The sequence below is a fragment of the Sorex fumeus genome, unplaced genomic scaffold, assembly GCF_029834395.1.
Source record: "Sorex fumeus unplaced genomic scaffold, SorFum_2.1 ptg000063l, whole genome shotgun sequence".
NCBI lineage: Eukaryota > Metazoa > Chordata > Mammalia > Eulipotyphla > Soricidae > Sorex > Sorex fumeus.
In genome coordinates, this window is record NW_026606120.1 from 10,237,266 (window position 1) to 10,292,941 (window position 55,676).

The following is a 55,676-nucleotide window of genomic DNA, read 5'->3' on the forward strand; positions in this document are numbered from 1 at the left end:
CAGCTATACCAGCACCAATGCAGGGACTGACTCGAACAGGCCCCAGAGCCCTTCCTCAGGATCTCTCTCTCTCTCTCTCTCTCTCTCTCACACACACACACACACACACACACACACACACACACACACACACACACACGTTGGCACAGGCCCTGGAGCCCTTCCTCAAGGATCATACACAAACACACACACACACATATATATACACACACACGTTGGCACAGGCCCCTGAGCCCTTCCTCAAGGATTACACACACACACACACCAAAAAAAAAAAAAAACCACACACACACCATACAGCACAGGCCCCAGAGCCCTTCCTCAAGGATCACATGATTTCTCTCTCTCTTTCTCTCTCTCTCTCTCTCTCTCTCTCACACACACACACACATACACTCAGCAGAGAGGCTGGCTGGAGCCCTACTGGAGCAGGGCCTATTGCTTTGTTTATTATGAGCTAGAATTAACACTCACACTGGTTTCTCCACTTAGCACGAGCTCAGACTCGGTATTTCAAAAATGAACCGCCAGAAGCACCTGTCTAGCTGGAGCCAAAGCTGAAGGCTGCTGCCTCTGGCGCCAGCACACACTACAGCACGCGTGAGACAGCCACCGTCTTCTCTCCTCCATCACAGGCTCAGGGAAGGCTCCTGGCCAGGCCCAGCTCCCACTGTTCAGGGGGAACTGTGAGCTGAGTGGGGGCTACGCGGGGTGGCTGGTGCTTCTTCCCTCACTCGGGGAAACTGCAGACCTCAGCCTTGTCCAGTGCCTGGAACCAGTCAGTTGACTTGAAACCATTTCACTCCTTGTTGCCCTGAGAGTCGTCACTCCCTTACGATGGACTGAGGGGACTAAGCCCGAACCCCCTCCTACAAACTAACTTTAAGGGAACCCTTGGCTACAAACCAAGGCAGATGGCTACCACGATGATGTGGGGACTGTCAGCAGGTTCTAACCAGGCCGAGGATGGAAATGTCTCTGGCAGAGCCGGTGTCTCTGCTGGCCAGACCCGCAGGTGAGGGAGTGGCTCAGTGTTCTTCATCGGAGGAAAGGCCTTCGATCTCATCTCTGTCTCCCCCGATGGCCATCCAGAACGCTGTGGCCACCTGTAGAGAGAGGCAGGCGACATCTCAGGGAGCACTTTGAGCTCATTTCACAGGACCTGCAATTCTGTTCCTTGCTTCCTGCCCTTTAGACTCGTCAGTCAACTAAAACACCCTCCCCCGCCACGGGGCACCCCCAGTTCTGTCAGAGCTGTCGAGGGAGGGGAGATGGAAGGACGAGCACAGATGCCAATGACTGAGGAAGAAATGGTCGCATGACACAGCCACACGATGGACCACCATGAACTAGGGACAATTTCCTGCTAGGAACCAACGGCTGCCGTGCTTGCCAGCTGAACGGCAAAGACTTCCCCAGCCCGCGCAGAGGAAGCACAGCAGGAAGGGTGCCTACCTTGCACACGGCTGACCCAGGGTCAATCCCCAGCACCCCACGGGGTCTCCCAAGCAGTGCCTGAGTGCAGAGCCAGGAGTAACCCCTACCCATTGCCAGCTCTGACCCACACGCTAAAAAAAAAAAAAAAAAAAAAAAAACTAACAAAAAACAAATGGCTTCAACAGCCCGATGCTCAGGATGGCAGACGGCCCGAGTCACACTGAAGAAAGCTTCAGGTCACTCCGGGCACATCTGAGAAGTTGTGGGCTGACTGCCACAAGGATATTACTATTGTGAATATTCAATTCGATCTGAGTTAGCAGCCCATGAGAGGCTCACAGCAAGACTCGTGACTTGGCCTTCCATCCCCTTTTCAGAAATAATAATAATAATAATAATAATAATAATAATAAAAAATCCCCACCAGAACCACTCAGTTCCTCCAAGGAAATCTACCTTTTCTCACACTGGAAACTGTATTATTCCTTCTTTCATCCCTGCCCCCTGTCAGGGGTGACTGTGTCCCCGACTCTGGCATTCTAATTGCAACTGGGCCTTTCACCCATGATAAAGCCCGCTCACTCCTCACCTTCTCTGCATGCACTTTTCTTTGCTCGTGAGGAAGCGTCGCAGCCTTGTCTAGGGAAAAAACAGAAATTGGTCTAACAATGCCAACGGTGTGTAGAGGTGTTCTCAGATGCCGAAGCTGGGCCGTGAGTGTCACAGGCCAAGGTTTGGGGGGCGTTTTCCCAGCTGCTGGGAAGTCTAACCTGATGGAAATGACGGGAGTAAAGGGGTCTGTGGGGGGAGGAGCAGGGGAAGGTTTGCAGGCACCTGGTTCAGTGGCAGGAGGAGAAAAAGGAAGAGGAACGGGAGGAAGAGAACTGCCCCCACAGAGCACAGCACAGCCCCATCAGCTCCCAAAGAAAACCCTGTCAGGGAAAATCAAACAGCACCAAGCTGGGGGTGGGGATGGGGGTGTGTGACAAAGGGGGGACCTGGTTACCTTTCATCTCCTTGAGCTTCGAGAACAGTCGCTCAAAGTTCTCCACGTCCGCTCCACCCGCAGTAAGACTAGCGAGTTCCTGAATGTCCAGATCTAACATGGGGTCTAAAATAAGAGCAGGGTCAGTCAGCACACAGTATGTGTGATGGTCTGCACCCCCAAGGGGACAGCCACGACACACGCAGGTCCAGCTGCCTGGGGACCCTCACTGGGGAGAGGTCAGGGATACTATTTCCATTGGAGAGGCAAGCAGGCTAAGAGCTGAAGTGACGCGTTCCCTGTCATGGCTCGTAAGGGGGACCCTGGATGCAGGTCTCGGGGTCCAGTGTCCACGGAGAGGTCCGGGTACAAAACCTCGCTATGAGGATGCCTTGAGATGGGCAGGGCAGATGGGGGGACACACTGACAGGGGCGTCAGCTCAATTTAATTGAACTCACGGACAGCGCTGATGTTCAGAGGTGGTGCTCATTTAAGCTCTTCACACACAAAAAACTACAACTGAAAAAGGGTTTCGACCAACAGGACAGTGGGGAGGGCACTTGCCTTGCACCGCATGTGGCCCTGAGCATAGCCAGAGTGATCCCTGAGCACAGAGCTAAGAGTAAGCCCGGAGCACTGCAGGGTGTGCCCCCCCCACACACCATCCAGTCCCAACGCCACTCAAAACTAAATTCCTCTTTTTAAAAAATATTTACTTGGGGTTTGGGGAAGCAGGCAAAGCAATAGAACATTGGGAAGGGCATTTGCCTTGCATGTGGTCAACTGGAGTTTGATCCCCAGCACCCCAGGAGTGATCCCTGAGTGCAGAGCCAGGAATAAGCCCTGAGCACAGAAGTGAGCACAGAGCACAGAGTCAGGAGTAAGCCCTGACTATTGCCGGGTTTGTGCCCTCTCTCCAAAAAAAAAAAAAAACCCCAAGAAAAAATTTATTTGGGGGGCTGGTGAAATAATACAATGGGGAGGGCACTGGCCTTGCATGCGCTGACCCAGGGTCAATCCCCGGCATCCCACATGATCCCCTGAGCCAGTCAGAGTGAGCCCTTAGCACTGCCCATGGTGGCCCCCAAATCAAAATAAGTTTATGTGGGGGGCTCCCAGACGGTGCTCAGGGAAATGGGGGCAAGAGAGGGGAGTGTGTGTGCCCATTCAAGGCATGTGTCCCGAGCGACCTCCCTACCCCCAAGCCCATCTCTTCCCTGTACAAAATCCTTATTACTGCACCAAGCTTTTTTTTTTTTTTTTGCTTTGTGGGTCATACCCAGTGATGCACAGGGGTTACTCCTGGCTCTGCACTCAGGAGTTATTCCTGGCGCTGCTCAGGGGAACATATGGGATGCTGGGAATCAAACCCGGGTTGGTTGAGTGCGAGGCAAAGCCCTGCCCGCTGTGCTTTCACTCCAGACCCTGAACCTGTTATTTTTTTGTTTAAAAAAAAAAACAAACAATTGAAGTTTGCTATCTCCATTCTGGACAGAGGAGCTGGTCCTGAACACCCACCCCGGGGCCCAGGTCTTTTTCCTTAGAAACCCTCCCCATAGGGCTGTCTCAGCACTGGCCTGTACTGCTCTACACTCTGGTGTCTCTTCACTGTGGACATAATAAAGAGCAGCATGGCTGGGGTGCACCATTCCATTTCCGCAACCACCTCGCCCAGTGAGAAAGTCAGGGCCCCGACACAAAGTCCTCTTCCTGCTGGCAGCATACACATGGCTTCCTTTAAGCTAGCAAAGGCTCTGGGGCTGGAGCGATAGCACAGCGGATAGGGAATTTGCCTTGCATGCGGCCGAACCAGGTTCGATTCTCGGAATCCCATTAGGTCCCCTGAGCACCGCCAGGAGTAGTTCCTGAGTGCAGAGTCAGGTGTAACCCCTGTGCATCGCGGGGTGTGACCCGAAAAGCAAAAAATAAATAAATTAGCAAAGGCTCATTCTCAGCCCATGCTTTAGGCTCTAGGTCACAAGGCCTTTCTCTATAGTTCCAGACTCTCAGCTCCTTGAACACGGAGCTTCCTATCCTTTGCAACTACTATAATGCCACACAGATGATCTGATGTTAAAAATATGTCTTGGCTCGGGGCCCGAGCCATAGTACAGCAGGGAAGGTCCTTGCCTTGCATGCAGTTGACCTGAATTTGATCCCGGGGATCACATATGGTTTCCTGAGCACTGCCGGGAGTAATTCCTGAGTGCAGAGTCAGGAGTAACCCTGAGCATCACTGGCTCCAAAACTAAGAAAAGTATTATGGCTTGGGGCTGGAGTCCAGCAGATAGGGCGCTTACCTTGCATGCAGCCAACCTGGGTTTGATCCCTGGCATCCCATATAGTCCCCTAAGCAGTGCGAGGAGTTAGCCCTGAGCACCACTGAGTGTGGCCCCCATAAAACAGTAACAAAAACACAAAAAAGCATCCTGGCCAAGGATGTGGCTTCATGAGAGAAACTTGCCTTGTACGGGTGAGGCTCTAGGTTTGGTGTCCAGTACCATGTGGTCCCCCCCTAACTCCCCAGGCAGCAATCTCTGAGCATCTCTAAGCGAGTAGCTCTGGGCACTGCCAAATATGACGTAACTGCATGCCTGGCTCCGAATGCATTCTGGTTAATAAATATGCTCGAGGCGTGCCAGTTAATAGGTCACAGGCAGTGGGTACACAGGACTAGAGTTAACACTTGGTGACTTATCTGTGTAGACAATGATAACTGTGGACATAGATAGAATCGCATATGATTAAATTTACATTGGGGAATTTAAATCTGAACTGAGAAATGGCAATATTTAAAGCCTGGGTAGGGGAGAGCACTCTTCCAAAGAAGAGAAGAAAATATCCAAGAAATGTGTTGGCAGACTACCCAGAACCGTGATGGGTGAGTGGAGAGAAGACAGTACTTCAAAACAGAGACTGGTCCTTGACAGTGGACACCAATGACAAGTGGTTGGGATGAGGCGTGGATGATGCCCCTAAGAAAAGCTGCGTGTGTGACACAATGGGAGAAGAGCGGGATGGGTGGCCGAAAGCAATCGAGCACTGCAGAGAGAGTGACGGGAGAAGGACATGGTGTCTTCAAAATTTTCTCTAACCTTGATTAAAAATTCAAAATTGCCCCCCGCCCGGACAAGACCCCGAGTTGCCGGCCATGAACGACTCCTCTGCTCCGAAACGGCCATGATCCCAGAGGCACACAAACCAATCTCAGAACCCAGCGGCTTCTGGCAGAAATCCCTCTGGACTTAATTACCAAAATACTAGAAACCCAAATGTTGTTCATTATCAGCAATAGAAAATAAATTATCTAATGATGTCTTTTTGGCAGGTCTGATTTTTTGGGGGAAAATTCCAAATAATAATAGTGGGGTCTTCTTCAAAAAATTGAATGTAATCAAAGTAAAGAGAGAGTAAAGTGAAAATCATCTGCCACACAGACAGGGGAAGGAGTGGGATGGGGGTATACTGGGGTTCTTGGTGGTGGAACATGTACACTGGTGAAGGGATGGGTGTTTAATCATTGTACGACCGAGACTTAAACTTGAAAGCTTTTTAACTGTTCTCACAGTGATTCAATAAAAAAAAAAATTCAAAATCATTTTAGTCTCACAAAAAAACTTGCAAAGATAGTTTCGAATCTTAAAAAAGACCTTCCCTTCCCTTCTCTTAAAAATGCCAAGTGAATCAGGGCACAGAACTGATAACGAGAGACTTGTTCGGATGTCTCCCTGAGTGTTACAGCTTGATGCTTCTGAAGAGTCTGGGGCAGCTACTCTGCCCCCAACTTTGGTTCACCTAAAGTTTGCTATCACTAGATTTTCTTTACTGGAGAATGACACTCAGAAGCCAGGGTCTAAATGACCCCATTGCAACTGGAATGCTTCAAGGCCTTCTTGGGGTTGGAGCGAGAGAGAACGAGGAGAGAGAGAGAGAGAGAGAGAGAGAGAGAGAGAGAGAGAGAGAGAGATTCCATGCCAAACTTTGTTACTTAATGAGAGCAGACATGAAAGTGCTTCAGTTGGCTCTTCAAAGGCTACTGCAGTTGGGCCATTCTTGGCACCGTCAATTCTGACTCTGGGTCAATCCTCTAGAGAGGCACCTGCGAGGTGGGTTCAGCTCCTGGTTCTGCTGGGGCTACAGTGACCGTGCCGCAAGATGCTGAGAGAAAGCCGTACTCGCATGTGTCCAAGTGTCTCCTCCCTCCCTTCTGGGCCCTTCCTGCTTCGGAGAAGCATCCTCTGAGGTGGATGGCCAGGCCCAGCTGCAGCCCAGGCTCCACAGCACCCTTTCTCGGAGGAACTTACCAGCCAGGCTGTCCACCTGAGGATCTGCCGCGTCGGCCGCACTGCCCGGGTGATCCCCAAGGGTTTCGGTCCCATCTGCTGCTGGCGTGCACTGCTGGACAAAAGACACACAGGCTGCTGTAGAGCTTGCTCTCAGCAGGCTCCCAGCTGACTTTACGGAAAGACTGAGCAGGAACCCGAGTCAGGGGAGATACAAGGAGGGGTACAGGGAAAGGGGGGTGTGGGCTGGAAAGAGTGCAGGGATTCGGGCACTTGCCTTGCATGCAGCTGACCCGAGTTCCATCCCTGGTGCCAAATGTGGTCCCATGAGCCCTGCCAGGAGTGATCCCTGAGCACTGTGGGTGTGGCCCAAGCCCTACTCCCCCTACCAAAAAAAAAAAAAGGCTAAAATTCACTACCTCAGGTGCATTTTCCCCCTCAAGGAAAATAAAGAGGGGCTGGAGCGATAGCACAGCAGGGAGGGCGTTTGCCTTGCACGCGGCCGACCCGGGTTCGATTCCCAGCATCCCATATGGTCCCTATGGTCCCCCGAGCACCAAGTGCATGAGCCAGGAGTAACCCCTGTGCTTTGCTGGGTGTGACTCAAAAAGCAAAAAAAAAAAAAAAAAAAAAAAGGAAAATAAAGAACCACAACTTTTCCATTGACTAATAAAATTGTATTGTTCACTTAGGATCCACATTTTATTCAACACGTGAGAAAACTGGCACCTTTTGATAGACAAACAGCCCCAGCAACAGTGAGCCAGATGCTGGCCTGCCCCACACTAGCACGCCGATCCAGGTAGGAGCTGGCTGGCACCCCAGGGGCATCGAAGCTCACTACGGGCAGGGCCTTGCTCCAACTGTACAGGGTCTGCTCACCAGAGCTCCTTGGAAAGAATCCCCAACTTCATTTCAGACGGAAAGATTGGGGGCCAAGTCTTAGGCCTTAAGAAATTCGGGCCTAACTTCTTCAAAGCCCTCATTCAAGCAGAAACAGCCTGAAGGGCAAACCCTGGACAGGGCTTCCGGGGGTCATGCCGAGCCAGTCTTCTCCCCACAGGGACCAGACGCTGACAAGGCTGCTTCACATTTTCTTTTTCCCTATTTTTACTTTGGTTTGGGGGGGGACACATCTGGGGGTGTTCCTGGCTCTGTGCTTCAGGATCACTCCGAGCAGAGTTCAGGGGACCGTATGAAGTCCCACAGCTCAAATTTGGGTTGGCTGCCATGTATAAGACTGTAGCACTGCAGCACTGTCCTCCCGTTGTTCATCGATTTGCTCGAGCGGGCACCAGTAACGTCTCCATTATGATACTTGTTGTTACTGTTTTTGGCATATCAAATACGCCACAGGGAGATTGTCAGGCTCTGCTGTGTGGGCGGGATATTCTTGGTAGCTCGCCAGGCTCTCCAAGAGGGGTGGAGGAATTGAACCCCGGTCAGGCGCGTGCAAGGCAAACACCCTACCCACTGTGCTATCGCTCCAGCCCAGGTGCCATAACCCCTGTCCCATCTCTCTAGTCCCATCGTTTAAATTTCATATTCTCCATCACTCTGAGCTGGGAAGGGGAAGAGGATGAGTGGGTTCAGGACATGCAGCCAAAGCAGAGACAAGGGTTACCTCGGAGCGTGCCCTTTCTGCAATCCCGACGCTAGGGTGGGCGCCGGCCAATGAGCTGAGAAGGCTAAAGCCTTGATTCCGATCTGAAAAGGAAAAATAGCGGTGCTGAAGTTTTTTATTTGCAGTTCCCATCTGAAAGATGAATGCTAATGAATAATTAGCATATCCCATTAGCATATTGTACATTCACATATCTTTCAGTAGCACACCACAGGATGAAAGCCTTAAGGACAGGGACAAAAACACTCCCATCAATTACCACACTCCCTCAATGCTCCATCCCTTTTAACATCACTATCAGCTCAGGACACACATGATGGCAGCAATGCAAACAACAGCCCAAGCCGCTTGGCCATCCTGCAGGCGCTGGCCGGCACCAGGAGCCAGTGGACAGTGTCTTCACGAGTGGGGACCCTGGAAACCCCGCTCTCCCGCAGTGCTCTCTGTGGAACAGGACCCAGAGGCTTCTAGAGATCCACCTTTCTGTGGGAGTAACGGAGCAGGCCCTAGGTGATCCAGGAGACCCTGTATTCCTTTCTTTTTCTTTCTTTCTTTCTTTCTTTCTTTCTTTCTTTCTTTCTTTCTTTCTTTTTCTTTCTTTTTATTATTATTTTCTTTTAATGAATCACCGTGAGGTACAGTTACAGACTTACACACTTTCGTGCTTATGTTTCAGTCATACAATGTTCGAGTACCCATCCCTCCACCAGTGCCCATTCTCCACCACCAATGATCCCAGAATCCCTCCCGCCTTCCCCACCCCACCCCACCTCTGTGGCAGGGCATTCCCTTTTGCTCTCTCTCACTCCTTTTGGGTGTTGTGGTTTGCAATAGAGGTATTGAGTGACCATCATTCGGAGACCCCATATTCTTGCACCCTCTGTTTACAGAGAACAAGTCTGGAGCCCAACACGTCAAACCGAGAAAAGGCCCAGTGAGCCTTGGTGCCACAGCATGCCAAAGTCACCCCCAGATTCAAGGACCTGGCCTTGAGTCTCTGGGGATTGAAAGGCCAAAGAATCTGCATCTTGGGAAGTTTGGACCAGAGAAACTGCAAAGCAGCAGGGACATGAGCAAAGCACGAGACAAACCGCAGAGATGGCTGGGGACAGCTCTCTCCCTCAGCCCTTCCTGGATGCCTGTCTTTCTTTAAACATGAGGGCTGGAAAATAGTGCATCAGCCTGGAGCACTCTGCAGAGAGTCTGGGATTGGGTCCCAACCCCTAATGGTCCCTCAGCAGTGCCCCCAACACTCACAAGTCCCCTGTCCTTTCCCAGTGAAGCCTGAGTGACACTCTGCTGTCAGGGAGCACTGGTCACCCCCTGGCTGCGTCCTGGGGAGAATCACCTCTGATTCTGGGTGCCCCCCGTGGTGACTGGCCTCTGTAGCCCTCTCCAGTCAGCCTTTCAGCACTGGGGCCTGCTGCTCATGGCCTGGGCCCCAGGACTGAGCTTCCAAGGCTGCAAAGGTGTCCAGCAACTGCAGTGTCTGGGTTTACCATCTTCAAAACATGGCAGCAAGGCCAAGGGAACATGCGTATTACTGCAGCCCTGGCCTGGCCCACTGGCTCACTCTTTCAGGAAGCCTCCAGGCCCCAGCCAGGGTGGGTGCCCCCCACCCTGAACCATCACAGTGGGCACTGGGGGTTCTGGGGCCAATGGGGCTGCTCCTGGCATCCAGAGGCACTCATGCAAATAGCAACCGGTTTCTTTCTTTGGGATCAAGGCTTGGTAGGTTGGAAGGCATTTGTGTGTATCTGAGTAACACTCGGGGAATTTTACTCATCACCAGGATATACAAGCACTCGTTGCAATACACGTTGGTGGCCCAAACAGGTATGCTTCACATGACAGTGTGCTTCCAGAAGAAAAGTGCTCACTTCTCCTAATCACATGGGCTGTGGCTTGCCATAGTTATGCTGCAGGGCCCTGCACCAGGCTGTTTCATTCAGGGCGCCCTGGAAGGCGGGTGCCCTCTGCCGAAAGGTCCCTCTGCCGAAAGGGACCCAGCCCTGGCAGCCAAAAACCTCTAGAACTCAAGCACCGCCATATTCATAGCTGTTCTCCACATGTTCAGGCCGAGCCTCACCCATGAGTGAACTTATCCCTGGACACTTCATACCACACACTTCCATACTCCAAGAGTACTGCACCACATTTGATGGGGTTCAAAGTAGGACACAACCAATCTTAGAGGGAAATATATATATATTACAGATATAGGCACTCAAGGCTTTAACAACATGTTAGTGATCTCTTATAGAAGGGCTTATTGGCCCCGGGGTGAAATACAACAACCTTCACACTCTTTCCTTTAAGGAAACATTTTGTAGCATTTTCAGTGGTTTTTCATAACAAACAATACAAAATATATTATTTCGGTTCTGCTTTGGGGCAGGGGTTGGGGTTCGGGATGGAAACATCCAAACTATGGCGGTAGGAAGTTGTAATGGTGGTGAGATTGGTGTTTGAACATTAAATGTAATGTTCATTTAATTTACATTTAAACATTAAATGTAATGAAATACTGTGAACTACTTTTTTAAAAAAAAAATTAAACAAAAGAAAACATGGGCTGTGGGTTATTTTCAAGCCCAATTCACAGATTGTCGTACTCTACACACCTGGCCTGTTTTCCCTCCACCAGGTGCTACCTAGCCTGAGCGATGGGTGGAAAACCCTTTAGCACGGTGCGGGCCGGAAGCAGGAGAACTCACCTATGTCCCACTGTGCACAGGAAGTTAGAACTATGATTCAGTATTGCTGACTGCTAATTACTACTACTTTCAAACTTTGGCTATTTTACAGTTTCTAAATACTCTTAATTTCTTTTCTTCCTGGTTTTTAGGTGCGGAGGTGTTCAGGACTTATTCTTGGCTCTGTGCTCAGGGATCACTCCTGGTGGAGCACAGAGGATCATATGTGGTGCCAGGGTTCGACCATAGCTCATTGTACCTGGCTCAGTCATGTATAAATTATGAGCCTTATCCCATGTACTATCTCTCTGGTCCAAAAACTCTTTTTAACTCAGCATAATGTTTAACAAAATTCTGCCCATGTTCACCCACTGTAAAATTATTCTTCTCATAGAAAAGAATTATATAAACCTCCCCTGCACACATACCCCTCCCCCGATTTTTCTTCCCAGGATTCAGGGCGTAGAAATGTCATCTCAATTAAGAAGCATTTATTCCTCTAGCAGACAGTTGTTGAAACTGGATTTAGCATCTCCGTTTTTATGCTAAACCAGAGGAATAAATTAACCTGTGCTATTAATTCTTCTGGAACATTAGAGCTGCAAACAGAAACTGAGGGACGGTGAATTATTCTGAGGACAAGGGCCAGAGAGAGAGAGAGAGTTCAGTGGGGAGGTTGTTTGCCATGCATGTGGCCAACCCAGGTTAGATCCCCAGCACAGTACAAAGCCAGTACAAAGTGTCCCCAGGACAAAGCCAGGAGTAATTCCTGAGTACCACCAGGTGTGACCCCAAACCAAAATTACTCTGAAGGCATAGGAAACATAAACTCTAATCCTAAAAACATCTAATTTAGTTTCCATAAGGTAGTACATTTGGTACCTATGGAATAACATAAAAATGAAAGAATCATGAAAAAAATCTAGTGGTGCTGCTTACTGACAAAGAGTAATAGTGTCAGAAATTCAACTATATCCTCTTTATATCCTTTAAGAGGTTCCCAAAGTTATTTGACTTATTGCCTCCTTTTCAGGAGAAACACACACACACACACACACACACACACACACACACACGTTATCAGCATCCCCCTATAAATCTACTAAACGGAAAGTGCTCCGGCATCTAATTGTGTACCTGAGTCCACTCCCACCTCCCTTTATTATTCCAGCACTTCCTGGAGAATGGTGTAACTCAATTTGCCAGAATAAAGATTTGGGGGCCAGCGAAGTATAAAGCAAGTAGGAAGTTTGCCTTGAATGTGGTTGCCTCGGATTTGATCCCTGGCATCCCATATAGTCCCCTGAGTTCAGAACCAGTAGAAAGCCCTGAGCACTGCTGGGTGTGGTCCACAATAAAAAAAAATCATTTGTAAAAAAAAAATCCTCAAGCCTTAATAATTTTATGTATTAATTTAAATACAACTTATGTATTGCTGAGGGCTGGAGCAATAGCACAGCGGGTAGGGCGTTTGCCTTACACACAACCAACATGGCCGACCTGAGTTCGATTCCTCCGCCCCTTTTGGAGAGCCCGGCAAGCTAGTGAGAGTACCTCGCCCTCACAGCAGAGCCTGGCAAGCTCCCCGTGACGTATTCGATATGCTAGACACAGTAACAACAACGTCTCCAATGGAGATGTTACTGGGCCCGCTCGAGCAAATTGATGAACAACGGGAGGACTGTGACTATGATGTATCACTGTATCACTGTCATGTCATCCCATTATTCATCGATTTGATCAAGTGGGCACCAGTAATATCTGCATTCGTCCTAGCCCTGAGATTTTTTTTTCCCTTTATTTTATTTTTTTTTTTACAGTTGTAGATTTACAATTTTTTGTGCTTTGGTTTCAATTATACAATGATCAGATACCCATCCCTCCACCAGTGCCCATTTTCCACCACCATGGATAATATCCCTCCCACCCCCCATCCCCCCATCCCCCCCTGCCTCTGTGGCAGGGCAATCCCCTGTGTTCTCTCTCTCCTTTTGGGTGTTGTGGTCTGCAAAAGAGGCATTGAGTGGCAAACATGTTCAGTCCATAGTCTACTTTCGACATGCATCTCCCCTCCTGGGAGGATCCTCCAAACATCCTTTATTTGGTGCTCCCTTCTCTATCTGAACTGCCCTTTCCTCTAGGATACCCAGCTGGCCTCTAAGTTATGGAGTAATCCTCCTGGTGCTGATCTCAGCTATTCTTGGGTATTAATCTCATACTTTGTTACTTTATATCCCCCAGATGAATGCAATCTTTCTATGTCTATCCCTCTCTTTCTGACTCATTTCACTTAGCATGATATTTTCCATATTGTACCACTTGTATGTAAATTTCATGACTTCATCTTTTCTAACAGCTACATAGTACTCCATTGTGTAGATGTACCAAAGTTTCTTTAACCAGTCATCTGTTCTTGGGCATTCAGGTTTCTTCCAGTTTCTGGCTATTGTAAAGAGTGCTGCAATGAACAAACAAGTGCAGATGTCACTTCGACTATACATTTTTGCCTCTCTGGGATATATTCCCAGGAGTGGTATTGCTGGGTCAAATGGGAGCTCAATTTCTAATTTTTTGAGAATCGTCCATACTGTTTTCCAGAAGGGCTGAACCAGTGGACATTCCCACCAACAGTGAAGGAGTGTCCCTTTCTCGCCACATCCATGCCAGCATCGGTTGCTTTTGTTCTTTTGAATGTGGGCCAGTCTCTGAGGTGTGAGATGGTATCTCATTGTGGTTTTGATCTGCATCTCCCTGATGATTAATGATGTAGAGCATTTTCTCATGTGCTTTTTTTGCCATTCGGATTTCTTCTTTGAGAAAGTTTCTGTTCATTTCATTGCCCCATTTTTGGATGGGGTTGGATGTTTTCTTCTTGTGGAGTTTAACCAGTATTTTGTATATCCTGGATATCAACCCCTTGTCAGATGTGTATTCGGTGAATATCCTTTCCCATTCTGTAGACTGTCTTTGTATTTTGGTCACTGTTTCTTTGGAGGTGCAGAAGCTTCTTAGTTTAAGATAGTCCCATTTATCTATCTCTGTTTTCACTTGCTCGGCCAGTGGTGTGGCATCTTTGAAGATACCATTAGCTTCAATGTCATGGAGGGTTTTGCCAACTTTATCTTCAATGTACCTTATGGTTTCTTAGCCCTGAGATTTTAGCAGCCTCTCCTTACTTGTCCTTCCCAACGGTGCCACACTGGAGGCTCTTTCAGGGTCAAGGGAATGAGACACATCATTATTACTGTTTTTGGCATATCGAATATGCCACAGGAGCTTACTAGGCTCTGCTGTGCAGGCAAGATACTCTCGGTAGCTTCACAGGCTCTCCTAGAAGAAGACCTAGACTATAAGATGTCACATGGCTGCGAATGGGGCCACGCGCTTCCGGGAGCTTTGTTTTATAGTCTCTGGATCTTGGCTGTTGATGGGATTTCATGGCACGGGGGGCAGTTTGTGCATGTAACCGCCTAGCTACTGGAAAATGGGGGATCTGGGTGGAGAAGGCCTAGTCCCAATCCGAGCAGGCTTGGAGATCTCAGTCCCAGGACCCATGCACCTAAGTTCCTCTGCTGGTTCCTTCATGCGTGAGGATCGTTCAATCATGTGAAGAGTGGCCTTGAACATGGCTGTGGCTGGTTACTGGAGGTCTATGGCTGCCAGGGCTCTGCTCGGGGCAGGGAGGGAAACTCAACCCGCCCCCCCCTCCAAGGAGCCCAGATGAAGAGAGCCTGGCGCTCAGGCAAGAGACTCTGCAATGCTCTCTTCCGGAAGCTTTGTTTTATAGTCTCTGGATCTTGGACGTTGGTGGGATTTCATGGCGCTGGGGGCAGTTTGTGGGTGTAACCGCCTAACTATTGGAAAATGGGGGATCAGGTGGAGGATTTATGTATGTTTTATGTATAACATTTTATTTAATTAAATGTATCTTATGTATTTAAAATTTAAGGTAATATTTTATTTAGAAAAATATGAGGAAGGAGGTAGAGGGAGTAAGGTAGAGGAGGGAGAAAGAATAACTTTAAGAGAAAGTTTAAAAAATACTTGAATGTAGTTCAGCTGTAGAGTATTTACCTTGCATGTATGAGACCCAAGGTTGATCCAGCAATCCCAGTCTCCTCCCCAACACGCATGCACACACACACACACACACACACACACACACACACACACACACACATGGAACAGAGAGATCTCTTTACAAATCAAAAGAATCATTCTTATTTTTAAAAGATAAAATGCATTTCCACAACAATTTTGGCTTATATGAGACAGCTGGAGACTTAGGAATCTCAGCAAAAAGGAAATTTTCATGGGGGGGGGGGGAAGCAGGATCAGTTCTAAAACAAGTTTTTCCCCTTTTAGTTTTTCTGTCCCTCTACCTCACTCTTCTATCAGTGGATCATGGTGGTAAATGGAACCGGAGGCAGATAAAGGCAAGGTCGGAAGCCTAGCTCTGCCCCTCTGGACATCTACATTGTGGGTACAACAGCACTGACCACACAGGAAGTTTTCTTGGGGTTAGTAATGATAAGAACTAACACTGGGGGCCAGAGATACAGTACAGCGGGGAGAGCGCTAGCATGCTGCCAACCATAGTTCTATCCACAGCACCACACAGAGTCCCCCAACCACCACCAGGAGTGATCCCTGAATGCAGAGTCAGGAAGAAGCCCTAGGCACCACCGAGTGTGGCCCCAAAATAAAAATAAATTAAAAACAGAAGCTAACATGTGCTGAGTGCTTGCTAAGTTTCCGTGCAAGGCGACGTTCTGCGAAGTGAATACATAAGGGTTCTTAAACCCTCAAAGCAACCAAAGCAAGGCTTCTGTGTCCAAACAGAAACCGACGTACATCTTTATGGTATATGGAAGGCTTGTTTTTATTATTCTCCTTTAGAGTCAACCTAGAGAACAAGAGTCTCATTGAGGAGGTTGGGAGCTAGTGCTCTCTGGATTTCTGAATTCCACTCTCCCCATTATGCCAAGAAGAAAGAAACACATCAATTCCACTCCTGGCCATCTATCCCAAGATCACAGAAACGCTCATTTGAAAAGATGTACATGTGTGTCCACTGAAGCAGCACTTACACCAGCCTGGAGATGGGCCCACTGAAGGTCTGAGGGTGCACAGTGAATGCAGAGTCTGTGGGACACATGCCCAGTGGGCTCCTGCTCCACGGTAAAGAGAGGAAAACCGGCCTTGGCCATGACTCGAACACAACTGTAGGGGGTCATGTGAAGCCAAGTAAGATGGGTGGCAATGGACAGATAATGGGTAATATGGATGTATCACCCAGATAATGGCTATTTCTTGAAACCAAAGAAGGAAAAGAACAGAGTCCAAGAAAAACCCTTGGATTCTGACAACGAAACAGATCTGGGGATGAGTGGTTGTAGAAGGTTTGGGGCACTCTGGGGGTGGTGGAGCCACAGTAACGTTACACCCCAGATGCATGGACTTTAATGCTACTTTAAGTCCTATTACCACACTAATAAAATTAACACTGGGGGCTACCCCCTGCTCTGTGCTTAGGAGTTGCTCTGGTGGTGGCATGTGGGGCCAGATGTGGTGACAGGGGACTAAACCCGGGTGCCCTGCAAGCAATACCTGTGCTCAGACTCTTAATTTTAAACAAAACAAAACAACAAAAAATATGGGTTTTCAAACGAAACAGACACGATAGCAGGGAAGGCATTTGCTTGCACATGGCTGACCTGGGTTTGGTCCCCATATGGTTCCGAGTCCGCCAGGAGTGATTCCTGAGAGCAAAGCCTGGAGTAAGTCCTGGGCACCCAAAAATACAAAACAAAACTGACTTGACACAACTCCATCCTGAAGTTCAGTAATTTGCTAAAAGAGCTTAAAGAACTCAGGGAAAGAGTCTTCTCACTGGACTACCTACCATGGACTCTAACTCAAATTAGTGGGAGGAGAGAAACATATGTGTGTGTGGCAAGAATCCAGGCAGGAAGCCCCCTCAGACCCTCCACAGACTCACCGATCTAGAAACACTCTGAACCCCACCACCAGTGTTCTTTTTGGAGGCTCTATGTAACAGATACAACTGATCATGGCACAGCCATTGGCTATTAACTGTCCATTCCCCACAGGCTAGAGGAAGAGGCAGAAAGTTCTAACCTGCTAAAGGCTGGTTTTCCTGGCAACCAGCCCTCCATCCTTAAGGACTTTAACAAAGTCACTTCTTTTCCATAAACTCAGGTGTGGCACAAAGGGACTGACTGTGCATAATGAAAGATAACCTCCAATGTTCTGGAGCAATTTCAGGATTCAGAACAAAAACCAAATATGAATTTACAGTATCATGGTAGAACTATACCAAGAACTAGAGACAAGGTCTAGAGGGGAAAAAACCAACTGGAGAACATCATGTTCCCTCACTCCAATGTCCAGGAACAGTGACTGCAACTAGCACGTGAACAGAAATAGACACACACCCCAGAGGGACAGAACAGAGAGCCCAGAAACAAGCCCACAAATTCCTCAACAGCTGTGACAAAGGGTCTATGGTAAGAAAATAGAAATGAATCTCTTCAATGAATGCTATCGGGAAAACTAGACAGCTACTTGCAAAAGAACAAATTAAACTGTAATTCCATACACACTCTAACTCCATATCCGAAAGTAAATTCAAAACAGATTAAAGCTCTCTGCATAAGAACCTGAAACCATAAACTCAGTGAAACACTCTGTGCCATCAGTATTATCAGTATTACAATGTCTTTGAGTGCTTGACCCAAAAAGGAAGGAAAAGGAAAGACAAACAAGACATTAAACGGAAAAGTTTTTGCAGAAGGAAAAAAAAGAGAACATAAAGATAGCCTACTAAATTGGAAAAGACATTTAAACATCATATCCAATAAGGAAAGATTACTATCCATGGTAAAGAAGTCACACAACAACAAAAACAACAACAAAAACACCCAATCACAAAAAAAAATGGGTGTTTTTGAGAATCTGAATAAGCATTTTTCTAAAAGGACACAGAGTTGGTCAGCAGGCATACAGAAAAATGCTGAGCATCACCGATCAAGGAAATACAAATGAAGGTAACAAAGAGACACCACCTCTGCTTATATAAATGGCTTCGACAAAAACAACCTGATGGGTCGGGGAGACAGCTCAAAGAGTTGGAATAAAAGGCTTGCTTGGATAAAGATGTTTTATTTTACATAAAAATATTATTAAGTGGTGCATATGCTGTTCAAGTCCATGGGCTGCTTCTGCCCACATGGCCCAGGACATGAGGCACCCAAGCACATGTGTTGCCTGCATCTCCCTCTTGACAGGTTCACTTCCATATCTAATGCTGGGATGTGTGTAGGGGCTCTCTCCACCCTTGGAGAAGCCCGGGTTCTCTCTTGAGCGTGTTACTCTCTCACTCTCTCCCCCTCCTTCCCCTTCCTAAAATCTCCAAATAAAATCTGTTTTAACTAAAAAAAAAAAAAAGAATATTATTAAGCTACAAAAAAAGGATGCCATTTGCAGCAAAGTGGAAGGGGCTAGAGAGAGCTATGCAGAGTGAAATAAATCAGTGAAAACGAAAGGGATTGTATGTTTTTGCTCACACATTAATAGCAGAGTTAAAAAAAAAAAACAACAGATAACAGACAAAACAAAATAAACCAGTAGACACTAACAAAAGAGTTAAGGTTACCTCAGGATAGAAGGGAAAAGAACAAGGTTAGCAAAGTGTCTTTTTTAATGATAATTTAAAAAATTTTGAAGTTAGGCACCAGAGTGATAGTACAACAGGTAGGGAGTTTACCTTGCATGCGACCAACCTAGGTTAGATCTAGCATCCCATATGGTCCCCCAGTAGCACCAGGAGTGATCCCTGAGCGCAGAGCCAGGAGTAACCCAAGCACACACAGCTGGGTTTGGGCCCAAAACAAACAAAAATAAATTTTTTTCCAACCAGTGCTGGTACAGATGTGGGGAGAAAAGGACTCTCATAGTTGGTGGGAATGCCAATTGGTCTAGCCCTTTTCAAAAACAATATGGGCATTCCTCAAAAAACTAGAAACTGAGCTTCCAAATGACCCAGCAATACCAGTTCTGGGAATACACCCTGGGGCCCAAAAACACACAGCAGAAATGTCATCTAAATGTCTATGTTCATTGCAGCACTGTTCACAATAGCCAGAATCCGGAAACAACCTAGCACCTAAGAACAGATAACTGGATAAAGAAACTATGGTACATCTACACAATGGAATAGTATGCAGCCAGCAGGGAAAAAAAATAAAGTCATGTAATTCGGTTATAAATGAATGGACATAAAGAGTATCATACTGAGTGAAATGAGTTAGAAGCAGAGAGACAGACATAGAATAATTAAACTCATTAGGATATTTAAAAAAAACACACACAAAATGAAACTAATGCCCATGGACAATAAAAACAAGAACCAGGAGGATTGGTCCATTGGTCCTTTTATTTGCCACAAGTGAGAGGTGGGAATAGGGCAGTTAGGATAGAAAAGGGACCACTATGACAATGATAATTGGGAAAGATCACTCTGGACTAGAATGTGTGCTGAAAGGAAGTAAAGGGATATAAACTGTCAGTACCTGTATTGCGAACTATTATGCTCAAAAGGATAGAGAGGGAGAGAAAAGAAAAGCGTCTGCCATAAAGGCGGCTGGGTGAGGAGAGGGGTAGGTGTTGGGAGAGAACTGGGGACATTGGTGGTGGAAAATGTACACTGTGAAGGGACAGGTGTTGGAACATCGTGTGACTGAAACCCAATAACTGTAACTGTGTAACTGTAACTGTGTATCTCATGGTCAAATAAAAAAATTTTTTTTTCAGTTTGCATCCCCGTTGGAGGGGAGCGGGTTGAGCTTTCCTCCCCGCCCCGACCAGGGCTCCAGCAGCCGAAGTCCTCCAGGACCAGCCACCCCCATGCTGAGACCACTCTCCGCACACCTGAAGGTACTGGCAGAGGGACAAATCCACGCGGGTTTCGGGGCCGAGATCTCCCAGCCTACTCGGATTGGAGTCGAGCATCCTCCACCCAGATCCTCCCAATTCCAGTAGGCGGGGGTCACACCCACCACCTGGCCCCCTGGCGCCGTGTAATCCCATCAACGGCCAAGACTCAGAGACTATAAAATCCAGCTCCCGGACGAGAACAGTGCAGTCTGCCCCCGCGCCTGGCTGTTCCTCGCCGGGGCCCGTTGGAGGGGAGCGGGTTGAGCTTTCCTCCCCGCCCCGACCAGGGCTCCAGCAGCCGAAGTCCTCCAGGACCAGCCACCACCATGCTGAGACCACTCTCCGCACACCTGAAGGTACTGGCAGAGGGACAAATCCACGCGGGTTCCGGGGCCAAGATCTCCCAGCCTACTCAGATTGGAGTCGAGCATCCTCCACCCAGATCCTCCCAATTCCAGTAGGCGGGGGTCACACCCACCACCTGGCCCCTTGGCACCGTGTAATCCCATCAACGGCCAAGACTCAGAGACTATAAAATCCAGCTCCTGGAACCGCGCGCCCTCAAATGTGGCCGCGCGACATCTTATCAGGACATCTTTTATGACATCTTATTATCTCATTCCTACTTTGGACAAACTTGCAGGCTATCGAATGTAGCCTGCCCACAGGGCAGAATCTGGCAAACTCCCCGTGGCATACCAAATATGCCAAATACCAGTAACAATGATGGGTCTCATTCTCCTAAAGAGCCTTGAATATAATCTCAGGGTTAGGATGAAAGAGACGTTACTGGGGCCTGCTCGAGGCAATCGACGAATAACAGGATTATGAAATGAAATGAAAAAATGAAATCCTGAGAGAAGACAAGAATATGAAAATACACAAATTAACCTGAAGTTTCATCTGTGTCACTTTCTAAAATAACTTTCACTTTCAAATACAGTACTATAATTTAAACCATTTATTTTACAATCTGAAATCAACAACACTGTATTAATCAAGCATCTGCTGTGTCTACAGTCTTAATTCAGACTGAGAAAAAAGACCGGTGTGGCCAAGACAAAGGCCTAAAAATAAGAACTATTTCAATTACAAGCATTTATTCCACTAATGATCCAGAAGCCTTATCTGTACCTTGGATTAAGTACAGAGCATTGGAACAGATTTCACATCACTATTTCAGGCGGCTTTTTAGGAAGGACTTATTTAGAAGACAGTAAAAGCAACACATGGCCAACCCAGGTTAGAACCCTCAGCGCCCCATATGGTAGTCCCGAGACCGCCAGGAATGATCCCTGAGTGCAGAGCCAGGAGGAAATCCTGAGCCTTGCTGGGGGTGTCCCCCACCCTCTCCAAACAAAATAAAGTCCACGGTCCAAATTTCCAGATCACCACTGTGTGGGCCCCCAAGGCTCTGTCACCTCCCCAGGCCATGTGCTCCCTCTGGTCCTAAATGACATCACATTTTCTCCCCTATCCCCAAATCCTAACACTAATACTAACCCCTCCCTCCCTGTCCTCCTGGCTGTGGACCTGGTTCTTCACTGAGGAACTGAAACCTGGTGTCTCCACCACACTCCCCCACACGACACTGCACCCCGGCTCCCCGGCCACTATCCAGGGATTTCCACACTTCCTTCCTGCATCACTGCCAACCCCTGCATAGCCCCCTGCGTCCACTCCCTGCTCCATGGGTGGGCACTGCCCAGCAATGTCCAATCCCTCTGGGATTGTCCCCATGAGCTCTCCCGCGCTCCTTCCCGGGGACTCTATTGGGAAGGAGTCAGAGCTGCACCTCAGCCCTTCCCCTCCCGGGAATTTTTTTCTTTTTGGGTCACACCCGGCATTGCTCAGGGATGACTCCTGGCTCTGCACTCAGGAATCACTCCTGGCAGTACTCGTGGGACTATATGGGATGCTGAGAATTAAACCTGGGTCAGTCGCATGCAAGGCAAATGCTGTGCTATGGCTCTCCAGCCCCCCCCCCCCCCCCCCCCCCCGGGAATCCTTCTTATGGATTTCCCCGGATGGTCTCTTCAAAGTCACAAAAGATCTCCACTCTGCCAGCTGGGCAGGCCAAGGCTGGGCTTACTCCCCTCAGCCTATCAGCAGCACCTGGCATGGCTGAGCCCTCCCCTGCCCCGTCGATGCCCCACTTCTGCTTCCGGGGCCACCCAGTTCCCTTCTCTCTCGGGCTCCTTTTCTGGTTCTTTCTCTCTCTGTTTCTCTCCATGGTGCATTGTTCTGGGGCCAAGTCCTTTTGCACTTGGAAATTTTCTCCACGCTTAAGGATCTAAATGCCTTCCCTCTGCCTCGTCCTTTAACTCTCCAATCCAACTAGCCACTTGCCATCTCCACTTGGGTTTCAAATCAAAATTCACCCTCCAACCCCCCATTACTGTCCTTCCAAGCTGCTGTCTTCTCCCTTCAGTTCATGGTGACCTTTTAGAAACCCTAGAATCCCTCTGACTGCAGTTCCTTTCTGTCATATTTTATGTTCTGGATATTTACCCACAATTAAACAAACAAAAAATGTGTGCCATACCTTGCGGTGCTCAGGGATCACTCCTGGTGGGCTCAGGGGAACTTACGGGATGCCAAGATAGAACCCAGGTTGGTCACATGCAAGACAAACGCCCTCCCTGCTGTGCTCTCATCTCTCTCCAGCTTCGACACTTTTCCTTTAATGGGAAAGGAGCACCGAGGCTTTGCAAGCAGGAGTCACGGGTTCAAACCTCAGGTGCCACAGGGCCCCCAAGCACTGCCAGGTGTAGTACAAGTTGGGTCTGAGGGAAGGAGAAAAGCGACACCCAGAAGGGAAAGAAAAGCTGCCACCTGGTGGCCGTCACTCCTGAGCATCTTGGAGAGGAAGGCTCAGCTGGGCACGTGGGCCACCCACCCGCTCCACAAGCCCGTCTGGGCGGCACTGGGCTGGGAAGAGTGGGAACCGCCGTCTGCTGATCAGACACTTGCACAGTCTCCTGCTTCCGGGGAGGGGCTGTGCACAGATGTCCAGCTGCACCTTGCACCCCAGGGAAGGTTTCCTGGCTTCTACTCAGGCCAGGACCCTGAGAGACCGAGTGAGACTAATGGAAATATGCTGGGTGCTGGCTAACGGTAAACCAATTACCAAATCTTGTAGGCAAAAGAAGAAAGTGAAGGTTCTTCTGCACAAAAGACCATGACAAATCCCGTTTGCCTCTTTGTTCTGCAGGTGCCCAGGAGAATAGCATTTGCTCAAGAAGACAACCTTTGACTGTTCCAGAGTAATCAAATGTGTTCAGTCCCGCTTCCAAACTCACGGCCATAAACAGAAATGACAAAGCAGGACTTCTTTACTAGATGAACCACAGGGACAGATTTTTCAAACAGTGACTGGCGTCTAATAAGCCTTTCCGAGAACATTTCTCACAAATCTAATGAGCGTCATTGGGTATAATTTTATTCCAGATCGATCAAGTTCAGGTGCCACAGTGCAAACCTATTTTTATAGAGAAAAACACTTCTCAGCCAAGCCTCACTCTGACAAAGGCTCCAGAAGAGAAGGACCACGGCTCATGTGAGTGCGAGTGACTCACGGCGGGAAGGGTACACCAGCCACAGCCCCCGGGCTGCTCCTACCCCAGCAGGGCCTCCCGCCCCTGCATGACCCTAACCTCTATGCCATCCCCTGGCAGCAAACTTTAGAGTCTCGCAGGAAGAGGGAAGGAGGAAGAAAGCACTGCTAGCCACAGCGATGAGGCTGCAGCTCAGGCCAACTGCAGGGCCCTGACCTCCCTAGACATGCAGTGCTGACCTGACTGCAGGGCAAAGGTTCTCCTTCTGTGACACGGCTCCACCTGCCTCTGTATCTGCGGAAGGATCGGGAGACTTGGAGATGTGGCTTTCTGCGTCTCCTTCTGTAGGGCTTCGTGGAGCACAGCAGTTTGTCCAAGCAGGGAGACTCAGCACAGGCCCCAACTCCTAAAGAGCTGCTGCGGGCTGGCGGACCGTGGCCCTGCCTCAACCCCACCTACTCGAGTGGGCGCCACTCCTTCCCTTGCTCATTCCCAGCGTGTTTTCTGTCTTTCAACAGTGAGACAGTAAGAAGCGGCCACAGACCCTTGATGCTGCTAGCCTGACTCTGCTGCTGGAGCAGGGACCCCTCCTCGTCTGCACAGTCTGAGGGGACATACTGAGCTGGGGATGGCTCAAACTTGGGGTCTCAAGCAGCACAGCAGAAGCTCCAGTCCTCTGCCCTCTTCTTTTGGGGGGGGGGCTCCCAAATGATACTGCGTGGCCCAGGGACCCCTCCCAGAGATTTCTGCCCAGAGGCCAGCAGTTCCAAGCAGGGGCCTGTGGATTCTGTGCTGCTGGGGGGTGGGGAGGAAGGGAGCAGGGATCACCCAGGTCACTCCAGTGCCTGGGGGCACCCACAATGCTTAGGGGATGGACCCAGGGAACTGGCCCATGAGCCCACTCATGGCAGAGGGCCGAGAACCCAGGGATGGCCTTGATCCCTGAGCACTGGGAGGCACTCGGGACTAGGCCGTAAGCAGAGGCCATGCTGTCGCCCCGGCCTCTCTCTCAGATCCCGGGGTCTCTCTTCTGAGCAGTTCCAACTGCAAGGCCAGGACACAGGACCCGTACGTGTTTCTTTATTTGGGGTTTTTGGTCCTCACTCACCTGTGCCCTGCTCTGCTGGCCGTGGCTGCATGCAAGGCAAGGCCTGAAGCACCTGTGCTACCTCTCCAGCCTCACCAAACCAGAATTTAATTCATCCATTTATTTTAGCGGGGCCACCTGGCTCGGTTCAGGACTTCCTCCTGGCTCGTGCCCTACTTGCTATACGACCTCTCCGGCCCCACCCCACCATGTTTCTGAAACCACACTTCCTCCCTGCTTGGGATTTTCTCCCGTCACCACCCCAAATCTGGGTCACTTCATGAAGACGACTTAGTATTTTACTTTCTCCTTAGTTCTTAGTTCTCCTTCACTCTCCTTAGCGTCCTTAGTCACTCATATCCAGAGCAGAGGTCACCTGTGATGTCTATGCATGACCTGCTTTGCCAATCACATCAGACCACCTGGCATGGATCACTGTATCACTGCCATCTCGTTGTTGATTAATTTACTCGAGCGGGCACCAGCGATGTCTCAATTCATCCCAACCCTGAGATTTTAGCAGCCTCTCCTTACTCGTCTCTCCCAATGCTGCTGTACTGGAGGCTCGTTCAGGGGAATGAGACTCATTATTTTTGCTGTTTTTGGCATATCGAACAAGCCACGGGGAGCTTGCCAGGCTCTGCCACGCAGGTGGGATATTCTTGGTAGCTTGCCGGGCTCTCTGAGAGGAATATGGATACCTGACCTTTTTTCAAGTACACACCTTGATCCCCTAGTTGCCCTCGTGATCATTAAGAGTAGGGTTCCTGGGGTCTAGAGACAGCACAGCAGCCAGCCTGTGTCCGAGCCCCGGCACCACATCTGATCCCTTCAGCCCTCCAGGAATGATGCCTGAGCAGAGCCAGTGGTCCACCCTGAGCACCACCAGTGTGCCCCCATCTGCTCCCTCCCGCCAACCAAAGTAAGGTTCCTATTTTACAATTTTGGAGATTATTTCACAAAAATCAATGACAATAAGGCATATTATAAGTAAACTCAAATTCTTAGTAAGCATGTTTTTAAAATTCTTATAAATCTTAATTTGGGCTCTTTCTATAACTGAGTATGTAGCACTATCCTCCCGTTGTTCATCGATTTGCCTGAGCGGGCACCAGTAACATCTCCATTGTGAAACTTCTTGCTACTGTTTTTGGCATATCGAATAAGCCATGGGGAGCTTGCCAGGCTCTGCTGTGCAGGCGGGAAACTCTCGATAGCTTGCGAGGCTCTCCAAGAGGGGCAGAGGAACCGAAAATGGATAAGCCATGTGTAAAAAGGAAAATAATAGAATAAAATGAGCAATAGACAATAAGTTATCTAGCATCTGTCCCTGGCAGGCAGGCTTGAATGTTGGTGGGAAAATCCGAGCTAAACATAATGCCCAAAAGTAGAGAGAGAATACTGGGAAAATTACCTGCCATGGTATGTATAATTGAAAAAATATGTACAGATCTCACAGAGGCCAAATAGTTCTACATCTAACTAAATTAATTTTAAACTTAATAAGAGAAAAAAAAAAGACTTTGAGTCCTAAGTTACTCACCATTCTTCATCACTACATTGGACCACACATTGGCATTCAAGGCTTGTATGATTCGCTTCACTCCTGTAGATTCTGGGAAATCATCTAATCAGAGAGGGAAAATATACATATTTATACATACATACATCACCTATGCCATGTTTTAAATGATTTAAATAACCGTAACTAAATTTATCTTGCTTACTTGTTATTTCACATTGTAATGTATAAAATAAGGGGGGGGGGGAATCAATCTAGAGCTTAGCACTCCTGACAAAAATATATGAAAAACGGAAACAATGAAGTAAACACGAGAGATTTATATAATAAAGTCATTTCCCCTTGCCTAACCCATGAAATCCACTCATATTCTCCTGAAAACGTTGGTTTCCGTTAATCACATAATCCTGGGATTGTGACAGAGACACCGATCTTGGTTATTTACAGAGAATGAGTTTCCTGAAAGCAGGAACAGTCTTTGTATGTGATGAATTCCTTTAACTGCCCTATTTCTCCTGAGAAACAAGGTAATAATTATTTATAATGGACATTCAGAGAACAGCTCTTGAACAGCTAAAAACAGGCTGAGGCTGAGATGTAAAATTACTGAAATCCTAAGCGTAGGAGACAGGTCACTAAAATAACAAGGGACTTAATTTAGTATTGGCACTATGCTGCTTCGAGAATCTCACTGGTACTTCTCGAATAAACCCCCGCAAAAACCAAGACAATAATTCCAATTACTGAGACCATTAGTAACCCCCATTGACAGTCAGGCGACAGCCTCAGCTGTGGTGTGGGTGTGATGGACACAAAGAAAATGGTTTTCCTTCAAATCATGACTAAGGGATGCGCATGGGAGACAGGAGCAGAAATGATTTCCTTGGGATCCAAAGAGAAAAGTCTTTAAAGAGTTTCCCCAACACAGCCCACATGGGAACAGAGTTGGCACGGCCTTGTTGGGGGCGGTTATAACAGGTAGAGTTCAGAGTCAGAAGGCAGAGCTGAATTTGGATCCAGGGTCTGTAACTTATTAGCCATCTGACCAAGGGCAGAACAAAAGGAAGTGGCGCTCTGTGAACCCTGATGCAAAAGGAAAGATCCCCGGGACTGGTGATTTACTGGGTGACCACCCTCATCAGGCTGGGCATTCCTGGAGGGAAGACTCTTGTCTCACTGCCCAATATGGTAGCAGCGAGGGAAGCAGCTCTCAGTAACTGATAAGACTGGTGGCTGGTTAAAAACACCAGTCCAGGGCCAGAGGGGCTGTGCTTCAGGGTCAGTGCTGGCTGCCGTTGGCTGACGCACTGGTTCAGTCCCTGGCCCCACAGCAGGCCAGGGTCATCCCGAGCACAGAACAGGATAGGGAAGACTCCAAAGCAAACAACAACCTGACAGTACCACTCCACCCTAAAGGGGGGGGGGGGGGGGAGGAGGATATGACTCCCATTATCACCTTCAATATTTACATTGGGAAAGAGTTGGTTAAGGCATGTTTATGCTCACTGCAAATGACTCAATTCTTGAAAGACGAACAAATGGAAAAGAATCTCCAAAGATGAACTTATCACCTCCAATGTTTAAATGAAGACCTAAAGCAAGCATGTTTATCTTGACTGTGAATGACTTGACTCTTGAAAGCCTAATATGTCTCAGTGCTAGAACGAGGGGCTGGAACTATCAGCTGTGATAAAAAGCCCAAACTTTTAAGAGTCCCAAGGCTTAAATAATCCATGCAAATAAAAACTGAAGCCATGTGATGTAGACTCGTTTGCATTTTAAAATTCTAGGGAGGTTTTAGCTACTTTCCATGATATGAAACAAATAAATCTTGAAGATATGAAACTACGGAAATGTTCCATTCTGGATGAGTGGATCCGGAAGTTGTTTTTCGTGTGGGGAACGGCACCAAGAGGATGGAAGGGAACGAAGACCGTGCAGCTCTTGGAAAAGACGAGATCAAGCAACCGGCCACTATGTGCCCACTGTGAAGTCAGCCAGGAGAGGGACAGACACAGGCACAGGACAACCTCTCATAGGACATAAAGACACACAGAAAGGGGAGCAATGAGGACCCAAAGGCAACAGATCAGGAGAGCTGGTCTCCAGAATGAGACCTCGGTGGAGGGTTGGTGGAGGGAAGTGGGCACCCTGGTGGAGGGGGCAGTGCTGGGACAGTGCACGCAAGAAACTATCGTCAACAGTATTGTAAATCATAGTACCTTAGTAAAAACGGAAGCTACGTGTGTGTGTGTATGTGTGTGTGTGTGTATATATATATGTATATATATATATCCAGAATTTATTATCTTTATGGTACTCACATGCTAGTAATTTACAAACAGCTAGACTAAATTTGCAAAATTTTTAAATTTTACACCTATAATTTGAATGAAAGTAGCTTTAAAAAGAGAGAAATTATACTGGTTACAATTCTTGGGAAAAAGTAAATGGGAGGAATCAACCTCCCTAATTTCAAACTCTACTACAAAGCAGTAATAATTAAAACAGCATGGTATTGGAACAAAGGCAGAGCTGCAGACCAATGGAACAGGGTGGAATATACTGACATCTCCCTCCCCCCTCCCCAAACATATGAGCATCTAATCTTTGATAAGGGAGCAAGAAATGTGAAGTGGAACAAGAAAAGCCTCTTTAACAAATTGTGCTGGCAAAACTGGACAGCTACATGCAAAAAAAGAGGGCTCAGATCTCTGCCTAACACCACGTACAAAAGTAAGATCAAAATGGATTAAAGACCTCAACATCAGACCAGAATCCATAAGGTACATTAAAAGACAAGGTTGGCAAAACCCTCCACGACATTGAAGTGAATGGTATCTTCAAAGATGTCATGCCACTGGCCAAGCAACTGAAAACAGAGATAGACAAATGGGACTATCTTAAACTAAGAAGCTTCTGCTCCTCAAAAGAAACAGTGACCAAAACACAAAGACAGTCTACAGAATGGGAAAGGATATTCACCCAATACTCATCTGACAAGGGGTTAATATCAAGGATATACAAAGTACTGGTTGAACTGCACAAGAAGAAAATTTCCAACCCCATCAAAAAATGGGGCAACGAAATGAAGAGAATCTTTCTCAAAGAAGAAATCCAAATGACAAAAAGGAACATGAGAAAATGCTCTACATCATTAATCAGGGAGATGCAGATCAAAACAACAATGAGATATCATCTCACACCACAGAGACTGGCCCACATCCTAAAGAACAAAAGAACCAGTGTTGGCGCAGACGTGGTGAGAAAGGGATTCTTCTTTACTGCTGGTGGGAATGCCGACTGGTTCAGCCCTTTTGGAAAACAGAATGGACGATTCTCAAAAAATTAGAAACTGAGCTCCCATTTGACCCAGCAATACCACTCCTGGGAATATATCCCAGAGAGGCAAAAAAGTACAGTCAAAGTGCCATCTGCACTTGTTTGTTTATTGCAGCACTCTTTACAATAGCCAGAAACTGGAAGAAACCTGAATGCCCAAGAACAGATGACTGGTTAAAGAAACTTTGGTACATCTACACAATGGAGTACTATGTAGCTGTTAGAAAAGATGAAGTCATGAAATTTACATACAAGTGGTACTACATGGAAAGTATCATGCTAAGTGAAATGAGTCAGAAAGAGAGGGACAGACATAGAAAGACTGCATTCATCTGGGGAACATAAAGTAACAAAATTGGAGACTAACACCCAAGAATAGTCGAGATAAGTACCAGAAGGTTTACTCCAGGGCTTAGAGGCCAGCAGCACATGCTAGGGGAAAAGGCAGCTCAGATAGAGAAGGGAGCAACAAATAAAGGGAGTTGGGAGGATCCTTCCAGGATGGGAGATGCATGCTGAAAGCAGACTAGAGACCAACCATGACTGCCACTCAATGCCTCTTTTGCAAACCACAACACCCAAAAGGAGAGAGAGAACAAAAGGGAATGCCCTGCCACAGAGGCAGGGTGGGATGAGAGGATGGGGGCGGGGGTGTGAGAGGGATACTTGGATCATTGGTGGTGGAGAATGGGTACTAGTGGAGGATTGGGTACTCGATCATTGTATAACTGAAGCCCAAGCACAAAAATTTTTAAGTGTACAACTGTACTTCATGGTGTTTCACTAATAAAAACTTTTTAAAAAAATGTACAGGGAGAGGCACTGGAGCAATAGTGCAGCATGGAGGGCACTTGCCTTCCAAGCGTCTGACCTGGGTTCGATCCCCAGCATCCCAAATAGTCCCCCAAGCACTGCCAGGAATAATTCCCGAGTGAACAGCCAGGAGTCAGCTATGAGCACTGCAGGTATAAACCCAAAACAAAACCAAAAATGTACAGAGAAGATAAATGAGCCTTTTCACTTCATTTCTATCTTTTATGCTAGGATTTTATTCCTGGTAACAGCACTTTCAAGAAGAAAGAAAAATCAAAAAGCCAGAATGTAAGGGGCAGAAGACAGTACAGCAGTTGGAACACGCGCCCAACATGCACTTGGACCCAGTGTCCAGGCCCCGGCACCAGAGGACTCCCCACACCTCTGGGACGCCCTCGGGATCTAGCAGTGTGGACCCTGCTGACCCTCGGTGCCTTACACTGAAGCACCGAGCCAGCGGGCGAAGACCCCCACTGGGGACCTGCAGCTCCGGAGCACTGCTTGGCCCCCATCAAAACTATCACCCTTTGGAACAACTGATATATTTTTCAAGACCCCCCTCCCTAGCAGTTCTGTCACTGCACGACTTTTCCATTTCTTCCCTGGGGAGCAGCTAAATAACATGTGCAATCATAGTGGTAAGGCTTAAAAGAAAAAGAGAGACATACAGACAGAGAGACAAAGACAGAGAGAGACACAGAGAGAGAGAGAGAGAGTGAGAGTGTGTGTGTGTGTGTGTGTGTGTGAGAGAGAGAGAGAGAGAGAGAGAGAGAGAGAAAGAAGAAAAGTGACTGCACAGAGGCAGGCGGGGAGTGGGGGTGGGGGGTGATGGGAGGGAACCTGGGGACACTGGTGCCAGGAAATGTACACAGGTGGAGGGTAGGTGTTGGAATACTGTATGACTGAAACCTAATCGTGAACAGCTTTGTAAGGGTATATCTCACAGTGATTCAATAAAAAAAAGTTTTAACAAATTAAAAATTAAAAAATTCTTTAAAAACATGAAAACAAAAAAACTGATGTGCCCCTTAAGGTTCCTAACGTTCAAGGAAGGAGCATAACTTTACTTATGAAAGTAGTTACAATTGTACACAGGAGAAAGGAAAAAGAGACAGGAACATTAGTGATTTTTTAATTTGTTCTGAGGCCATACCCAACAGTGCTCAGGGCTAACTCCTGGCTCTGTGCTGAGGAGGAATCACTCCTGGTGGGCTTGGGGGACCAAGTAGGGTGCCAGGGATGGAACCCAGGTTTGCCACATGCAAGGCAAATGCACTGCTCACTGTACTATTGCTCTGGCCCCGAAAAGTAGGAAAATTTAAAGTACAAATCCACTATCCTTATCAATGATAAAAGCAAAGAACACCTCAAAATTTTGAAATGCATGGATTCCTCAATTAAAGAGAAGATTTATGAGAAAGCCACAATAATGACTTTTGTCCCGATGCTTTCAGCTGACACATACAGTTGTTTTGAAGCTTTACTCTGCTGCCTCTCCTGTGGGTAACCTCTCCTGCCTGAATCTGAGTGCCGCGTCTCCCCGCGACTCCTGAGCACTCACCGTCCTCCTCGGGCAGCTCCTCAGGGCTAAGTTCCACCAGCTCGAAGCTATGGTCGATACACCACTCCTGAGCTTTCTGTCGGGTTACACCTAAAGTAGTACACAAAAGGAAAAACAACACAGGACCATCACCTACAATATTATCCAAGTATCCCTGGCACCCTTCATTGGCTGGTGACATTCAAAAAGCAACCAAAAATGACCTGCCATGGAAAGAAATGGTTCCAGAGCCAAGAGCAAGTTCAGGGATTTAGTTGCTTGTCTTGCAAGGGCTGACCCCTGTTAAGGCTCCTGGCACCATAGAGGGTCGCCTGAACATGGCCAGGAGTGGTCTGTAACCACCTCCCCCCACCCCAATGTTTTCTTGTGATCCCCAGCACCAAAAAAGAATGAATTTCTCAAACCCAAAGTGTTTGGTCCTAAAAAAAAAAAAAAAGTAAATACTGCAATATTTGAAAGGAAAATAGCTGGCAATATTTTTGACAACGTTATACCAGATGTGCCGCTCTAAGCATAGAAACAAAGATCCTTTTATTTCCCAAGGAAAGCCACATGCACTGACCACTGGACACCCAGGGGCCTTACCGTTCTCACACACTCGATCACAGACCAAGATCATGACCTCAGGTAACCATGCTTCAGCCAGGGGAAGCCACGAGGAGACGCTATCAAGACCAGACTTCTACAGGGAAGGAAAATGCAACAGAAAAAGAGACATTAAGGGCTGGAGAACTGTACAGCGAGGAGGGCATTTGCCTTGCAAGCGGCCAACCCAGTTTGATCCTTGGAATCCTGTATGTCCCCTGAGAACCGCCAGAAGTGATCCCTAACCACAGAGTCAGAAGTAAGCCTTGAGCATCACTGAGTGTGGCCCAAAAGCCAACAAATAAAAAGAGTTAAGGAGACATTAAGAAAACCCACAGAGCATGCAGCGGGCGGGCAGCAGGGAAGCCAAACCTTACCTGTGTGCTGTCAAAGTAGATGACAAAGGCTTGGACAGACTCTGCGATCTCGGGGGTGACAAGACACTTGTTTGGCACCACACACAGATTGATATCCGCAGTATAGTACTTGTTATCAATGGTCCAGGGGTATAGCCTCACAGCATCGTCAGCCGTCGCTTCCACCACGAGATCTTCAGTCCCAAGGATATCTATGAAAACATTAACAGGGAACAGGTGAGGCCAAAGGATGTCAAGCATTCTCAGGGAGGGAAGAGAACAGGGTGCTCTGGCTGGGTACCAAAAAGCTTTTCTCCACCCTATACTCACAAAAACAGGCTGGAGCGATAGCACAGTGGGTAGGGCGTTTGCCTTGCATGCGGCCGACCCGGGTTCGATTCCTCCGTCCCTCTCGGAGAGCCTGGCAAGCTACCAAGAGTATTCCACCCACATGGCAGAGCCTGGCAAGCTCCCCGTGGCATATTCGATATGCCAAAAACAGTAACAGTAACCAGTCTCACAATGGAGACATTACTGGTGCCCACACAAGCAAATCAATGAACAATGGGATGACAGTGGCAGTGATACTCACAAACAGTTAAAACAATGCTCCTTATGAGAAAACTATTATTATCAGGAGCAAAATATTATTATATTTTCTTCTCTGATCTTTTTTTTTCTTCTTTGATTATTGGGTTGTAAAAGTGATGGTGACCTGAGTTAACTCACTGGCCTTTGTCTTTTAACACAGTAATGACTGGGACTGGGTCAGAGAATCCAACTGTCGTCTGACCAGACAGGAGGAAGTGGCCGAGAAACATGCAACCTCATTTATTTCACTGCTTCATGGGAGATGGAAGATTATGACAATCTGAGGACAGATAACTATTTTGGCCTTTTTGCGTGCTTACAAGACAAGCATTAAGGCTATAATATTATCAAGCAAAAGAGTCACACATATTTCTTGGGCCAAAAGCTTATGCATTAATTTGATGAGTGAAATGAAAGAGTTGATAATGAAAAATTATCCCAATTCCATCTCCTCTTATTTGAAAGACACTTCTGGCGAATTTTAAATATCTATAATAACCATGCAAATTAAATGACTTAGGATATAATGAAATCTTTCAGAAACTCATATGCATCACCACCATAACTAGAATGATGAACAAATACAGATGTGGTCGTGAGACCATGGAAACATTTTGCTTCCGTAATGTCATACGATATTCAGAACTGGCAGAGATATTAAAAATTATTATAAACAAACACCCATCGCTCATGCTCAGACCCACTATTTCCGTTTAATGCAGATGTGAGAAGTAAAATGATGTGCCACTAGCTGAGTTGCTATAGGGGGCTTGGAGAGACAGTATAAGTTAAGGTGCTTTGCCTCCGAGCCCAATTTGAATCTCAGCACCACAGAGGGTGCCCCGAGCCCCACCAGGTGTAATCCCTGAGCACAGAGCCAGGGGCAAGTCCTGAGTACTGCCAGGTGTGGCCTCAACCCCCACCCTTTGCAAAAAAAGAATATTACATACTAAGATGAATATAAAAATTGTCCTTAAATTCACAGTTAACAGACACAGAAAACTAGTAGACCTGTAGCACTGTCCTCCCGTTGTTCATCGATTTGCTCGAGCGGGCACCAGTAACGTCTCCATTGTGAGACTTGTTACTGTTTTTGGCATATCGAATACGTCATGGGTAGCTTGCCAGGTTTTTCCATGTGAGTGGGATACTCTTGGTAGCTTGCCAGGCTCTCCGAGAGGGGTGGAGGAATTGAACCCAGGTTGACCGTGTGCAAGGCAAATGCCCTACCCTCTGTGCTATAAAATTAGTAGTCATTTTAAATTCCAGAGCTAAGATGATGTGTTTGGAACACTGCACAGTGTTTGCTCAACAAAAAGAGGTAGGGAAACTGTTTAATTCAAAAGGCGGCTAAGGATATAAGGAATAAAATTAAAAGCACCTATGTGCACTTTCATTTCACTGGAAAATTTCCATCACGTGGTTGTGAGGAAGAACTGCTGCCAATGAGACTTCTGTTTTAAATAAGAACATTAAACTAAGTCCCGAAGCTGGCTCAGTGGCAGGGGGCACTCCAGGATGCAAGTGAGGGGACCGGAGTTCAATCCCCACCGTTCCTGCTAGCTCTGCTGTCTGGGACCCCTGGGCAGCAGCGGAGTGCTCCATCGCAGGGCACAGCCAGGTGTATGAAAGCCCCACAGCAAAAGGTGTGCGAGCACTGTGGTCAGGAGCATGTGACTCTAAAAGCACATTGAGGACTACCAGAGCGCCCCCTGGTGAGCAGCACCACAGCACCAGGACAGCTACCCCCAGCCAGCCAAAGTGTGAAAGCCCCCAGAAGAGCAACAAAGGGAAGAGAAGGGAAATACTACAAACATTATGTCTAAAATAAACGTCAGGACCAGAGTGACAGCAGGACAGTCACAGGCACAAACTCGGAAGTGTAGGGCGGCTGCACCCTGACTCTGGTCCAGAGCCACTAGCCGGACTGGTGGGAAGGGGCCCTGGGGAACCCCTGAGGACTGCCTGGAGACCCCCCAAAGTAATATAATTAATGTGAGACTTCGCCTTCTGCGTACAGCTAACTTAGTAATTATTTTTAAGCCCACTAACAGAATTTGTTTTTTTTTAATTTATTTTTAAACAAAGCCAGAATTATTACTTTGAAACTGACAGGCTTATGTCACTATTTTAAAATATGAGTTTGCCTTATCTCCTTAAGAAATCTCTCAGCTTAATTTTCTAGCAAAAGTTATAATCTTTTCTTAACTATCAATCAGTTCCGGAGCAGCCAGGTGCAATATCCCTCCTGGAGCGTTACAGCAAGTTCAGGGTAGGAGAAAAGTAGGAAGAACAGAGAGTTATTAAAATCTGTTTTCATGTAAACGTCTCACAGAAGAAAAACCCTCCTAGATTTCTCGATTAGAAATCAGAGCTGGGGCTGGAGCAATAGTACAGTGTGAAAGCCCCTGGGTGGGTGCTTGCCCTGCACGTGGCCAACCCAGATTCAAATCCCAGCATCCCCTACAGTCCCCTGAGCACTGCCAAGAGTGATTCCTGAGTACAGAGCTTGAGCATCATTGGGTGCAGCCCCCCCCCCCAAACAAAACAAAACAGACAAATTAAAAAAAAGATGAAAAAGAAATCAGAGCTAATATTCCAACATCAGCCAGGTGACGGGATGTGTGACTGGAAAAATGCCAGGATCAGATTTCCCCAAAGGTAGAAGGATCTACCCACAGAATCAGTCTTCATGGATGTGTACTTTAAAAAACAAATAATAGTTTTAACTGTTTTGAAAATCACAGAGAATGAAAGAGTTCACTGGCTCAGGATAAATCAACCAGGCCTACCTGGTCCTGCCTTCCCCAACTAGACAGGTTAAAAGCTGAGAGGAAATCTGGGCTATACCTCCTTCAAATCAGTGTCTTCAACTAACATGAAAAAAAAAATGAGTAAAATGTCACCAGCTCACCAGCTACCATTTAGATTACCTAGACCCATTACAGAATTTATTAATTGGATTTTATTATTCTAGTGATTCTAGTCATTCTAGAATACAAGAAAATAGAGCTGGAGAGATAGTTCAAAGACCCAAGTGTTTTGCATGCAGGAGGTCCGGGTTTAATTCCCAGAGCTGTCATGGAATAAATCTTGTCTAGAATACAAGAGAAGAAATCAGTCTGTCACTAGAGCTCTTAAAAAGTTTCATTTTAGATGGTACTAGAGCAACCTACAACACCCAAAAGGAAAGAGAGAACAAAAGGGAATGCCCTGCCTCAGAGGCGAAGGGGGTGGGTGTTGGGTTGGGGGTGGTGGGAGGGATACTGGGATCACTGGTGGTGGAGAATGGTCACTGGTGGAGGGATGGGTACTCGATCATTGTACTTGATCATCGTATGACTGAAATGCAAGCACGAAAGTTTGTAAGTCTGTAACTTACCCCACGGTGATTCACTAAAATTAAAAAAAATTTTTTTAAAAGTTTCATTTTAGGGCCTGGAGGGATAGTAGGTAGGATGCTTGCCTTGCACACAGCTGACCCAGGTTCAACTCACCATATCCCATATGGTCCCCCAAGCCCACCAGGAATAAGAATAGAGCACGGAGTAAACTCTGAAACCAAGAAAGAAAAAATTTTTTTCCTATTTTATACTTTGATTTTCAAACGGTTAAGATATTTACTAAACACACAGAAAGAAGGTATTTGTTTCTCTTCCTAAACCCAGAGAGGCACTAAAGAAAATGAATGTGAAAGAAAGAAAGAAAGAAAGAAAGAAAGAGAGAGAGAGAGAGAGAGAGAGAAGAGAAAATGAATGTTACCTCTTGGTGTTTTAATAGTTGCTGCTTGTGTTTTATTCATTGTGCTGCCTAAACAGTGTGACTGCTCAACTTTAAATTTTAAATACACTTTTTCTAATTCATTTTTTGCTTTATGGCCTCTGGGACTGAACCCAAGACCTCACACATGCAAAGCTCTTTCAAGTTCTCTCCTGGGCCCTGCGCTCTTGTTTTCTAAACACTGACTCTAAAATGAACCATCTGCAATATCCCAAATTGCAACTGGTTAAGCTTGGGACATTTTCACTCATTTTATTTCATGTTAGCTGATGACTCTGGCTGAGAAAAGGTGTGTCTCTCACTGAACTGCATTCCTTGGCCCAGATTAGGTGCATCCTTCAGCATTTTATATTTGATCAGACACTTTCAAGTGAGGTTCTACGTGGACGATATCATCACACCCGTGCCCCGGGAACACTGAGGGGGAGAGAATGATTAGTGCATCCTAGTAATTTTTTTTAAGTGTAAATAGGAGCCCGACACCAGCGCGCCCCCCACAGCCCCCCCAGCAACCAGCAATGACAGCAGCATGGCCCCAGAACAGTGATGAAGCAAAAGCTATACCAACACACCGTTCCTCCCATCTCTGCTACTTTGTTTCAAACGTGCCACATTTTATTTCTCTCCAATTTCAAAGTCGCTCACACAACTGTGTACCTGACAGCCACTTCTGAGAGGCCAGCCAGTACATTTCTCACTCTGCAGAGAAGACCCAGCACCAAGAGCCCCGGCCCCTTCCCTAGCAGGAGCCAGCAGGGGCAGGGCCACCCGCCTCTGCCCACCGTCACTGCGACACAGGGCACAAACACGAGCAGCGTGGGCTGAGAGCACCCGCGGGCTGTGCCTGAAGGACAGAGCCAGAGGAAGTGGCAGCAGGGCCCACGCGCCTGCAGCACCCTGACCATCCGACAATCTGGGAAGCTGCTCTGGGTAGAAGGACTTGCATGTCAGAAAGTCACACCGATCTTGGAGGGGGAGGTCAGGCAGAATTCCTAGAAAAACCTGCAAACCAGTTGTCCTCCATGGCCCTTCACTCCACTGAACCTTGATGGCACCAGATGATGCCCAGATCCCGGTCCCGGCAGCTCCGGTCACTCTCTCTGACGGCAGCCACCTGGTGGAGCTGTGAGCCGTCGGTTGACAGAGAAACACTCGCTCCCAGCCAGGGATCTCGCTGCAAACCTGGTCTCACAAGAACACCGTCCAGGACCTGTGTTTTCCTACAGCCATCAGTACCAACAGGAAGAGGAAGTACGACAGCCCTTCACTCAAGTTTGAAATACAAATTTCATTCTCTTTCCCCCTGCTTGAGAAGCTTTCATTGTGTGGACACTCCCAGCAAAGCTCAGGGCTTACTCCGGGTTCTACACTCAGAAATTACTCCTGTTGGTGCTTGGAGCATCATATGGGAACCATCGGGGGTTGAACAGGTCAGCTGCATGAAAGGCAAGGGCCCTCTCCGCTGCATGACCTGGTGAGCCCCACTGCCCTGCAAATATCACTCCTGGCTCTGTTATTTCTCAAGGACCAGGTCAGAGCATCAAGCTGCAACCGACAGGGCCCCTGGGTGCCTGCCAGGTTTAAAAGTTACAAGCGGTGCCAGGGGCAGGTCAGAAGTATGGCTCGGTGTAGAGCACCTGCCTTGCGTGTGTGAGGCTCCCATGCAACCTCCAGGTCGACAATAAGTAAACAGATGCATTATAAAAACGAACAGGCATGAGGTGTCTGAGTTTGGCATTCACAGAGGTTGGTGTCCGGAAGCCCTGCATCCTGTCCCCTACTGCAGTCCTCCAGGGCCCGTGGCCGCAGCCTTGGTTTCCACCAGGAGGAGGGTAACTGGACTGTCAGAAAGCGGCAGCTGGCCACAAGGGACAATGATGGCCTGGCAATCCTGGCTCGTGTACAGCACTTAATTGGCCCACGTGGGCCTCCGCTCTCAGCCCACACCTAGTGTCCTGCTCACTCTGGGGGGCTTTCTGGAACAGCAGTGACAGAGTTTCGAGCGAAGGAAGCTGAGGAAATTCAACTCAGCCCTGCTTCCCGCGTGCTGATGTCTCCCAACAGCCATCTGGAATTGGTCACCACAGCGTCATCGATAAGTAATTGTTGGGGAGGGGCCTGCACGGTCTCTGCACGCCCTCGGAGACCTGCAGCCTGTGTGAAACGAAGCCAGCGGTGGAGACGGGCTGCCGACAGAGAAACGGTTTTTCAGAGCTGCGGGGGCATCAGCTGCTCGGGAACAATCCCCGGGGCTGGTGGGTGGGCTGGCCTTCCTTCGGGAGGGGGCTCCTTGAATCCTGCCGCACCCCTTACTCGAGACGAAGCCCCGACCTCTCAAGCAGGGTTCTTCGGCTGTCAGGGAGGCCTCTTCATCCCCTGGGGACATCTGGAGACACTGCTGGTCACTTGCAGAGAGACCCAACTGGGATGGAGGGGGCAGAGGTCAGGAATGCTGCAGGAGACCCTAACTCCTTAGTGCAGGTCACCCCCAACATTCCGAGGGCCCCCAAAGTCAAGAAAGCAAGGCAACTTGTGAGACTCACTCAGCTGTGTGCACGCAACAAAAGCTGATCACAGTCTTCCTCAAAGAACTGAAATCAGGCGTCAGTGACCAACCAGCCCGCCCAAATGTCTTTCACTTGGATCTCATCAAACCTACCTCTAACAAAAGCTATCGTACATGTTTTATTTTTTTCTTTTTGTCTTTTTGGGTCACACCTAACTATGCTCAGGGCTGACTCCTGGCTCTGTGCTCAGAGATAAGCCCTGGTGGTGCTGGGGGACTATATGGATGCAAGATGACCGCCCTACCCACTGAACTATCTCTCTGGCCCCTTATCTCATTTTCTTAATTGTTGGGTTCCTCCCCTCAGGTTGGGGATGGGGTGCTCCCAAACAGTTCTAAGGGGGCCTGGGGACATTCTCAGTGAGTCTCCACCTGGCCAGGCGGGTCAGACCTGTAGAAGTCTGGGCCAAGGGTCATGCCGAATGGTGTTTGGAGAGCCATGGTCTTTAGCCCACTTTCTTTAGTCATCCAAACCATAAAACCCATAGTTTTTACTAGTTAAAAACTATTCCTCAAGGAAAGAATATATAAACCTACATGGGACAATTATGGCAAGGAAGTGATTTTTATGTGCTGATGAAAATTTTTCATAAAGATATCAGCATCAAGTAAGAGAGCCAGGCCTAAAAATGTTTATGACCGTTCAGGATGACAACATCTACAGCAGATGTGGACTTACTCCAAGAAGGTCAATGTGCTGGAGACGGCACTTCTAAAAGCAAGAGTTAGGAAGGGCGTTTGCCTTGCACAGTTGATCTGGGTTCTTTCCTGGAACCCCATATGGTCTCCTGAACCCACCAGGAGGGATCCCTGAGCACAGAGCCCAGAGTCAGCCCTGAGCACTGCTGGGTGTGGCCCCAAACCCAAAAGCAATTATTAGTGAAGAGCACTGGCTCTGGGGCTGCTGGATTCATCAAGTACTGCACACAGCACACCAGGATCGGGACAGTTCTTCAAGGACAAAATCACAACTGGGTGACACATGGTCCATGGATAAGAGAAAGAAAACAATCAATTGAATTTCACCAAAATGCTTTAACACTTTAGCCTTTCAAGAGATTGCGGCATGAAAACAAACCAATGGGAGATAAATTTTGCAAAGCCTCGGTGAGATGAGGAATTTGTATCTAGAATCACTGTCACTGTCCTCCCGTTGTTCATCAATTTGCTCGAGTGGACCCAGTAACAACTCCATTGTGAGACTTGTTGTTACTGTCTTTGGCATATTGAATACATCATGGGTAGCCTGCCAGGCTTTGCCGTGCGGACACTCTCAGTAGCTTGCCGGGCTCTCTGAGAAGGGCAGAGGAATCGAATCCGGGTCAGCCGGGTTAGCTGTGTGCAACGCAAACGCCCTACCTGCTGCGCTATCGCTCATATACTCTTATTATAAAGACCACCAAAGTGGAAAAAAGATTTTGGGGTTTTTCGTTTTGTTTTCAGGCACACCCAGTGGTGCTCAGGGCTTTGATCCTGGTTCTGTGCTCAGCGATCACCCCCAGCAGGGCTTGAGGGAGACCATACAGGGGGCCAGGAATTGAACCTGGGTCCACTGGGTGCAAAACAAGTACCCTCTCCACTGCATTATCTCTCAGGCCCCTGGACAAAAAACTTGAATTGACATTTCAACAGGGAAGATAAATGAACCATAGGTGTAGAAAAACGTTGGGCATAAATGCATATCAAAACCAACTCACACGCATCAGAAAACAGGCAAAAACCATGTGTGCCAACAACATGTCGAAATCAGAACCTTCAGGCCAAGCGATAAGCAGCAGGGAGGGTGCCAGCCTTGTGCTCACCCAACCTGGGGTTCATTCCCCAGCACCCCATACTGTCCCCTAAGCCCCACCAGGAGTAACCCTGGGCACGACGGTGTGCCCCCCACCCCCAAAAGAAAAAGAAAAAGAAAACAGAACCATCATGTATGACTGATGAGACTGTGAAAGGGAGAGTCACCACAGAGAACAGGAAGCTTGGCAGTTTCTTAGACTGGTACAATCAATTCTTAGCATGCCCACTGCAGCTTTATTTATAAGAGACCCAAAGTGAAAGCAACTCAAATGCCCATCAACTGATGAGTGAACAAAATGTGCCCTACCCAATACGAAGTATATGCAGCATGGACCCATCTCAGAAGCATCCCTTCTGTGCGCTACATGAAACAGCCCGGTCACCAGAACTCACATGTTCCCTGATTTCTCTTCTGCAGAATGCCCAGAGCAAATCCATGAAGACAGAAGGGGTCTAGCAAGGCTGCCTAGATGTGGGAATGGCACTCGGCAATGGCGGCAAAGAGACACGGCATCCTTCTGGGATGACAGAAATGGTTCACACTTGGAAGAGGTGGATTTGATGGGATCTAAATTACCCACTGAGAAAGCTGTTTGACAGCAGCCTGGCATCTTGAAGGCAATGAGGTAGGTGAGTGTTTCAGGTGATTTAGAACCACAATGGCACATGTAAAGACCCTGGCCGAATACATGGCAAATAAAAAGTGAGTGTGTTTAAAGTTGGGTGATTGGGAAAAGGGTAGCACAGCTCAATTCACAAACAATTAACTCCACAAACACTCTGACCAATCCAACAGATTTGAGGCAGAATAGTACTTCTCTTAGGCCAGCCTAACAGGGCTGTTAACAACCAGTATCACATGCAGTCCTGTTCTGAGAACACTGATTTTGATCCAAGCAAATAAATACTTGGCCCCATCTCTGTGTAACAGTCCTCAGGGCTGCACCCCAAAATCAAGCCCTATGGCAGTGATTCATCACTAAACCTAAAACATCATAGAGGCTCTGAAAAGAGTTTCCCGCTGTTTTCTGTTCATCTGGGCCAACCCAGTGGCCAGGTATATAATCCTGAGTGCTGGATTCTGAGTCTGTGTGAAGTGGCATAAACAGCACGGTGGGTCCGGGAGATCATTCCTATAGGCATCCTTGGAATTATTCTCATACTGCAACCTTTCTCAAGAATGGTCTTAGACCAGATTTCATTACTTATTGAATAGTGTCATCATTTGCAGAAAAACTGCTTCTACAATGCAGAAACCAATATGCTTTCTAAAGAAATGACCACGGCATATTTTCTAGATGTTTTTACCTTTTGTGACCAGGAAAAAAAAAGCATTAGGTGACCTGGACATAAAGGTGAGAGTTTAGATATGCTCTGAATGTCCTAGTATGAAACAGTCCCCTCATGTAAATGGTTTTGTTCTGTGTCTAGGATTTTTCCTCTGGAATATCGCTTTCTACTCTCTGCTCCCAGTTATACAAACACCTTAGAGCCATTTCCTGCATCAACAGTTATCCAAAGGATTGTCAAAAATGTCACACGATGTAACTCTATACTCAAGTAAGAAAAGAAAATAGGCACAGCTCATCGATGAAGGCTCCAGAAAAGAAAAACCAGGCTTGGGTCATAAAAGCTCTCACTTTAGGGGCTAGAGCAGTAGTACAGTGGGTACGGTGCTTGTCTTGTACACAGCCAACCCACATTCAATCTCCGGCATCCCATATGGTTCCCCAGTCCCCTCCAGGAGTAACCCCTGAGAGCAGAGTCAGGAATAACCCCTGAGCACCACCAGGTTTGGTCCAAGACTAATTTGAAAAAAAAAAAAAGTTCTCAAATCTCCTACCACCATTTCTGCCATCCACCTTCAATAAATGCAGTTTCTGGCTGTCAAGAACTTTTGATCAAATGTCATATGTATGGGGAGAACTTGCATTTAATCTGTCTTCTCCTTGGTTGATGACTTAACATCACTCATGAAATAAAGGCCAAATTTGAAGCCTTCTCTTAGCGTTCATTAAAACATTTAGATACAGATTCAGCAGAAGAGAAGGACAACATGGAGGGCGGGATCCTCAGATCCCGAAGGAAAAAAAAAAAAACAGGTTCCAAAAAGAGCCGAGATCATCGGGAAGCCCCAGATGGGGTAGGTACTGCATCCCGCCTCCCCCAGATGGAACCCCGGTGACCAGAAGCCTCTACAACCACAGCTCGAGTATGCGGGAACTAGGATTTTTTCTCTTACACCAACGTGCGACATCTCTCTATATACAAAGTGATCCATGAGAAGTAAACCACCCAACGTTTCTCTCTGAAAATCATAGTTAAGTTTGGAGCACGGCCACAGCCCCAGAAACACAAGGACTTAATGCATAACCCAGCAGCTTGGAGCAGAAAAGTGAACGGGCTATGCGTTAATCCAGGCCATCATGACTGTCTGGAGGGGAAAGAGTGTTGCCCCATTCACCCTCTCTTCTCTGGAAAGAAGGATGGCGGCCACATGGGAGCCTTGTGGACAGCAGGTATGAGCCGGGGGTGTGGGGGCGACTAAAACCTCATGGGAAAGGGGGCGTTCTGGTCCGTCCTTCATGCCCTACCGAGGTCACCAGTTGCCCCCCGCGAGCGGCTCTCCAGCACGGCCATGGCCTCAGAAGCACAAGGACTTAATGCAGAACCCAGCAGCTTGGAACAGAAAAGTGAAAGGACTATGCGTTAATCCAGGCCATCATGTCTGCCCGGAGGGGAAAGGGTGTTGGTCCCTTCCACCCTCCTCCCTCTGGAAAGAAAGATGGCGGCCACATGGGAGCCTTGTGGACAGCAGGTATGAGCCAGGGGTGTGGGGGCGACTAAAACCTCATGGGAAGGGGGGCGTTCCGGTCCGTCCTTCACGCCCTACCGAGGTCACCAGTTGCCCCCCAGCGAGCGGCTCTCCAGCACAGCCACAGCCCCAGAAGCACAAGGACTTAATGCAGAACCCGGCATCTTGGAGCAGAAAAGTGAACGGACTATGCGTTAATCCAGGCCATCAGGTCTGTCCGGAGGGGAAAGGGTGTTGCCCCAGTCACCTTCTCCTCTCTGGAAAGAAAGATGGCAGCCACATGGGAGCCTTGTGGACAGCAGGTATGAGCCGGGGGAGTGGGGGCGACTAAAACCTCATTGGAAGGGGAGCGTTTTGGTCCGCCCTTCACGCCCTACGGAGGCCACCAGTTGCCCCCCACTAGCGGCTCTCCAGCACGGCCACGACTCCAGAGCACAGAAACCAATTTCTTAACTATCTGACTTTCAGTAGAAATACTTCCAGGGTCAATAAGTAAAATAGCAGAAATCCAAAACCAACATATAATTCTTGAACCCAGCTGTAGAAAGCAAATCACTTCACAATGCTTTGTCAGCATGTCTGATTTGGGGGGGGGGGGGTAAACTCTAAATAATAGTGGTGAATCTTTTTTTGAAACAATGAATCTAATCAAAGCAGATAGAGTGTTAACTAGAATTCATCTGCCCCACAGGGACTGGGAGGGGTGGGGGGTGGGGTTTTATTGGGGTTCTTCAAGGTAAAAAATAAGTTTTGGTAAAGGGAAATGTGCTTGATATTTGCATGACTGAGACCTAAACCTGAAAGCTTTGTAACCTTTCCCATGGTGATTCAATAAATAAATAAATAAATAAATAAAATAAAAAACAAAAAACAAAAAAAATATAATAAAAAAATATACAGATTTTCAATAAAGTTTTCTTTCCAAAAATAAAAAAAAAAAACATTTAGATACAGTATCACAGCTAGGAACAAATCTTATGTTCCCCAGTACCAGCACCAGTCAGAATGACCAAATGACCTCACTGCTGACATCACAAGCCCTTCAAGCCTCACTTTATGGCGACAACTCGAAATCCTTGTAGCGACCTGGCTAGTCCCCACTTGCTGCCTTTGAAAAGAACAGGTGTGGAAAAATAGATACCAGTCAAAGTGAGTCCTCCTGCCAGAGCAAATCAGCAACCTGGCTTGGGCAAAATCATTAAGAATCTCTCCCAGTACACCAAAAGCATCCACTCAGAACACTTCAAGAAGCAACAACAACAACAAAATGCAAGTGAGAAGGCACTGCTCTTAGTTCCTATTTTGGTTCCTAGAAAAATGTGTCTGATCTGCACAAACAGCACCTATCTTTGAAGCAATCACATTCTCCAGATCCTAATGCTGGCGTAGAGATAGTACAGGGCTGGGCTTGCACCCTGTCCAGCCTGGTTCAATTCCTGGCACTGCCAGCGGCAACCCCTGAGCAAAGAGCTAAGAGTAAGCTCTGAGTACAGCCAGGTGTGGCCCAGCCCCTACCCCCTCCTGCTCTAAGTATAAGGGGGCATGAGAGAACTCACAATACATGTTGCATATAAGAGCTGGCTTTGCCTGTGTTACGTCCCCCAAATCTGCTTTACCCATCATCTAATTGTTTTTGTTCCATTTTTTGGGGGGCCACACCCAGTGTTGCTTAGGGGTTACTCATGGCTCTGCACTCAGGGATCACTCCTAGTGGTGTCTGAGGTACCATATGGGATGCTGGGGCTTGAACCCAAGTTGACTATGTGCAAGACAAACGCCTTACCCATTGTATTTTTTCTCTGGCCCTACCATATAATTTTCTATCCGGTTATGCACCTAAGAACCTGTGAAGTGTTTGTATGCTAAATACGAATTCTGAAATCCTTTGTATGTCTACTGCAGCCTCAGAATGGGACTGGTTCTTCAGGTTTGTTAAAAATAAAAAAGAGGATTCTTACCACTTTTGCAAACCACAACACCCAAAAGGAGAGAGAGAGAACAAAAGGGAATGCACTGCCACAGAGGCAGGGTGGGATGGGGGAATGGGGGATGGGAGGGATACTGGAACCTGTGGTGGTGGGAAACAGGCACTGGTGGAGGGATGGGTATTTGATCACTATATAATTGAAACCCAAGCACAAAAATTTGTAAGTCTACAACTGTACCTCATGGTGTCTCACTAATAAAAATTTTTAAAAAATACACACACACACACACACACACACACACACACAAATAGGATTTTATACGTAGAAGAGATTTTAGAGATCTCTGGAGTCAGTTAAATGGCAATCTAACATAAAAAGACTGACGAATTTGAAAAGATTCTACTTAGAGTTTGCTCAATTTAGAAAATAAAAATCCAATTGTGGTGAAAAACTATCAGGAATGCAGAATACAAAATACAGGTCCTCTGCAGGGTAAAGATTTATGTTCTTCAGAGAGAGATACAGGACAGGGCTTAAGGCACTTGCCCTGCATGAGGTCAACTCTGGCTCCATGGAGCCCCAGTACTGCTTACAGACCCCCAAGGACTGTCCCTTAGCACCACCGGGAAAAAAATGAAATATTTTCTTCACTCAGAATTAAGACTTCAGTGATTCAAAATTGGCAAAAGGCAAAAATATTTAAAACCTTTTTTTTGGGTAATGGTGACAACATTACCATTATAACATAGCAGCAGAATAGGTGATAACGGCCACATCCTCATCCACTCCTCACACTGGAACAACCCAGAAGGGCCAACGCTGCAGCCGATGCTGCACTGTTTTGGGCTCAAGGAAGGGAGATTTCTGGGAGACAGAGTGATTTTTTTTCTTTCTGAAATGAAAGATCTAAGAAGTTTGGGAAGCTCTGCTTTAGGAATAAATCTTCTCTATCTTTTCTTACACCACCATCAGCACCTTAAATTTAAATAGCTCTGACTGCTAAGAAATCCCAGTACATGTCACTCACACCTTCTATGCATTCGCATCCTGCCTCTAAGAGGGCTCCAGCGCTTCCTCTCTGAGCATCTCAGGAAAGTGGCTTCACATTCACTCTCATGCAATGGCTTCTTTCCACCTGTTAGGATTCTAAGATCTCCCACATCACACTGAAGAAAAAAAAAATGGCTCATACCATAAAGGGAGAGGCTGAACCTAGCTGGATCTGAGCAGTGGGCTGCCAAAAGAACTGATCAGGAGAATGTGAGGGCTTGGATGAGAGCAAAAACAGTTCATTTCAAGAGAGTGTACTGGCAGGCTCATGCAATGGAGGGAGGAAGAGAGGGAAAGAGGGAGGGAGGGACAGAGAGAGAGAGAGAGAGAGAGAGAGAGAGAGAGAGAGAGAGAGAGAGACTGAGGCCTCAGCACAGCCCTGAGGAGTCGTCTACTGTGTGTCTCTCTGGGCTACATAGGTGGGAAAGTTTCTATTTTATACAATTCACCAATTTCAGGAAATAAGTGGATGGGAAATGTGCAGCCACTGTCGGGAACGAAGTTAAAAGTAAGCTCTGAACACCAGCAAGTGTGACCCCAAAAAGGAAAAAAAGAGAAGATTAGAGCAGGATGTTAAAACTTAAGCACAGCACCTACATTTTAATATTCTTACCAGTGGAATCAGCTTGGTGCTTAATATTGGACACTTACTGAAGAAAAGTAGAACAAGGGGCTGGAGCGATAGCACAGCGGGGAGGGTACTTGCCTTGCACACAGTGGACCCTGGTTCCATCCCAAGCACTCCATATGGTCCCCTGAGCCCAGCAGGATAGGAGTGATCCCTGAGTGTACACCCAGGTGTAACCTGAGCACTTGCTGCGTGTGTCCTACCCCCCCTTAGTAAAGCAGTGACAGAAATGTTCATGAGGTGGATCGAGGTCTGGCCCTGGCATACACACACTTGCTCTCCCACTAAAACCCTGCATTTGGGTGTTTGGGCATCTGTGTCTTCGTTTCCTTTAAAAGGGAGTGTAGAGTTAATTCTACACTCTCAAACATACAACCAGAATATTGCAGAGAGATCTCTTCAAGACAAAATGAGAGCTACAGCACCTCACAACATCCATGTCTGAAACACAGGTCTACAGATTTATGCTTGGTTTGGGGCACACCTGGCAGTGCTCAGGGCTCACTCCAGGCTCTGCACTCAGAGATCACTCCTGGCCGGCTCAGGGGACAATACAGAATACTGGGGACTGAACCTGGGTTGGCTGCGTACAAGGCAAGTGCCCTCCCCTCTGTGTTCTCCATGGCTCTGAAAGTTTGGATTTTTTTTTCAGTTTGTGTATATTTATAGCAAATGGTATTTGGTTATGAAATATTACTCCCTGCTGGTAAAGGGTGACCTGTGACCTATTGTCACTTGCATGCCCCACAAGTCATTTACAATGGCAGTCTCTGTTCTTTAAAAGTACTGGAGGGGTGGGAGAGGGGAGACAGGTGCGCTCTCAAGCCGAGGTGTGGCACACATGTGGCACCATGGAGTTTGATCCCAGCACAACATGCTCCCTCAAGCATCTCCAGGGTAGTGCTGGTGGTGCCTCAATGTCACTGGGGTGACAGTGGAAGTCCCCAGTACCCAGGCCTGAGCTGTACTTTATCTCCAGGCCAAAGAGCCACACACAAAGGCCCACAGAACCCATCCAAGCAGCTGCAGGAGTGGCCCCAGGACCTTTGAACGCTGCTTGGGAAGGGTGTCTCCCCAAACCCAGAAAAATAAAAACAAAAAGCTTCCAGTAGTCAGCTCCATGGCTGAAGCGCCTGCCTTGTAAGCAAAATCCCCAACAGGGCCACCTGCACCAGCAGACCCACTGTCCCCAGATATCCAGCCGAAAGCGAGTCCAGGTCTCACTGCAACTGAAGGGTGCCACCGCACAGCCCCTCCAGCTACAAAGACACGGCAGCACTGTGGAGGTGGCAGGAGTCACCCCCAGCAACTGTGTGTGCACCGCAGCGACCCCTGGGGACCAGCAAGAATGTCCAAGAGTGCCCCCACCACGGCATTGTGACCCACGGCGAGGAGGCAGGCAAGCACAGATACAGGAGTGGGGAAGGTGTTGGCCTTGCTCACAGCTGACCTGCGTTTGAGCCCCAGCATCCCACATGGTTCCCTGAGTCCTCCAGGAGTGATTCCAGAACTGCTGGGCATAGGACAAAAAGGAGGAGAGGAGCTTAGAAGGAGGAGTGGAAGGATGAAAGGAAGAAAGGAAGGGAGAAAGGAAGGGAGAGAGGGAGGGAGGGAGGGAGGGAGGGAGGGAGGGAAAGACGGAGGGAAGGAACAGAGAAGGAATGAAGGAAGGAAGGAAGGAAGGAAGGAAGGAAGGAAGGAAGGAAGGAAGGGAGGGAGGGAGAAAGGGTGGGGGGTAGGAAGGAAGGAAGGAAGGGAGGGAGGAAGCGAGGGAGGGAAGGAACAGAGAAGGAATGAGGGAAGGAAGGAAGGAAGGAAGGAAGGAAGGAAGGAAGGAAGGAAGGAAGGAAGGGAGGGAGGGAGGGAGGGAGGGAGGGAGGGAGGAGGGAGAGAGGGAGGGAGGGAGGAGGGAGAGAGGGAGGGAGGTAACCCACTCTTTCAAGATGGGGAGGGGGAGATGGCTTAAAGGGCTGGAGGGCATGTGGGGGGTTGCCCACACTCACCTCTCAAAGCTAGGAGCACCTCGCTCCACCCCCCAGGAAAAAGGGACAAACTCTGAACCTTAAAGAACGTGACAGAATAACCAGAATAATGCCATAGACATTTGAATACTTAACAAATATTTCTGAGATTAGCTTTTGAAGAACTAGTGAGCACCACGACTGAATATACAAGCACTGTGAACCTGATGTATGCCCACCCCACCCCCAAACCCTTCAACAACAAAAAGAAAGGGAAGGGAGAAATTACTCTGAAAAATCAGACTCAATTCCTGATGAATCTTATCTTAATTATGGAAAAACTGTTGTGACTGAGGCTCGCTTACTCAAGCACACTGAGACGAGTCTTGAGGCAGGAGAACAAGGAGGTTTATTTACAAGGGTAGGCCCAACAGCCCAACAAGTAGATAGCCACCAGGTAAGGCACGTGAAGCTATCGGCCTGACCAGGGGCTTCAAGAGCACTTACAGACAGCATCCGTGGGGCAACAGACATTCTTATTTAGCAAGAGACAGATGGTGCAGCAAGGATGTATCATAGCATCAAGTACAGCAGGACGTTGGAAGATAAAGACAACCTATGCTAAGGAGCAGGGCAAGGACATTTCCAGGAAGGGAAGGGAGTTCCCTGGAACCAGGAGGCCTTGTGGTTTTATAGATTACAGCTAACAGAATGTCTAAAATTCCCCCACTACTACAAGCAAATTATAAATCACCCATCCCAGAATACAGTGAGGCTGCTCAGCAATACTTCATTCTAATAATAGTATCATAGTATCACGGTCCTCCCGTTGTTCATCGATTTGCTCGAGCGGGCCCAATAACGTCTCCGTCATGAGACTTGTTGTTACTGTGTTTGGCAAGTATTTCACCTATTACCCTACCCATGCCCAGGCAAGATCGACTAATTCCTACTTTCATATGTAACCCACTCTTCCTTGAAAACTACCTTTTCACTAACTTCCTTTAAGTGATCTCTTCACTGTTAGAGTACATTACACAACATTAACTGGACCACACAGGAAACGGCATCTAGTTTTAACCAACACCAGAAATGGCTTTCGAGTTATCCAAGACAAATTTTTATCCCCCGTCCCCCATCTTCACCGTGATGCTGATCTAATTAAAAGTGGTCAAGGTTACTATTCAATACAGGTAACTCCCCTCTTTCAAGATGGGGAGGGGGAGATGGCTTTAAGGAATGGAGGGCAGGTGGGGGGTTGGGGGGTTGCTCACACTCACCTCCCCAGAACTGCTAGGAGCACCTCACTCCACCCCCACCCCAGGAAAAAGAGACAAACTCTGAACCTTAAAAAAAGTGACAGAATGATCAGAATAATGCCATAGCCATTTAAATACTTAAATATTTCTGTTACTGTGTCGGCATATCGAATACTCTCTCTGAGAGGGGCAGAGGAATCGAACTCGGGTTGGCCATGTTGGCTGCGTGCAAGGCAAACGCCCTACCCGCTGTGCTATCGCTCCAGCCCGGCAAGCTACCGAGAGTATTCGATATGCCAAACACAGTAACAACAAAGTCTCCAATGGAGACGTTACTGGGCCCGCTCGAGCAAATATTTCTGAGATTAGCTTTGAAAGAACTCTTTTAACCTTGCTGTTTAGTGGCCACATCTGGCCATACTCAGGGGCTTATTCCTGGCTCTGTGCTCAGGAAACACTCCTGGCTGGCCCTAGAACCAGGGTTTTAGATTGAATGCCAGGATTTAAACCAAGGTGATCCAGAGCCCATATCGGTCAGCCCTGTACAATACAAGCCCACTCACGCCAGCCCACTCACTGTACCGTCTCTATAGCCCCTGAAATAATATCTTAAACAAGTGGAAAACAGCACAGCATGTAAGGAAACAGCTCAAGGCAGCATTTCCTATCATTAAACTTTTACCCCAGCGAGGAATATGTGAAGCCATCACCGACAACTAAGGCACAGAAAATTTATGCTGAGGGACACAATCGCCTAATTTTCTGGGTGCTTTTGTTTGGTTTTTGTTGTCTGGGGGCCACATCCTGCAGTGCTCAGAAGCCACAACCAGAGGTGCTTAAGGGACCCCACCTAGCAGTGCTCTGGGACCAAATGCGGCGCGTGGCTCACACCCGAGTCCAGCGGCGGCTGCGCGCTAGGCAAGCGCCTGACCCTTTGCACCATAGCTCCAGTCCCCTAATTCCATCATTTGCAGGAAAACACACACACACACACACACACACACACACACACACACACACAGTTGCTCGCTGCTGTACCGGGCGCCTCCTAAATGTCACACGGCCTGTCCCTGTCACCTGGGCGTGCTGGTAAGGAGCAGAACCTACAGACGCCTTCGGCACCCGACCAGGAACGCGGAGCCCGTGCGGGACCGAGCGGGGCGCACTCGATGCAGACACCCGCATGCCACCGACTCAGACCCAGCCCGCGGGGACATGCACTGGGCCTGGGGTCCCCTCGGCCACCCTCCGACCAGCTGCACGGAGCCCGGAAGGCGGCCAGGCCGCCGGGGCCGGCGCTTGCGGGGGACAGGCGCGGGGGCACCGGGCGGCGATCCTGGCCCGCGGTCGGGACCGGGGGGGCTCCCGGGGCGGCCCGCGACCCGCGCTACTCACGCTGGACCAGGCGGTCCCCGGGGAACGCGGGGCAGCAGCTGGTGACGAGCGCGCAGGGCACGCCCGCAGCCATCGCGGCGTCCCCGAGCGGCCGCGTCCCCGCCGCTTCCGCCTCGGGCCGCACCAAGGGCGGCGGCGCACGGGGGAGCCGCGCGGGAGCCGCCGCCCGCAGCCGGAAGCCGCCGCCGCCGCCCCGCCCGCTCACCCCTCTCCCGGCCTCCGCGTGGACCGCGCCGCGCGTCCCGTTGCCATGGGAACGGGCCCGCGGCGCCCAGGGCTTCGCGGCGCCGGCAGCCGGCGCCCGCCCCAGTGACCCGCCCCTGGCCATGGCCCAGGTGTCTGAAAACTGCGACCCCATCGGAATCATCTTAATCCAGGTGGGAAACGGGCTGCTCCCAGCTCTGCCCACCGCCCCCTGCCGAGCGCCGCGCCTCCCCCACCCCCTGGCCGTCCAACCAGGCAGGGATAACGCACCCCGCGGGTATCCGTCATCCGCATCGTCTCCCCTGGAGGTCGTGTTCCTAAAGCAAGAGCAACACTGCGCAGCAGACCCTGCACCTCAGCCAGGGCCTTGACCTCGGTGGGAACAGACCCCTCTTTGACCACAGTCTTGAAATGTCATCTTCAGAAAATGTTGGGTCCAGGATGAGGGGAGAGGGGGACGGATCGGATCTACAGACATGGGGGAGGGACAGGAATACTCTTTTTCTTAAACGCACCCCCAAACCAATTTGGGGAAACCCGAAAGTCCCTTGGCAAATAAGAAAAAAGGTCGTGGGGGATGTTATCAATAAGTACACAGCGTGTGGGCTGTAATTAATAATGCAGTATAGTTGAAAGTTTCTAGGAGACTTTGATCAAACAGGGCACTAAGGGATCTACAAATCATGTATTCATATCCAAGGGCAAAAGCAATTCCTCTCTTTGAATAAGGTTAACTTTTCACTGTGGATACTCCCTCCAAATTCAGGGCCCATTTTTACAGACCACAACCGATTGAGTGACTCATTGGCACACATACCCAAGAACACCAATTGCTCCTGTGTTTCTTCCACATTTCCTACATTATTTTCCTCTGTTTCTCCAAATCTGGAGCGTCTCCTTAAGAAGAGTTGCGATTCTGGGAGAATTTTTATGTTGAATTTCATATAGTTCCTCAGAGCTGTTTGTCCTGTGGGTTGGAATTGCATCAAATCTTGTCTTGATTAAAATACCAAATGTCCTTTCACTTCATAGTAGGATCTGGCGGTAACCCTTTGGTCAATCCAGAGCATGATATTACAATGTCAAACTCCAGGACACTGAATTGTAGAATGGAACCAAAGTATTTCAGCTTGTCCTATTCATGCTGATCAGCATTTGTCAAAGGGGGCTGCTTCAAAGGGGGTTATTTTGGATACACCAATATAAGAATTGTGTAGGGAAAGAAATCCTTTGTGCTAACCTTATTACTGAAACATAAGAAAAATTCTCTCTGTAATATGTACAGTGAGGTTAATGAGGAAAGGTGGGGATAACCTTTCCTATTTCCCCACTGAGTCCTGAGCATGTTGTGGTCATATGGACCCATCTTTAGGTATAAAACATGCATTCTGTTTCAGTCTTGGATTGTGATTCATTTACTTCAAAGGACTGCCAATATGTAGTATGTTGAATTAGAATACTACGGTCTGGTCCTGGCAATGTAATTCTTCCCAGTGGGAGACTGTGGGTTAGTCCCTTCACCTACTTGTTTTCTTTTCTGTAGGATACACAGTCCAGATTTTATCCCTCTCTGACTTTAAATTGACCCAATTTCCCTGAAGCTATATGACATCTTTGTATTATGGTGGACTTCCTGCTATTAACTTAGAAAGTCATATTATTCCGTTAATAGAAAGAGTTGCCAAAAGCAAAAGCAGAGGCACTTCAAATCTCTACTTGTTTCACCAAATGTGAAGTTTGTCTCAATCACCTTAAGCAATTCTTTAGACCAGTGGTTTTCAAAATGTGGCCTTGGGGCCAGCAGCTACATCTCTAGCAGCTGGGAGCTGGTGAGACATGCAAGTCAGAACCAACCTATAAAATAATTTAAATATTTTATAATAGTAATAATGACTAATAATAATAGTCATTATTATTTTTATTGTTATCACCCAACAATCTGTTTCTATAAGCCCTTTAAGGTCAATATGAAGCACACTGTAGATTGAGAACTTCTACTATAGATCCACTGTAAAATACAAGCTAATATGATATCAAAGTAAAACCACAAAATCCAAGTTAACAAAGATCCTCATCTTTCATTCTCCTCTCTCACCTCCTCCTCCTCCTCCTCCACTCCTGGTTGTGCTTAGGGGACCATGTGGTGCTGAGAACCTAACCCACAGATCATACATTCCAGCACCTTGAGCTCTCTCCCTTTTGAGGACTACCACATTCCTAACTAATACTGTAAGAACATTGCTATTTGGCACAGAAAGCATGCCCTATTTCCTTTTTATGTACAGATTTATGGGGGTGGGGGTTGGTAATCCCATTTTACCTAGTAAAGGCTGGATTATAATCTGTTTATTGCTCCAGTATCCAGTAATTTATGTTCTGTTAAAAAAAATGGAGCAGAACTTCCTAAAAGAAATACAAATGGCCAAAGACACATAATAAGTGTTCTAAATCACTAATCATCCAGGAGATGAAAACCAAAACAACAATGGGATATTATCTCATACCACAAAGACTGACACACATCCAAAAGAACAAGAGCAACCAGTGCTGGTGTGCATGCCGGGAGAAAGGAACTCTCAGTGCTGGTGGCAATACTGACCAGCCCATTGAAAAAATAATATGGACATTCCTCAACAAACTAGAAATTGAGCTTCCATATGATTCAACAATACCACTTCTGGGAATATTCCCCAGGGATCCAAAAACACAATACAGAAAAGTCATCTGCACTCCTGTGTTCATTGCAGCACTGTTCACAATAGCCAGAATCTGGAAACAACCCAAGTGCCCAAGAACAGACGCATGGATAAAGATAAAGGTATATCTACACAATGGAATACTACACAACCACCAGGAAAACAAGAGTCATAAAATTTGCTTATAATGGATGGACATGGA

General features: G+C 47.8%; 1 protein-coding gene across 1 annotated transcript; it reads right to left on the minus strand.

Annotated features, from left to right (window-relative positions):
• Window positions 1-412: 412 nt before the first annotated feature.
• On the minus strand, window positions 413-52,754 carry AAGAB (alpha and gamma adaptin binding protein). Its single transcript, XM_056127239.1, has 10 exons — window positions 52,575-52,754; window positions 32,829-33,019; window positions 32,452-32,548; window positions 31,867-31,956; window positions 26,172-26,255; window positions 8,331-8,413; window positions 6,728-6,821; window positions 2,444-2,548; window positions 2,027-2,076; window positions 413-1,106 (listed from the first exon to the last, which is right to left on the minus strand). The coding sequence occupies exons 1-10, from the start codon at window positions 52,645-52,647 to the stop codon at window positions 1,029-1,031; spliced, it is 945 nt and encodes a 314-aa protein (XP_055983214.1). The 5' UTR covers window positions 52,648-52,754; the 3' UTR covers window positions 413-1,028.
• Window positions 52,755-55,676: the final 2,922 nt, after the last annotated feature.

Coding starts and splice junctions, on each gene's coding strand:
- AAGAB (XM_056127239.1), bottom strand. CDS start 52,647: ATGGCTGCGGGCGTGCCCTGCGCGCTCGTCACCAGCTGCTGCCCCGCG. Junction 33,020..52,574: donor CGGGGACCGCCTGGTCCAGC/GTGAGTAGCGCG, acceptor ATGTTTTCATAG/ATATCCTTGGGACTGAAGAT. Junction 1,107..2,026: donor GAAAAGTGCATGCAGAGAAG/GTGAGGAGTGAG, acceptor CTCTCTCTACAG/GTGGCCACAGCGTTCTGGAT.